Source organism: Trichomycterus rosablanca, chromosome 1, assembly GCF_030014385.1.
Source record: "Trichomycterus rosablanca isolate fTriRos1 chromosome 1, fTriRos1.hap1, whole genome shotgun sequence".
Taxonomy (NCBI): Eukaryota; Metazoa; Chordata; class Actinopteri; order Siluriformes; family Trichomycteridae; genus Trichomycterus; species Trichomycterus rosablanca.
Genome location: NC_085988.1, coordinates 41,345,788 through 41,414,659, shown reverse-complemented (window position 1 = coordinate 41,414,659; position 68,872 = coordinate 41,345,788). Strand labels below are relative to the sequence as shown.

Genomic DNA, 68,872 nt, shown 5'->3' with positions numbered 1-68,872 from the left:
CAGTAAAAGCACACAATTGTGAAGTAGTTTGTGCTGTAATGTGAAATACACACACATTTGAGTGAATATGCCTAACAATCTATTGCTTTAGTATTGCTTATATAGTGGATGTCCTATCTAGTTTTTGGGACCTTAAAAACCAGACAAAGCTTCATTAATAGTAAATAAAACTGGATCAATAATTTTGCACTATATTTATATAAGTGGTGCAGGAAGCAGTAGTTTTCATATTTAAATGGATTTCTTTTTCTTGGGACTGACTGGTACCCTTGCCCATGTTGTGGGTTTCTGGGTAAACCACTGAGACCCTGGCTAAAATAGATAAAGCAGTTAATGAATGCATAAATGAATACATACTATTAGTAATAAAGCATTTTTGTTACTAGTTAAGTTGATATGCATAGAAATATGTGTCCTGGGGATTCAATCCTTGCCTCTGGTCAATGCCTGTGAGTAGTTTTGCATGTTTTCTTTCTTTGCCCATGTGGGTTTTTTACATTCCCAAATCATGCAAGGTGGAATGGTTACGCTAAACTGCCCCTGGGTAAATGTGTGTGTGTGTATGTGCTCTGCTTGCTGGTTTGTGTTGATGAAACACCTGATCTCCAGTGTCAGACTTGACTTGTTAAGACTTTCAAACCTTTATTTAAATAAAATGACATTTTAATGTTTTGGCTTAACAACTCAATCTCAGATGGAATGAAAGACTTAGAAATGTGTGCTGTGGTGTCTACAGTTCAGCTTAATTAAATGAAAAAGTGGACATTAAGATCTCCTTGACAAAGACCAAAATGGCCAGCCTGACTGTTATTAGTAAAGGGTGCAAAAGCCAACTTCAGTCATCTGTCTTCTGGTATGGTGGCGCATTAGTTGCTAATGCGTGGTTGACTTGCATACGTGTGAAGGTACCACTGACATCCCAGACACTGGGATTTTAGAGAGACTCATACTGGCATCTAATTCTTCTCATGCTTCAACACCATGGCTTTGTAGACACAAAATCTGGGTGCCTGTCTGGCCTGCCTGCAGTCCAGATTTGTCTTCTATTAAAAATGTATGCCATATCATGAAAAGGAGAATCTGCCAGTGGTGATTATAAATTGGTAGCTGAAGTCCTGTATTAGGCTGAAATTCCACTTGTAAAACTGTAACAATTCGTATACTAGGTTCCCAATAGGGTGTCCATACGTCCAGTTTTAGGGCAGATGGACCGTTTTTTAAACTGCCTGTCCACAGTCTGGCACAACGCTTGGACAAACACGTATTTGTCCTTCTTTGGAAGTTAACCGGATGCTTGTAAAGATCAAAATTAATTTGCCTGCCATTGGCTTGTGTCATGTCAACAGAAATGACTTGTATTTCATTGGTTTAAAGCCCCCACTTTATGAGGACATCCATCACTGTATTGCGGTACGTCTAGCTCTGAAATGTTCTAGTTAATTACTAAGCTTTAATAGCTGTTTACAATGTCAACATGCAAACACAAATCATAATTTACAGCCCTGAGCAGTCAGCTCACCACCCTTTCATTTCGAAGAGTAGGAAAGATGAATTTTATGCATTTTGTACTAAAGTATCATGAATAGACTCTAAATGTAGCAGAACATTCATTACATGCCCTCCTTTTTGGGGTTATGTATTTATTAGTTAGGATTTTAACGTCATGTTTTACACACTTTGGTTACATTCATGACAGAACCGGTATTTACTCGTTACACAAGATTCATCAGTTCACAAGTTCAACGTCAAACACAGTCATGGACAATTTTGTGTCTCCAATTCATCTCACTTGCATGTCTTTGGACTGTGGGAGAAAACCGGAGCTCTCGGAAGAAACCCACACAGACACGGGGAGAACATGCAAACTCCACACAGAAAGGACCCAGGACCTTCTTGCTGTGAGGCGACCGTGCTACACACTGAGCCACTGTGCCGCCCTCGTTTTGGGGTTATGAAATGGGGCCACCCTAGTTCCCAAATTATTAAAAACTATAATTAATAGGAAGGGTGATGGAACACAGTGGTAAACATGTCTGCCCCAATTTCTTTGAGTGTTGCATGCACCAAATTCAAATGTAGGCTATTTATATTTACAAAATACAGTGCATTTGGTCAGTAAAACATCAGAGAATTAACAAATCACAGATCCTTGCTGTATGCACCTGTGTAGTAGAGGCTCACATCCTATGATATGACTCGTTTGGGGGATTCCATATGTCAAATAACCCCAGGGAAAGGTTTAAGCTCTTTTGTACTGAGAGTGAAGACGATTCCGTTGTCTATTGTATGTATGATATGATGTACCGTAGCCTGGTATGTGTGTTTACTTTGAGTCGGATGCTCTGAGGATTTCGACGGAGCCGGATTTAATGGTGCTGTGTGTTTGTGTGTGTACAAGAGGCACTAGAACTCTCTCTCTCATACACACACTTTCTCTCTCTCTCTCTCTCTCTCTCTCTCTCTCTTTCACACACACACGGTCGCACGCTCAGTGTAGCAGTGCAGAGAGCAGGAGAGCAGCACTAAGCTATCTGACAGAGCCGCTACATTGTGGAATATGCGCAGTTAGCCGTACAGCTACTGTTCACGCGCTCCAGGACTGGGACCTAAACGCTGTAATAAGGTAATTGCTATAACCGCTTATATTACTACATAGCCATTCGTGGTCATTTTAGTAGTGACCATTTAGTGGTATCACAGCGGAGCTTAGGTGGAACAAAACATCGTCGCTCTGCCACTGATGCTCCAGTCGATATAAACAAAACGCCTCTACCTTTAGGCTTTGACTAAACGCATTTTATTTAAACACAGCAGTATCTTAACTGAACAGCACTACTGACTAAATTTTTTTTAGTTTATTGTGTATTCAGTCTTTTTAACAACTGTAAACACTGAGGAATCAACTCAGCATTGGGATATTGAAATAGCAGAACAGGTCTTGCACATTTGATAAAGGTACAAGTTTGCTTATATGCTAAAATTCTGCTTTTTTATTACACTGTCTACTCTATAAAAGGTCAGTTTTCATATCACAGTTATTACAATATCACTAAATATCATATCACAATATTGTATAAAAATGTATAGTAGTTATCCTCAATAACACCATACACAAGATTTATTATAAGTGACTTATTCTTATTATAAGTGACTTATTTTCCACAACCCAATGGAGTAACTTCTGCTATTGCAACTCTATTGTGAAATGATTTTGATAGAGCATTGAATCATTTATTCAAGTCTGTTGCTGCTAATTCAGTTATTAACAATCTCTGGATACCTAAGTTGTATTTGTAAAATATTGTTGTCATATATTACAATATACAATACTGGTACATTGTACAATATTTGTATAAGTATAAATATATATAAAGTATAAATTATAAAGTGTACAGTGCAAAGATAAAAATGTGCACCTCTTTGCACATCCATCTACACATTTCTATGTGCACATTGTACACTTTATAATTTGTACATTACAGTTGATACGATCTATACCAGCCTTGTATACCGAAATAACACCTCAGTATGTACCCACAGACCCTGTTGTTGTAGTGTTGTTACAATTATGCATGTACTTGTTTGTATAATGTGAATCTTTATAGTGTGTATTATTACTTTTGATCTATGTAACTTGCTACTGAGGCCTTAATTTCCTTTGGGATTAATAAATATCTATCTATCTATCTATCTATCTATCTATCTATCTATCTATCTATCTATCTATCTATCTATCTATCTATCTATCTATCTATCTATCTATCTATTTCTGAAAGGCAGACAAATTACATGTGCGTTATAAGAGAAAGCTGTTTATAAAGTGTGTATGCATTATTACGCCACTATCAAGTTATAAAATTACATGCTGACAGGGATGACAATTTGTCATAAACTATAACAAAATGATTGTAATAGACACACATTGTAATTGCATATTGTTTTTGAAATATACATTGTTTAATCTTTAAGTCGCCTACTTCTGAACGCTTTGAGATCTGACACACAAACAAAAAACTGTTTTATTTAAAAGGATCATATTGCTTGCTATATATGCTTGCTACTTTCAACTTCAGGTTACAGAAAAGAGTTACAGAAAGAGGAAGAAGGCTTGCTCAGAAAGATATATTTAGACAATGCTAATACCAATGAAACCTGCAAATAATCAACCTTCATTTGATCATGAAATCCTTTGTTTGACTTTTACAGTCAAATTGTTATTGTTTTAGAGCACTCATGGTGAAACTCATGTCTTTAGCATCACAGAGTCACATAATAATGTTGTGAGACAAACCTGGGCCTGGTCCCTTTGTAAAAATGTCTTATTCTCATTCTGATGATGGGTGGGCTAGAGACTAAGCAGGCATTAGAGATGAGTCTTATAGACCTCACGGGAAACACAGCTGTCACTCTTAACCACCCGAGGAGAAGAGAGGAATGGAACCCTAGTGGGAAGTGGGATTTTTACATCTACATTTTTAGCAGACACTTTTATTTAAATCAGCTTACAGTTGTGACAGTGCACACAATTGAGTGTTAAGGGCCTTGCTCAGGAGCACAACAGTGGCAACTTAGGGCTCTAATCCAGTACCTTAACCACTGAGCTACCACTGCCCTCAATTTTCTGTTGGCTTGGTGTTTGGCTTTTCAGTGTGTTTCCAACCTTTTGCTCAGTGAATTAGACCCACCGTGACCCTGAATAGAATATAGCTGTGGTAAAACGGAAAATAAATAAATGTGTTTGGCTTGGTTTTTCTAAAAATGTTTTATTATGATGGCAGGTAATGCATATTTTAGGTTTTCTATTATTGTTATAAGTTTTAAGAAGCTTTAACTGTTATAAAATACCTGCTAACTATTAATGAATATTATAAGTTGTGTAGGACTTTAATGTAGAGCATGGGTTCTTAACTGTTTTACCAACTGAGCCAGAAGTAAGGATTTACAATCCAGAATTACCAATGAATATCAGTGGCCTGGTTTGTTTGGACCAATATTTTTGGTCCAGACTAGTTACATGTTTAATGCTATGACTTGGTGTTACAATTATTACATTACAAACCAGTCAATTATTGAAAGCAAAAACAGTAAATTTAGCTAATTTCTGTTATTTCTAACAACTGTGGGCACTCAGGTGGTGCTGCGTCAAATTACACTTGCCCACTCCTGCTGGGATCCAGGGTGTGAATCCCTAGAGATGCTATCAGCCGGTGGGCGTCTGCCTACAGACATGAGTGACTATTTCTTGGCGGAGGAGATGGTCGAAGCACTGTGATTGATTGCCGTCCTGTCTGGAGTGTATTACTGCATCACAATTAGTGATTCTAGGGAATCTGGATCCACTGCAACCCTGACCAGAATAAATTGGTGAATGAATGAATGTAATGACCATTTACATTCTAGGTCTAAGCACAGCACAGATCATAATGTTGTAATTGTATGGGAATCTTATTTAGACTCTTTACTTCTTGTCCACAAGATTCTGGTTAATGCATGCCCAAATTAAAAACAGCAGTGGCTCTTTACATGCCTAACAGAGACAAATGATGAGCAACATCAGCAACTTGTCGCCTGGCAGTGGGAACATAGGATAAGAGTGGCATAAAGCCTACAGGATAGACAATTAAATCATCAATCACATGGACTTGTATGACTATTAAATGGAAGCACAAATTACATAATTGTGACAGGTCTAGCTGTGTGTGAGATGCTGACTATCATGACAATGAACACAGCGTCCCATGCCTATGATGTTTATCATTCATTAATGCTGGTATGATATTGATATTGGTTTCATTTATGTATTCCTTGTCTTGTAAATCTTTTTGATTTGCTTTATGGTGAGAAAAAAATAATAAGTAAGAAAAGGGTCATCAAATAAACAGATATGGCTGCACAATGGCTCAGTGGGTAGCACTGTTGCCTCACAGCAAGAAGATCCTGTGTTCTATTCCCTGTGGTGCGGTCCAGGTTCTTTCTGTGTAGAGTCTGTACTGTATACCACATGGACTTGAACTAATCTTTGGGATTGTTGTAGCTTAGTGGTTATGGTACTGGGCTAGTAATTGAAAGGTCATGGGTTCAAGCCTCACCACTGCCAGGTTGCCACTGTTGGGTCCATGAGCAAGGCTCTTAACCCTCAATTACTTAGACAATATTCTGTCACAGTACTGTAAGTCGCTCTGGACAAAAGTGTCTGCTAAAATGCCATAAATGTAAATATGGAGGTAATACCCTAGTGTTGCATTAATCATAATTTTGTATTGCAGATTATGATTTATTTACAGCCAAATTGACCGACAAATTATTTTAATGGTCTTTTTTGTAGATTGAATGAACACATGGAACACACTAGCCCAATTGCAGTACTTTTATTATGAATAAATGACTAAACAAACATAAATACCATTATTATACGTATAACCACCCAAACTGTCTTTTCTAATATTTAAACTAAAAATCACTTTTCTTTTTAAAAATTAGACCACATAAATAGCTTAATTAAAAGAAAAAGCTATTTTTAAGCATGTGACATTTTGGTACACATGTAAAAGCAGAATTCAAATGAGGTGCGAGTGCATTTACCTGGCAAACGTTGTTCAGAATTTAGGGGAAAGTGAAAGAGAGATAGGGGACACAAAACATGGAAAAGATGAAGGAAAATCTAGTTGAAAGGAGAAACGAGACAAAAAGTGACTTCCTCACCAACTGATTTACCTTTCAGGATGTTTAATGTAGGTTCAAAACCTGCCTGATTTAGACCGAGAATTGCATTTCCTATTTCATCTTCTGCACTGCTCTGGGTGTCACGTGCTGACATGATTCACACATTTTCCTAATAGATAGCAGAGGTCTGTCCACAGGAGGGAATGAATCTCTGCTCACTCATTTTCTTCTGCCATGGCCTGTTTGTAGCATGCCAGCTGTAATTTATTTGTGTGTTTTAGCTATTAGAGGCAATGTATTAACATATTATTGGCGATGAGCTTAGATTAGGGTCAGCCAAGTTAATAAAGATTGATGTCTGTTAAAATGCACTGTCTTTTAATTTCAGGAGTTGGATTGCGAGATCAGCTAAGGTGTTTGTAGGTGTGGAGCAATAGGAGTAGACAGGTAAGCTCTGGCTTTGTGTTTAATTTTTTGTGATATTCATTTCCATGGCTGTGTGTGCATTTACTGAATTACAATAGATTAGCACTGTAGTGAACAACAGGCTAAATAGAATAGGTTTTGAGTTTCAGCCAGATAATGTGTTGTACTACATATACATTTATTTTTATCTGGGCGGGTCACACCTTGTCAATGAGACACCAGGTTTAGTCTCACACCTGCAAGAATTGAAAATGAATCCAATTTAAAGGATGCTTAACCAAGTTAGAACAATACTATGGCTAAAAAGTCACAAACAGCACGAGTGAAGGGAAAAAATCAGTTGGCCAAAATAAAAGAAACAAAGCAACAAATCAAAGTCACAAAACAGAGCTCACCATCAAACCACCCATCACAACACCTCAGGGGCAGCTCGCTGAAACGTGCCACAACGCGTTCCAAGTTCTGGAAAAGCATCAGCGTCAATGGAAAACCAGACCGGATCAAACCCGGCATCACAGTTTCAGAGACAATCAGGATGCCAGCAGGGGAGCTGGCAAAGCTGTGATGAAGAAACACTTCCACCCTGAGCGAATTAATGCTCAGTGCGGTGCAGGTAGCTTGTCAGTTAAGAGGAACTGACATGTCAGTGATTTGCACATCCATGCCCCTCGTGAAAAAATGGATCAAGTTGGCCTGTTACATATATTTATGCAAATAACAATTAAATGCATAACATAGTTTATTAATAAAACTAAATCCATTTATTTAGGCCCCTAGTTTCTAGAGTCATTTAACCTAAAGATTTTCAGTTACTAAATAGGAATAAGAGATCTCAGTTATTTTCACCAATGAACACATTATAATTATAATATTATAAAAAGGGGAAATTTGTTAAAGTCATAGTTGATTCTCTGGTAGCATGCAGTACTCTACTAATTAGTACTCTAAACAGACAGAAATTAGAATTCAGCACCTAATCTAGTAATGTGAATGTAGCCTATGGTGGTTGGCATGTTAAGGATTTGACTGATGATGAAATATCTTGGCTATTTGAAGTGTCTGAGACATTTTGTCATATCATAGTTGGCAAGGACAAATAAGGAGATTTTTATCTAGGATCTGAATGGGTTGTATTGTCCAGGCTGATTATGTATGCATAGACTGGAGAATGCAACAAATTTCGACCACTCCACTTCTACAGTAGTTATATGCTTTGGTTGTAAGTACTGGATGCTCTTAAGTAAGCGAGATATTTTGGTTCTGGTAGCAATGTTTAATTACCTCACTGACTAGCTTTTGTGTATCCTCTCTCTTTCATCTGCTTTGTGAATATTTGTCTAATTGTTTTAAGCTTAGTCAACTGCACACTTGAAATGACCAAAAAATGAGCTTTTGTGTATCAGTAAAGTCAGTGAAATGTGTGTGTTTTGATTGTGTAATAAAAAGAGGAGAGGCAGTGTAGGATCGTATCTGATTCAGCAGTTTGAAACATTGGGTACAATGGCTTTGTTAAGTCCAGCATTCCCATTAAAAGCTTCTGAAGTCTGTTTGCCAGTCCCTTTCGGCTGCTTTTAGTTGTGGTTTTCTGCTTGTGTGCTTTGTTAACAACAGTGGGTGTGGAGGATGGGAACTGTTGGCTCTGAACTAGTTATGATGAACGTCATGAATATACATGACTGCATAGCGTTTAAATCAGTGGTTGCATCACTGAACAGATGAGAATATTTCAGCGCACATGAATCTCACAAAGATGGAAACAAAATGTTTGGGGCTGCTAATAAAATTAGAAAGTGGCTTAAATGCTGTACTGACAATTGATTGCTGTTAATGCTGTCATGCTGTTTTATTTCTTTTGTGTGATTGTAAGAAGGAAGTCAACTGGACAGAACAACATTAATTTTCAAAAAATTTTCATTTTCAAATCCAAAGTGGGTTTCCATTTTTGATTTCTCTGATCCATTCTGCTAGTGCTGTCACATTTACTGTAATACGGTGAAATACTGGGATGATGCACTGTGCTAAAAGTTGAAAAGTTCCTACTTGGCAGACATAAACACTATTACTTATTTTAATTAGCCCAAAATATAGAACTCCATACACATTTAGTTTATAACTAATTCCTAGATTATAGTGTCACATTGTTAGACTAAGTAACTGGCGCTTATTTGGGTAATGGACTCAAGGATCTTAAAGAAAATTGTAAAAATAATGTTCATTATATTTTAGACACAATTTGGCACACTAAATTGCTGGTCTTTGTAATGTAACAAATACCAAGTAGGTTTAAAATGAGCTGAACCCTTAGCTGCAGACCAAGTGGAGACTGGCATTAAAAGCCAGTCAGCTACACTGTTGATTTAACATTTCTGAATAAAGAGCTTTAAGGACCCCCTAGACAGCATTAAGAAGTGGGTCTGTAAACCTTCTCATAAAGAAACAAACCCCAGTTCTCACTCCGGATACAATAATTATATAGTTGTGGAAACTGTCGACTTAGTAATTTGTTGGTGTTTCTTAATAAAGCTGTTGTTCATTTGCCAAAAACATCTAGATGACCCCCAATACTTTTGGGATAGTATTCTGTGGACTGATGAGTTAAAGTCTTGGGTCCCATTACATCTGCATTTCACCATAAGAACATCATACAGTCAAACATGATGGTGATAGTGTGATGGCATGGTGCTGCTTTCTTTCTGCAGGACCTGGACGACTTGTCATGATTGATGGAACCATGATTTTTTCTCTCGATCAGAAAATCCTGAAGGAGAATGTCCACCCATCAGTTTGTGTTCTAAAGCTTAAGCACAGTTGGGTTATGCAGCCAAGTCCAAACCTCTCCAATGTAACTGAATTAAAACAATACTTATTGCAAACATTTGATTACAGTTGTTACTGCCAAAGGTGGCGCAATCAGTTTTTTAGATTTGGGGGACAATTGCTTTTTTACAGGGTGATATAGTTTTTTAAATAAATCTTTAATAAATGAAATAATTGTTTAAAAGCTATATTTTTTGTTTACTTATATTGTCTTACTCAAATTAGTTGAATGATCTGACATTTAAATGTGATAAATTAGCAAAAATTGAAATCAGGCAAGGGGCAAATACTTTTTTACAGCACTACATATATTTAATACAATAAATTTATGAAGAATCTGTCAAGGGTTGGTCAGACCAAACTATAAAGGCCACTGGTGTATGTTTTAGCAGAGTACCAGTCATTGGACAGTGGTGTCGACATACAACAATTGACACGTCCATGAAGTAACATAGACATTATTAAGGGGTCACAAGTAGACCTGTCACAATTAGTACATAAGTGCACAATAACATTAAGATCATACGTTTTGATTATTTAGTATATTTACAATGAATTGTAAGGTTTACTAGTGTGTTTTTAGGTGTGTTATTATTTTTGGTCAGTGCATTAAAATATGGGCAACCATGTTTTATTGTTTATAATTGTTTTATTTGCTGAAATTTCTATAGAACATCACAGCATCAAATATGGCACAGCAGCTAATATGTCAAACTGGATCTTAGTTGCAATTACAGATTTTAATTAGATAAAGATATGAAGCAAATGAGAAATGAATCCCTGGCCTAACTCTCACTAATTCAATATAATTTTTACAATTTCAAATTAGAACTTGGGGATAATGTCCAGGGAGAGAGAATTCTCATTAACTGTGTTGCTAATCCCATATGTTTGATTAGCTGCTATCACTAGGAGGTTAGCTGATTCCTCCTTACACCTGTGGGCTACAAAAAAAGCACTGATTTGATTTTCTCACAGTTTGAAAGATGTATTGTTTGCGGGCTTGGGGTGGGATGTTGAATAGGCTGGCTTTTTAAAGGCAGTGAAGAGAAATGAATTGCTTTTCACCTGCAGGAACTGAATAGGATTAAGGAGTGGCTTGAATTATCCTCTGCCATGACCTTCTTTGTATTTCATGCTGGATGTTCAATTATTTTGGGCCAAACTGAGTGACACTTCACAGTGACATTGTTGATTGATGATGTGTCTGAATGTGTTGGCACTTCTGCTCCAGTTTAGATGTGCAGGCCTGTTCATGCTATGTCAGGTTAGATATGAAATGTGAACTTTTAAATTATACTAAAATAAAAGTAAAATTATCATTCAACAACATGCTGATTGTTCTAGCTACATAAGATTAAAAAACAATTATTGTAAGTGTATAAGCATGTTTTTTTCTGAATATATTATCCCTAATAAGCAATTATTATTCTACCTCAGAGTTTTGCCTGCTGTAATGTCCAAACTTGGACATCCTATACATTAAGTTTTTTCTGTTTTACCAAAGCAAAACAGTACCAAAGATGGTTAGTCAATAGTGGACTTGCATTGGTCAGACACTGACCAGAATCTCTTCTTGTACTCACTGTTGACACAGATTTTATTTGTGTGGAATAGACTCCAAAGCTTTGGAAGCAGTGCTTTGGAGTCGATCAGTTCCCAATGCCGGAAATTTGAGAATTGATTTGCCGCTTAGGTATTTACCTACACATAATGTGCACTGAGCTGAATTGAGCACTTGATTAGTTTAGCTACTAAAGATAAAGAGAATCAGCCTGTTTAAGTCATGTTACCAAAACTATGACATTTCTTAAAATAGGAGTAAAAGGTTTATAGAATGTCACAGCATTTCACAATAAACAGGTGAATTGGTAACAGCTAAAGGAATCATGATAAGTTATAAATGGAGGATCCACCGGAGGATCAGTCTTTACTAGCAACAATGAATAGGTTGTGGTTTACTTTGAGCCAAACTTCAGAAGAAAATGGCTAATCAATTCAAAAAGAACCTTTCTCAATGCAAGATGACAGATAATTAAGTCTTTTACCATCTACTGTTCATAATATTGTGAATAAGTCTAGAGAGATCTCAGTCCGTTTACAGCAAACCTAGAAACCATTTGACCTTTGAGCCCTCAGACGGCATTGCATGAGAAACTGTCACGCTACTGTGATAAATATAGTCACATGGGCTCAGGAGTACTTCAGAAAACCATTGTCTACTGCTGCATCACGAAATGATACCTGAAACTTTTTAACACAAAGAAAAAGCCGTACATCAGTTCTATGCAGAATCACCTGTAAGTTCTCTGGGCCCAGGCTCATCTCAGATGGTTCAAAAGACAGTGGATATGTGTGCTGTGGTCAGAAGAGTCCATGCTTCAACTTGTTTTTGGGAAACACAGACAATGAGTTTTGAAAAGAACCATTCAGACTGTTATCAGTTGCAATAGCCAACATCTGTCATTGGGTCTGTTTGAAAGCCTAGTGAGCTGCCTTGCTGCCTATTGCCTAGGTAGAGAGGATTCTAATAAGACATTGAACTTATTCGGCAGATTATTCAGACACACAACTAAGACTGTGATTACGGTGTAAACGTTGCAGCAGTTTTTTGGTTAGTAAGCTAACACAGGCAGCCTCAGGCCATTTAAACCAATAGGCTGAGGCGGCACAACTTGCTAGCATGCCAGCTTACATCTCCCTCTGTGTACCGAAAACGGTTCATGACGAGCCTGAGTTTGCAAATAAATGACACTTGTGCAACTTTATACAAATTATAAATCAATGGGAATTTATTAACATTTGAAAATAACTTATTTTGGGGTCCGCATTTGTCCGCCATATTTGTAATTTTTTTGTGAGAAAAGTTGCACCACACTGAATGCTGGGATTGCCTTCACCACTAAGGAAGCATTGGATGTTCTTTTGTTATTCAGGCAGTTTATTGCTTGGAATTAAGGCACCTCAGTAGGCAGCATTTTAAGGAATGTAAGAATTCCGACAGGCTTCTTCTCGAGAGTGTGCATAGGATGACGTAAAATGCTGTCTATGTAGAGAGCTCACTAGGTTTTCGGACAGACCCAATGTACGTGGTTATTCTGTGCCCATGGCATGAGTGACTTGCGTATGTGTGAAGGTACAATTGGTGCAAAATGTTAAAACTTTTCTGGAATTAGGGTTTGTACAATAACAAAGTGCTTATAAATTGCTACTTTGCACTCTTCTAAACACACTTGAAAATTGCTATAATGCTTCATTTTGATGAAAGAACACCAAGACAACTCTAAAAGTGCACAGCCTTTCATCCTCCCACTCTCCAAAATGAATTTCTCTCCCTCTCTCAGTCCCTCTCATACCGTTCTCACAGTCCGCCTTTTCTTCTTCTCTTCGTTAGGAAGTCTGGTTTGAGCAAGTCAGGCACAATAGAGACCGGGCTGAAACGGGGAGAAGCTAATGAGTGAACGCGCCTTCCACTGTTACATATAGCTTTGCCCTGTATGGAGAAGAGCCCTCATTCACAATAGAGGGGTTTCAGAGGGTTGCACTCCCCTTTTATTGTATTTCCTGGAACTGGGACTACTCTATTAAGTGGGAGCAGGGAATGGGGACCACCTCCAATACAGCCTTTTAATGGAACAGGTGGGAGTGTGAAAAAGAGTGAAGCCTTTTGAATTGGCAGAGGAATGATTAGGTGCTAGGATAACTTAGTTAAAGTGCATCTGTCAGACCTTATTTCCTGACCTCTTTTTCTTAAAATCATTTCAGACACAGAAGTATTGAATGTACTAACAAATGGGTTTTACTTAGAGACCACCAGGTGTGCACCTTACATTTTTCCAGTGTTTTTTTTTTTTGGTTGCCATGGCCACCTATCCCTTGTGTGTGCCATTCTGGGATGCAAAGTGGTTGTTAGGTGGCTGATGGCATGTTGCTCTGTGCAGGTGCAGCAGGTCTTTTGGAATAATGTATGTGTTTGCATATGCGACCTTATTCTACCTAAAAGAAGAAAAATCTAAATGGTAAAGTAGTGCTAGGGGTGACTAAATAGTGTTCATATTTCCTAGATGTGTTGACAAAACTTGAGATGAACACAATTACAGAAACCTTTAAAAATATAATATTTTATCGTTTATTTTATTTTTTACGACCACTTTATCCTGGTCAGGGTCGTGGTTGGTCTGGATTTGCAGAAAACACTGGACACAAGGCAGGAATACACACCAGACAGGACACCAATCCACTGCAGGACTCCACTGCCATCGCCCTTTTCAGATATAGATAATCATGTATGTGTAGGTGTCTGGCCGAACGATAGCACTAACCCGGCTCTAAATGGTGGTAGGCTACAGTAATAGATTGCTACGCCCCCCGAGTGACTTATATAATAACATAAATGAGCTAATAAAAGAAAAATAAGACTACTTTTGCTTTAGAATTCTGTTTTTCAAGGCCTTAAAAGAGTTGTGAAAATCAATTACTGGACCCAGTGAAAGCTCCCCAAATAGTTATGGAGAATCCATCACATGTTACAGTCATCCTTTGGCTTAAGAAAATATGGAAAATACTAAGAAAATAATTGTTTACTAAACCTTATTACTTTTACCATACGTTGTGCATTTTTAGACATGATGCAAAAGGATTTAAAATGGAATGAACTCCTGTTTTGTTGGAACTGCTGCATATAGGTGGTTATTTGATTCTGAGGTGACTTGTGGCTGTTCTTGTTGAGCTTGCAACCACTCATTTTCTAGACTAATGTCATTTGTCATGTTTGACTAACACTTCTATGGCTTTCGATAATGGACAACTAATCTAATAGAACTCATGTTTAAAGTTTTATCTAATTAGATTTTTTAAATGTCAAGATTCTTGCTAAGTAAGTATATATATATGTATATATATATATATATATATATATATATATATATATATATATATATATATATATATGTATATTAATATTCTAGTTTCAATCCCTAAATCCACTCGGTTCAACCAGTCAGCCCTTTTGCTCTTTGATATGTTAAAAACTGAGAAGGTTCTGCTGGACCGATGATTGCAGTCTGCAACAATGGAGCGGTAGCAGGCTGAAAGCAGTGGCACTGCCAGTAGTCAGCAGATTCTAAAGCTGTGGAGAGAAAAAAAAAGCCCATTGATTATGGATTGTGCTAGAATGACACGGGCAGTGTGGTGAATGGGCTTCTCTAAAAAGACTGAGGTAGCTGATTTTAGCAGGGCTTTACTGTATGACATACCTCACATGCATTGACTTTAACAATTAGCATCACAATGATAATCCAAAATGTGCTGAATTGACCAAAAATGAATAGTAGTTAAGGTTTTTTTTTAATTTTGTTAATGTGTCTTTTAAAGCTGAATGTGAGAAATTTGGCACAGTATGTTAAAGCAGCAATGTTAAAAAGAGAAAACTATTTTTTTAGGTGGTACACAGAGTGTTCTTGTGTTTTGCTAGCACAAAAAAAAAAGTGTTTTCTTAACACATGTGAATGAAAGTTAAATTAGTGGCTTAGGACATAAATGGACTCAAAATGTGATCAAAAGGTTGCTGGTTCAAGCCCCGTAACCACCAATAGAGCTATGTTTGCTGCTTCCATACATAAAACCAAGAGTCAGTTGTTACTCCAAGAGTAACAAGTTTTTTAGAAGACGCCAAAAGTCCATGATGTCTGGATTTGTCATCTATAAATAAGGCTCTGCCTAATTCACGGCCATAAAGATTGTGTCATTTTTCATTTGCATGTCGTTCAAGTGCCTCACGTTTACTGGTTAATTTGCACTGAGGCGGTCCTAGCAATCCTACGGCAATTCAGTTAGCAATCGGTTAGTCAAAATGTCCAAGATGTTGAAGTCTAATGCCAAGTTCACACTACACGACTTTCCAAGTCGTCAGGTCACTGTACATTTCACACTACACAGCTGGATCTCTTGTAATCGGGAGTCTTTCAAGTCGGTGTGGCTTTCACACTACACAACTGATCGGTGATAGGGGGTTTCACACTACACGACCTATCACCAACTGGATTCGCAGGCGAGCTTCTCTGGTCTCCCAAACTACATTTTGTCACAAAAACAAACACGAGAAGTGACGAGGGGTTAAATGATACCACGTCCAGAAATGCACGGCAACAAGCAGCGAGTGATCAAAGTTTGTGCGCTGATGTGCAGCATAAAATCAGGGAGAAAAAAATAAATGAATCTGAGTGGATTTGGCTTGGCTTGTTCTATATTGAGTTGGAGGTTAATAAATATTTTTTGCAATGCAGCATGGGTATTATGTTTTGTAAAGAACGATCTGGTCAGAAATACTGTAAAACTTGTGTATGCCGATGTATTCTGATATAAACTATATTATGCCCCTGTCCCACCTTTTTACAACTCCTCCTCACACCGTATCTTGCGTTGTCATTGGCTGTTCGACATAGCACTCAAGCCAGTCGTGCAACTCAGATTCAGATATTTTACAAGCTAGAAATCTCTCTCAGATCGAGTTGTTGAGTAGTTTACACATAGCAGTTGAGAGCCGAGTTTTGATCGCCGAGCGAGTGCCGAGTTGCTCCCGAGCTGGCAAATCTAGCGCTGACTAGTCGGCGAGCGAAAATCAGGGCAAAAATTGTGTAGTGTGAACTAGGCATAAAGCAGCTTAACTACTCAGGTAAATGAGTTTGGAAAACTCCCAACCAATGGACGCATAGGGGGTGTCAAAACACAAACAAGTATCTAAGTCTTTGAGACCGCCTCACATCGTCGCTGAATGTTCTTTAAGCAATAAAACACGAGAGGGAGTGTTCTATTGCTTTTATACAACAGTTTTTACAAAATAAAGAAAGAAAATAAATCAAAGAAGCCCTGAATTTCATATTAAATATGCTTTAATATTGACAATACCTTCCTCCAAAAAGTACAGGGGTTGGACAAAATAACTGAAACACCTGTCATTTTAGTGTGGGAGGTTTCATGGCTAAATTGGACCAGTCTGGTGGCCAATCTTCATTAATTGCACATTGCACCAGTAAGAGCAGAGTGTGAAGGTTCAATTAGCAGGGTAAGAGCACAGTTTTGCTCAAAATATTGCAATGCACACAACATTATGGGTGACATACCAGAGTTCAAAAGAGGACAAATTGTTGGTGCACGTCTTGCTGGCGCATCTGTGACCAAGACAGCAAGTCTTTGTGATGTATCAAGAGCCACGGTATCCAGGGTAATGTCAGCATACCACCAAGAAGGACAAACCACATCCAACAGGATTAACTGTGGACGCAAGAGGAAGCTGTCTGAAAGGGATGTTCGGGTGCTAACCCGGATTGTATCCAAAAAACATAAAACCACGGCTGCCCAAATCACGGCAGAATTAAATGTGCACCTCAACTCTCCTGTTTCCACCAGAACTGTCCGTCAGGAGCTCCACAGGATCAATATACACGGCCGGGCTGCTATAGCCAAACCTTTGGTCACTCGTGCCAATGCCAAACGTCGGTTTCAATGGTGCAAGGAGTGCAAATCTTAGGCTGTGGACAATGTGAAACATGTATTGTTCTCTGATGAGTCCACCTTTACTGTTTTCCCCACATCCGGGAGAGTTACGGTGTGGAGAAGCCCCAAAGAAGCGTACCACCCAGACTGTTGCATGCCCAGAGTGAAGCATGGGGGTGGATCAGTGATGGTTTGGGCTGCCATATCATGGCATTCCCTTGGCCCAATACTTGTGCTAGATGGGCGCGTCACTGCCAAGGACTACCGAACCATTCTGGAGGACCATGTGCATCCAATGGCGGTGCCGTGTATCAGTAAAGGAGGCCCTACACCATACTAATAAATTATTGTGGTCTAAAACCAGGTGTTTCAGTTATTTTGTCCAACCCCTGTAGTTCCACAAGGAATATAAAGTTTAACACTACATAGCAAACATCCCAAGTTGCAAAAACTCATTTTAGGGAGGTAAGCTTGTCGTTACTGGCAACGCGTCAGCTGAGTAATACAGTTGTGGTGTGAAAAGACCGTGCTGTTATCACAAATATCAGCACGGTTAGAACGCTTCTCAACCAATCAGATTGTAAGGTCGGAACTAACTGTTGTATAAAGGTTTACATTTAACTATTAAGGTAAGCTGTGCTGTGTATTGTAGCTTCCATCTATTCCGTCATTCAATTTATAAGTGTTATTTAATGACTGCTATGAAATGTGGCACTTTTCTTTAAATATCTGTGAAATCTGTTTTTTTTTTTAAATGAGGTCCATGAAATTAGGCACATTTTGTTGTGAATTTAGCTGTGCCCTAGATACAATGAAAAGTTGTTGCCTGTTTATTGTAGGCACTTTATTGCAGTACGAATAGGCTTAACATCCACTGCAACTAAGAAACCCTTGCCAGAAACATAGCTATACTCTTGATATTTTGCCACTGTTGCAGTAAGTGTGGCCATGTAGTGTATAATTTTTAATATTTACCTTGTTTAGAAGTGGTGTTGATCTACAGACAGTGCCTTAATAAGCCAGCTTTGTTTCCTGAAATGAAATAAATTTTGCACACATGCCTTTGAGCTGTTTTCAAAACAAGTTATTTACATATGCCAATAAGGAGCCCCACAATCTCCATATGAAAAGGCTTGCATTAACCTACTCTTGTTTACTCACTCATAGACTGCTGGATGAGTGGGGGGGGGGGCAGTAGCTCTAATACCGGCTCACTGTTTACGCAAGGACGCTGTGATCCCACAGACTTGTGAGGTGATGTTTTCTGCTTTAAGTATAGAGACTCACTAAGGTCAATTTCAGCTCAGTAGTTCACTCTCGACTCCCTGCCTGCCCTTGATCTTATTTTAATGACTTCTAATATGATCTCGGATCCATAATCCTGCCTTTGATGTGTTGCTTTAAAGGTCAGGTGGCACAAGAGTGGCAGACAGCGTCTTTGCCTGCCCACTGTAGTGCAGTGACTTTTAATGTCAGCTTGCTTTGCAACATCTACATCAACATCACCCGACTTCTTTTAAGATTTAGGTGCACCGACATTTCAGATATTACAACACTGATGTATCCCAAACCACAATGATTTATGAGTAGGGGTTTACCTCATGGTGTACTTTATGGTGTACCACAACAGTTGTAATTCAGTGGTAGCTAAGTGGTTAAGGTACATGGCTGGTAATCGGAATGTTGCTGGTTTAAATCTCATATCTGCCAGGTTGCCACTGTTGGGTCCTTGAGCAAAGCCATTAACACTTAATTGCTTGAAATGTATACGGTCACAATTGTAAGTTGCTTTAACAGTTTGCTTTAACAGTTCTCAGCTGCACAACAGTCCATGCTCGAGGCTGTCTGATTGCGCTCTTCATGATGCAACAATATATTTTTAATATAAGACAGATGACTGCAGGCAGGCCAGTCAAGCACATGCACTCTGTGACTATGTAGTCAAAATGTTTCTAAACACTTCCACTTTTCAATAAGGCCACTTACAGCTGATTGTGGAATATCCAGGAGGGATTAAATTTTAGGAACTGAGTTCTTGCAACAGTGGCATCCTGTTACAGTATCACGCTCCAATTCAGTAAGCTCTTTAGAACAACCTGTTCTTTCACAATGTTTGTAAAGACAGACTCAAGATGTGTGTCCCAATACAAGACTTATGTCAGTATAGTGTATCAAAGTTACCCATGCCGTGGGAACTAAAGCACCCTCATGCCATGACAGATGTTGAGTTTTGCGCCTTCCGCTAATAACAGCCATGGTAGTCTTTTGTGTCTTTTCTCCAAAAACAACAGTTCTGAGTGACTGAATAATAACACTATGCATAATAGTGTTTAAAGGACCTAAATTATTTGCAATCTTTTCCAATTGTTGATTTATCCAGATCCAGATTGTTGTATCCAGATTCTTCTGACTGATATCCCACTTTTGCAGCCCCCCACCCCCAATCGAGGAGGCCCACAGATGAGGAGTCACTCACCCCCTACAACACATGCACAGCCACTGAACGATTCTTTTAACCTGCCTAAGGCGGTGTTTTTTTTTTAGAACGTAGTATTGCGTACATAGAGCTATGCCCTGCCATCTGCGATCAACTGCTTCTTGTGCAGGCGTGTCATGTAATTTCAGCAGCGATGAGAAAACTCTGCTTGACCATTTCCCTTCTTCCCTACAGACACACAGCCAATCACTCATCCGGCTGGTCGATAGCACAACTGAGATTTAAACTCAGATGTCTGCAGTGGTGGGCTTGGTAGACCCAGATTTGACTCAAAGCTTTTCTTTTGTGCTTCTCAAAAGCCTGAAATATGAAGCTGAATAATTTTTCGGATCTGTTTTATTTAGATTAAGTTTTTAACATTTAATTTCTTACATATGTGTGGTTCTTTCTTATCATAAATACGGACACTTCTGTTGTTTTTTTTTTTTTTCAAGAAACAGATAACAGTACTTCAAATTCTAACTTATGAAAAGGGGACCAGCTTGTTTTATCCTATGTGCATTCCATAAACTGCAGGACCCCAATTCATATGTTAATGATGTCAAGAATTTGCATAGTCTTTTATGCAATTATAAAAGCTAATGAGTGGCGCATGAGAAACGTATGCTTTGGGTTTGGTTGATGGAACGCTATTGTGCAGCCCTCTTCAGTGAGACCCATGATAGGAAAGAATATGTACTAATAAAATCTTCATACAGACCCTGATATGCATGAATCACCATGACGGTTTTACATAATTTAATAGTTCCTTTTTAAGTAATTCATGAAAGATACGCAGCTCAGAATTAAATTGCAGTATGTATTAGTATATTATTAAAACTTCAGGAATCTTTGAACCTAAGAATCTTTGTACTGTTTGCCTCAAAATAAATACCTTTAGAAATACAAAGTTCAGACCGTTTTTGATTTAGTGCAGTTGTATAAAGTCTGCAGAACTCAATTCTTCCAGCAGCATGATGTGGTGGGATAATGATTGATGATTTGGTGCATGTGATAGCACTCTTGATTGTATCTGTGTTGATTGAACATTCCTCTCTTTGACGCTCGTGTAGCACAGCGGTCTAAACCCTGGCCTACCACTCTTGTTTTTGAATCTCAGCTGTGCTATCGACTGGCTGGGCGCCTACACAAACATGATTGGCTGTGTCTATCGGGAGATATGGTTAAAGGGATTTCTCATTACTGCAGCAATTATGGACTCTGTTGGAGTCCTGCTCAGAGATAGTGAATAATATAAGGGAGTGCGTAATGTCGGGTAAGGGGGGGCTGTTAGGGATGGCCCTTTTCGGTAAGCATAGGGGTCTGCAGCAGTGTATCACTGGGTAATTAGATACGGCTAGATTGGGAGGAAAGGGAAAAATGCAGAAATGGAATTAAAAAGAAAAGAACATGACTTGCTTCGTCAGTAAATGTGTAGAACCATGTGTCCTACAGTGGAGCTGGTGTAAAGACATGCTAATGGGCTAATTGAGAGAACTGGCTCTGTTACAAGTGCACAGCAGCCTTGAAACAAAACAGAATAGAATAGAAATCAGACAAATGAACACTAAAACTGCCATTTTCTTATTTACAGTGGGCAAGATGTGCATGTGACATTTGCTTTCACAAGTTCTGCATAGTAATCTACCTAATCCCTCCATATTTCACTGTTTGACATAACTAAGTCTGATAAAGCTGATTAGGCTTCTCCCCAGCCACCTTTGATAGGCATTAGATGTGCCAGAATTGGATGTCGGTTGCAATTGGTTTCAAATAAAGTCAGGTCTGTGCATCATATAGCTTGTGTATAGATTCCTATAATGGATTGATGGATTTTTTTTCCTGAATCTGAACAGGCTAATATTATTCTTCTTTACTATAATTTAGGGCTTCATTTTCGTTCATGCCAGCAGATCGATTGTTTAATGTTAAACGAAATTAAGATTAAGTGTTTTTGTGTAATGCAGTGTTTCATGTTCTGTTTTTCAATGCAGGAAAGCCAACTTAATTTAAAAAAGGTGTATTTTAAAAAATCCCTTTTGTTAAGTGTCTTGGGCAGCTGTTGGTGTTTTGAAAGTCATATTAAGTAAATTTGGCCGCTCAGGTGGCACAGCAGTAAAATACTAGTCTTTGAGTTTCCAGAACTGGTGCCTTTTTACTTGCCTACTGAGGATTTCATATCTGGAACTCTAGGAACAGTGCCACTGTTGGCACCATCATGGTCTGTTATAGTCTGACTGGCTACTTCTCACCATAGGCGAGTCCTTACAACGATATTTTGTTAAGTTATTTATTTTTACGTAAGGTGAATAAAAAACATCAATTTAATTATTAAAGTAATCTTCCTCTTCTTCATTTAGCTGGATCACACTGGATCATTTATCTCTATCATGCCCTGACCTGAACATCCTCCTCTGTCGCACCAATCACCTACATGTCCTACCTCACCACATCCATAAACCTCCTCTTTGTACTTGATTTTCTCCCTCTGTTTGGCAGGTCTATCCTCAGCACCCTCAGGTGGTGCAGCGGTAAAATACGCTAGCACACCAGAGCTGGGATTTTGAATACATCGTATCGAATCTCAGCTCTGCCATCCGGCTTGGCTGGGCGGCTATATGAACAACGTTTGGCTGTTGTTCATACAGGGTTAGGGAGCCGGATAGGGACCTCTGCTGGCTGGTTGATGGCGTCTGCCCTGAGTAGAGGAATAATGCTGATCAGGGTGTGGCTCTCCGTGCACACTGCTGATTTGTATATGAACTCGGCTGGTGCAGGCGTGTGTCAGTTCGGTCTCCTCAATCAGGGGCGGGGGTCAGCACCAGTAGAGAGGAAGCATCTACACAGCTAAGCAGGTTAAGTGATTTATCTTTACATAAAAAAAGTCACTCTTATAACTACAACAAGGAATAATTAAAATCAGCATTAATATATATGTAAAAACAGTAATATTTATTAGTTGGAACAAATCTTGTATTTGTTCTGTTCTTAATTAAATACAGGTCAAAAATATTAAATGGTAAATCACTGCTGTATTTTTAATATACATTTTCATACTGTCTTACTGTTTTCCTACTTTTTAAATTGGCTTTGTACATACATTGGCTTCATGGCCCCACTTTAAATACATCACCCATACTAACTGTAGGTGGAAAAAACACTACTCTGCATCCCAGCTGAGCCTAGAACACGTGGACATTCATAAAGATTTATCTTTATAAGATTTGTAAGGATTTATTTTTTATATGGAAATTGTTTTTATAAATGATAGATGTCAGCTTGTGCTTATGATTTTTCCTCGGGTCAGACTGATGCATGGTAACAATCGTCTGCGATTGCTGAAAGCGCCCAAGGGGAATGATTATCTACCCAGCAAGAGAGCATGTCCCCAGCTCCTGTCCACTGTGCCTGCAGGGTTAGTGCTACATTATCCAGCACCAACAAAAACAGCAGGTCCCTAGAGATTCAGTGAGCTGAGATTTGCCATAGCAATTGTATGATGCCCTGAAGTGATAACCGACCAGGAGACAAGTGGGCCAGGTTGGTTTCCTCTCGTCCTATGAGACTTATGATACTGACCTATAAAAGCTAAGCACTTACTAATATAGCACATTATACAATAGACTCACATAGCATGAAATGGCAAATAAAATCCAGCTGTGATTTTCCCCAGTTTGGGGTTATGGCATGTCTTTCTCAGCATGGGGTGAAGATGAGGCTCTGATATCTTAGTGGTGCGGTTTCATCGTTGACATCTTCTAGAAACACATCTACACTGACAAGTCATGTTGTTTTATGCAAATGATTTCATATTAGCAGACTAGAAATGAAATTAACTGTATTGTTAAGTTTGATTGCTCAGTGTTTTGTCTTGATGTTGTTGATAGCAGAGAGGGCTCATCTGTGCCAGCATAATTGTCTGATGAAGTATGTTAAGATTTTGAAATGCTTCACTGCTTAATAAATGTGCCACTGCAAATTAGTTCGTTGATGAACTGGGAGAACAAAATCTGCCCTAGAAAGATCAATGTGAATGCCAGAGCTCTCTATATCCAACTGGCAGGGGAATCTTGTTTATCTGTTGTTTATCTATCTGGATGTTTATCTATTCGGAACTTTGATTGTGGGGTTTTTGCTGATTGGATTAGGCTTCGCCCTGCTGTATCGGGAAATTAAAAGAGTTGGGTCAGTTGTCAAAGGTCCCCAGAAACCAGAGACGCATTAAATCTGAGAGTTCGTGTTAAAATTTTATAGTGCTCAGACAAAACAAAAGTCATTTCTGCTCTTGGCTCCCCTGTTATCAGCAACGGCCTAGCTGATAAGGAAATTCCTCCAGAGGACTTGTTGCTATGTACCTACCCTGCCTCCACTGACTGTTTTTTCATTCTGGGCAGTAAGAGCTGTAAACAGCCATGTTATCGCGAACTTTGTACAGACTTTTTTCTTGCTGCAGGAATGGAATGACTGACAGACTCTTTCCCAATCCCAACCAATGTCTCCACTCTTAGCTTAATCCCACCAATACGGCAGGACGAGCTGCAGCGCGCGCCGGCATATGGCTGCAAATCGCTGGATGGCTGCTTATCGTAGTTGGTTACTTTTTCCTATCCCCACATCCCTAACCCGTGGCTCGTTGTGTGACTATGTTATGTTTTTATGTTTACATGTGCTTGTGTGCTGTTAGGGACTTTTTTTCGTGTTACCATATTGTGCTCCTCAGGGAGCACAATCTGGTTGCTGGTTTTTTTATCTCCTACTCTCTCCCAATGTGTTACCATTTCTTGTCTAACGATGTAAATTTCCCCATTGTGGGATTAATAAAGGTTTATCTTATCTTATCTTATCTTATCTTATCTTAAATACTTCCACTAACACAACATACAGTATAGGCAATAATATAACTGTAATTGCATTTTAAATCAAATATTGGATGCTTTATTGACATTTTAGTGTTGTTTAATAAATAACTGATTCTGCTGTACGTAATACTAAGTCTTTTGGAATCCAGAACTGGGCTTTTTTTTACCGGCCTACTGAGGGTTCCAGATCTAGAATACTCTAGGAACATTTCCACTGTTGGCACCAACATAGCCTGTTATATTCTGACTGGCTACTTCTCACCATAGTGGAGTCCTTCCAACCATATTTTTTATTAAGTTTTATATTTTTAAATAAGGTGAATGAAAACATTCATTCCTTTTATTCCTTTTCCAAAACTATCTCAATCTCTTTTCCCTAACTTTGTCTCCAAAACATCCTACCTGCACTATCTCCTTAATAAACTTGTTCCTAATCCGGTCCATCCTCGTCACTTCCAACGAGAATCACAGCATCTTTATCTTTGTTTATACATGAAAAATGTGTGCTGGGCATACGCACAAATGCCTAAGCCAGGGGTGTCAAACTAATTTTCATCGAGGGCCACATTAGGCAAGGCAAGGCAAGTTTATTTGTATAGCACCTTTCATACACAGTGGCAATTCAAAGTGCTTTACATAAGGAAAAAAATTTTTTATTAAAAGCATTAAAACATTCCTGAGATCTAACACCTCAGAAAGACTTCTTGCAAACATTTAGTTACAATTAAGACAACATGAAATTCAAACAAGAGAGATAAAAAAAATTAAGGACATGAAAAATTAAAAGAAAATATTGTAAAGTATAAACTACAATTTAGGGAATATGAAATTAAAACAAGAGAGATAAAAAATTAAGAACATGAAAACTAAAAGAAAATATAGTAAAATATACACTACAATTTAGAAGAGCATGAAAAACTAAAAGAAATATGGTAAAATGAGGGTAATAGCAAAAATTTCGAGCTCAATCATAGGCACAAGAAAAAAGAAAAGTTTTTAACCTGGATTTAAAGATTTCTACATTTAAGGAACATCTAATATCTCCTGGCAGTCTGTTCCAGTTATATGCAGCCCAACAGCTAAATGCTGCTTCACCGTGTTTAGTTTGGACTCTGGGCTCAACTAGCTGACCTGAGTCCATGGATCTAAGAGATCCACTGGGTTTATATTCTCTAAACATTTCTGAGATGTATTCTGGGCCGAACCCATTCAGTGATTTATAGACCAGTAGCAGCACTTTAAATTCTATTCTGTAACTAACCGGAAGCCAGTGTAGAGATTTTAGAACTGGAGTGATGTGCTCGGTTCTCTTCGTCTTAGTTAAAACTCTAGCAGCAGCGTTCTGAATGAGCTGTAACTGTTTAATGGTCTTTTTGGGAAGTCCAGTTAAGAGACCATTACAATAGTCCACCCTACTGGAGATAAAAGCATGGATCAGCTTCTCTAGGTCTTGTTGGCACACTAGACCCTTGATTGTCACATTACCATTATGGTTGCCCTCAAAGGGCCTTGAAGTCGACACATATAGTCTAAACCATGTCAGACCATTATTTTGTTGGGCTGTTTTGATGTCCCATACAATGTTTTATTACTTTGCTTACAAAAAATACATACGCAATAAACAAGTCATGAAGTCATTACGACACTACGGCTGGCAACACGAACAACTTACAATATTTCTATCACAGTTTGCTCATGCATTATGAATTAAACCCTAAACATGAACACTAGTCTGGCTTTAAATTGTGACTAATGTTTTTTTATTTATTTTATTTTGATATATTTTACTTACTCATAAAATAATATTATAAAACTACAATACTCATGAATTGTATGTAACTTTTTAGTTTTACAGGCTTACAGAAATATTATGTGATTGATGTTCAGGTCTGTCATGATGTTATCTCTCTGTTTTGTGCATTCCAGACACATTCTAATTTTAACATTCATTTTCTTGCAGCATAGCATAAATATAGGCTTAGTCCAAATCATTACTTATGCTCGTTGTCATGGTTACAGTCTAACAAGACTTTTAATTATTCATTTATCCTATTAATTTGCCCTGCCATGATATAACCTCTTATGATTTATGTGAGCATGTATTAAAATCTGAATTATACCTTTTTGTCGTAAACAGACAGCTTTGAGTACTGTGAACATTTATCCCCAGTTACTCCAACCTTCAGCCCCACAACCACCCATATACACACATACCCCCCTAACAAACCTCTGTCCTTGTCTCCCTATATTCCTCTCTTCTTGTTTTAACAGTTAAACAAATTGAATTCTTCAGACAGTCTGAATTGACCATGTCAGCTGGGTTAGCCTGTCTTTGGTTGGTTAATGACAGAATGAAACATTCACACTGCCTGGCAACAATGAAGGCCCTTTAGATGTAGATGTGTGATTGGCAGCTTTAACTTATATTTGACTTTGAAAAACAAAGTGTTCTTGAGGGAGAATCCATGGAAACCAGCCAAAAACAATTCCAAGATGTCTATGTACCCTGTAGTTAGATGCATTCCCTTTCTCAGCTTCATGACTTGACTTGAAAGTAACACAGCATTTTACACTGAGATACTCATTCAACTCATTTATGTCAGATATAAAAGGTCCAAGGTATCACTTGTGTTGGTCATTGACGTTTTCCAATATATGTGCTTTTTCAGTGTTTCCGAATTCATATAGTTGTGTTTGAAGAACACTTGTGCGGTGACTAGTACATATTACCAAATGTTACTTTTGCCAAAACTGTAAGTATAATGGAATGAATACACTGATGTCATGCAGTTTTTAATATTTCTGATGTTTTTTTGTTTTTTTTACATAGAATAATTTATTTGATGATGAATTGTCAGCCAAACTGTTTAGGCAACTACACAGATTTGATTGAATGTTTTTTTGCTACATGGACAATGTGCCATATGGAGTCTCAGGTGTGAACCAGTCATGCATGGAAGTAAAATAACCTCAATTCCTTATTGTCAGCAGGTAGTAACAGAGGCTCGCAGCCTCCTTAAAAGCTTGTGTAATGGGTATATTCAATAATAATTTGAGAAATAGTTCAGAATAATTGGGTGAGAAGCAGGACAGATAGCTAATTTATGAATTGTATTGTTCTGCATCACAGTCAGGATCAGATAATAGGCTAATTCGGTGATGGTGAGTGATTGATATGAGGGCTAATAGCATTGTCGTACATCTGTAGGAATTATCATGGTGTAATACACTCATCGAGCTAGTGGTGCAGTATATTGTACATGTCTCTTTTTCTTCCCTCCGTCTATAAACATAAGCAATGAGAAAAGTGTGTGTATGTGAGGTGTTACACTGGGTGTGTTCAAAAACCTAGCGAGCTACCTTGCTCTCTTACTGCCTACATAGGCAGCTACCTAAGTAGAGAGGATTCTAAGTCATCGACTTATAAGTCAGATTATTCGAACGCACTACTTAGACAGAGATTACACTGGGTTTCGCTTACTAAGCTAACACATTTAGCATCATGCCATTCAAACTAATAGGATGAGGTGGCTCAACGCGCTAGCATGTCAACTAACATCTCCCTTTGTGTACCGAAAACGGTTAAATTGTGACAAGCCTGAACTTGTACACGTTTAAACAAATTGAAATTCAGTAATAATTTATTTACACTTGAAAATAACTATTCTCTGTTCTTTGCCCCGCATTGTTTGCCATATTTGTTATTTATTTGTGAGAAAAGTCATGCTGCACTGAATGCTGGGATTGCCTTCATTGCTAGAAAAGCATCGGATGCTCCCTCGTTATTTACTGAAAATACAGTTTACATTTAAGATATCTAACTAGTGAGCATTTTAAGGGATCTAGGATTTTGAACAGCCTAATTGTCGGGAGCGTGCAGAGGATGACCTAAATTGCTGTCTATGTAGAGAGCGAACTAGGTTTTCGAACACACCCTGTGTCCTTATTTGTAACTCACTTTAAGCGTTTGTAACAAGTAGCCTCTCTGTGTCTTGCTCTCAGCTGCAGTGGTGGAGGATCTTGTGTAACCTGTGGTCCAGATTGAGGTGAGAGGTGAGGCGTCTGTCTGGAAAAGTCTTGTCATAATGGACAGTTCGAGGAACTGCTTCTGCACCATGCTGCTGCTGCTCCTTCTGAGTAATCTGGTCACAGCCTTTGAGGTTCCCCTTGACCGTAAGTACCCAAACAAACCTTGTTATCACACACACACATTCTCTTAAATCAGTATACAAACACACATTTCCAATGTATCAAATAGCTTTTCTCCCTCACTTATGCTCTTCAAACAGGTGTAAAATGACAAGGTATTATTAAAGTATGCAAGAAAAGTGTGGTTTCTGTATCTGGAAGCCTTTCACTTAATTGATAAAAATGTTTACTTACTGTGGACTATCCATAAACACATGAGTATTCATAGTTTACTCAGTGTGTGTGCTTGTGTAGGCCCTCGGAATGTAAGTGGTGAATCTGCAACACTAACACTGTGGAGGCAGCATATATTAAGTGATGCTGAATAAACATCACATCGCTTACTTATGTGCTATTGCGGAGATGCTTGGCACATAATCACACAAAGAGGCAAACCATTTCTATTGAATGTCACATATGAAAACATCATATTTTCTTGGTTAGATTTTCAATTTCTGGTACCAAAAATTGCTTAATAATGTGTGAATTTATGTATGTAGTATTTTGCCAAAACCTGTAGTCTATGGTTGATACTGTACTTTTTAAGGTTCTCTACAATACAGTGCATACAACTATCATATATTTTAGTTCTATAGTTAATAGAATGCTTGCCTAACGAAGGATAACTTTTAACATGTAGTTTATTAACCAGCTACCAGATGGACAATAGTTACAATATAGTGGACTTGACACTCCAAATGTTAAGACTACTGCCAGTTTACATTAGTCATCATTAGAGGAGTTTGCCATTTACAACAGCTTTTCTATCTGTAGGGAAAAAATTATGAAGCAGGAAAAGCAGTAAAGGTGCTTTTTTGTGCTTTAATATTAAGCCATTGCACCAAAGTTTATACAGAATAACAGGAGATATTAGCTACTTAGTCAAGAAGCTTTAAGTCAAGCAGCTTTAAGGTTTTTTACATACCACAAAGTCCAGTCTGTATTATGGACTAGATTTTTGTTGTTGTTGTTGTTGTTGTATTTTGCTTTTAGTGCATCTAGTTTTGATGGGCAAACAGAAATATTATGCCATGTACATTATCAGCCATATGTGGTGGCTGTAGCTCCAGGTAACCATGTACTACCTACCCTGTAAAAAAACACTGTCTGCAGGAAAACATAGAAGTTCCTTGGTTGTGGTTTAAAGAAAGCTAGTTTCTTAGTTAAATTTGCATTGTTTAGAAGGATATTCAGCCATTTCATTTAACATAAATAATTTTATTAGCGTTTATTACAGTATGAGGATATTTTTAGACCTGTAAAACTGCACTTTTTCGAATGGCTCACATACTGATAATCTTAACCACTTTTAACATTTACTCTTTAAAGCTACACTAACACCTGCTTTTCTCTTCATACGTGTTTTCTTTCTCTTTGCTGTTGGGGAATAAAGCAAAAGTTCTGGAAGGATGTAAGTGAATACTTGGTGTGATTTTTCTTTGGCAGTTTGTTGGGAGTTTGGTTTGGATTTTCTCTTTGATGTTTTGAAGTTTTGTTCGCTTTTGTGTTGCATATGACCTGGAGGCTTTATAATGCATGCATCCCCACTGTGTTGGGTTATTAGCTTGATTTACATTCTAATTCACACATATGCCATCCTGAGCAACTTTTAATGCATTCACAGTGCAGTGAAGCAAAGCATTTTGCCATCCTGTCTTCTATTTATTTTCCATGGAGACCAGTTAGAATTCTTCACTGAGGATTGTGCTCGCAACATCAGTCAGGCAGTAATAGCAGGAAAAAATGGAGTGTGTCTCAACTTGTAATTTTAAACCTTATTAAAAACCTTATTAAATTGTTAGAAAATACCAAATTTAGTGTAATTTTGTTTACTTATTTACAAATGAATAAATTGCTTAAAAAAAGCCTGAAACACATTTAAGAAATGTTAGGATGGGGGTAATTTAGGAATAGTAATGAGGTTAACTAATAATAATAATAATGTGATTTAAAAAAAGAAAGCCAGTGATAGAGGGGTGGAGTCAAGCTGCTGAGAACCAGCACCTTGGTCACAGGAATACGGCCTGTACAGATTACGGGTTCATTTACATGTCTCTATTTAAATCAGTTAATTCTGAGTGATTTCATTATCTGTAGCCTAACATTTTAATATTGTACAACCATGATTTTCTTAAAATAAGCTTAGTGCACAGCCAGTATGCCAAGTAATTGTGCTTGCTTTTGCTTTATGGATAGAAAGCTCTAGAGTTTCCAGGGACTTTATCCTCTAATAACGATTTACAATGTCAGATTTGACTGGTTCATTATTGTGGAACTTAAATAGAGCTCTCAATTAGCTCGGCAAATGACAGATTTTGTGTTATAATGTGTTCTGATGCACATTTCAGAAATGAATTGAAAATTACTGTCAGTTAGATTATGTTAAGTTGCAAAGTCATGCCCATTGAAATCAGTGCTTTACAAGCTTTGTAGGCACATTGAAGGTTTTTTATAATGCAAATGACAAAATTATTCAGAACAAGGGGTAAATATTAGATACAATTAGATACATTAGGGTAAAATCTATTTTTTTTATTTGGAAATGTAATGTCTCAAATGCATTCGGTTAAAAATCCACTTTTATGAATATTCCATGGGACATACCTGTATGTTTTGTAATCGTTTATCTTCACAGGTGCCCATTCCAGCCAATTGGGTCCCGAATCCTGTCAGTTATTACAAAATTAATGAACTCTCCTAGAACATTGTGATTTTTTTAGACGTCATGGTTAATAAGTTGTATAGTCTGCTTTCTTATTTAAGCAATCTTTATCGACAATATAACAGTATGGCAATAACCCAAGTATAGTATAACTCCCAAGTGGCTGTAGGACTCTAAGCAGTTGTAAATGTTGCCTTTTAGGTAGATCTATCCTTTTTTTTTTAAAAGCCACAATATATGTATTTTAATAGCCCCAGGACAGCTGAATCTGCTTGCATTTGCAACATGCCTCCCTCCCAAAGCAGCCAGACGTAGGCTATAAAAGTAGTTTGCTTTGCTACAATGTGACTGCATCATTGCAATTTAAACATGGATACATTTGTCTTGAGCTTTGCAGGAAGCATTAGATTCTACACATGAACATAGACGAATCTATTTATTAAGCTTATTCAGTCCATTGCATTGTTGCATGCTACCCTTTTGTGGTATAGCTTTGCTTTTCTTGCTTGCTTTTGTTTTTCCTAGAAACCTATGACTGCATAACACTTTATGTTCAGGTGTGCTTTTGTGTTTGACATAAGGGAGTAAGGGTAAGTGCTTGTGCCTTTGCTGTGTCCTGCTGTTTGAACAGCATGAGTAAAGGTCTTGCTAATTCGTTTGTTGTTTGTGACTGTAGTGCCGCAGCCTCCAACCATAACCAATCAGTCCCCCAAAGATTACATTGTTGATCCACGGGAGAATATCGTCATCCACTGCGAGGCTAAAGGAAAACCACATCCAAGGTAAGGGGTTTGCATTGTTTGTATATGTGCCTTTACTAAAAATACATTCACTATATGTCTAAAAGTATGTGGTTGTCCCCTCTTATTGTTAAATTCGGGTGTTTCAGCCACCACCAGGTATATGAAATAAATCATAAAAAATACATGCTTTTAACTTTGTGGTTGTCTAACTTTGTGACAGCAAGTATAACTGTGCCACTGTGCAGTTTCAAATTAGTCAATCAAATTAAAGACTTTGGTGTGAAGGATCTCCAGTGGCTTGCACAGAGCCATGGGATGAATTGAACGAGTGCAGTTGTCAACTGTCTAACCTGAATAATACTGTTCTAACTGGATTGGCATCATTTCCCACAAATGCACTCCAAATTCTTAAGAAAGGTTTCCCAGAAGAGTTAAGGCCTATATTAATGTTTATATTAATGCCTAGGATTTTAAAATAGGATGGCCAAAAGCATATGCTCAGATGTTCTCATATTTTTGGCCACATGGTGTACTTTTATGTGCCATGGTTTGCCCATATAACAGAGGGTTGATGTTACACCATATGTAGTGTAGCAGCAGACGGCTAGGGATATCATTTGTCTTATGACTAGTCTGTGGTGTCTTGTTTCTAATTGTCACAAAGGGGCTTAATGAATATATGTTTTCATACGATCAAATTTAAATTCAGTTAAGCTGAGGGAAGATCAATTTAGACTTTATTAGAAATTCTACTCAGCATAGGCCTTATCACCAGTGGAAATTCCTCTACATTCTTTAAAGGGATTTAGTTTTAAAGTGTTAAGCAGCATTATGATCAAAGTGAGTGAAGCTATCACTGTAATAACACTGCAGTAATATTCTATTGAATTTTTTAGTATTTCGAGTTATATATTGTTTCATGGTTTTTTGTATAGTTTTTAACCGAAAGGAGTTTTTTTTTTTTTTCTTATTATTATTTTTTTTACATATATTACCAATGTTATATGGTAGGGAGCTTGGGTGGTACAGTGGTAAACTATGGTTGCCCATTATCCCTGGGATCCAGTGTTACTGTCTACATACAGACACAATTGTCTGACATGACACAGCGATGGATTACCATCCTGTTAGGGGACATGTACCCTAAAAGTGCATTTTATGGCAACGATTTGAACATGGATCTTGGCGGTGTTCGGCTAGTGGCTAGACCACTGCACCACCCATCATTAATATTGACACTTAAACCAGCAGCGACAGTATTTAAAATCCCAGTGGTAATGGATGATGCTATCTGTTGATCTATGAACTCTTGTTGGCTGACTGATTGTGCAGAACAGGAATGAAAAATCATTTTTACCTAATAAAATGGTGAGTAACTGTAGGTAGAAGGAAGGTGTACTAAATAAACATTTGTTAATGCAGCAAGATAAAAGTATGTTATGAAGAAATCTGTTGCAGCTTACTAACAAACACAATTATTATATATAATTGATTAGTTTCTTTCTTTCTCTTAGCATAGTTGTGTTTTAATGTTGAAAAACATTTACACTTATGTAGGGCGGCACGGTGGCTAAGTGGGTAGCACTATCGCCTCGCAGCAAAAAGGTCCTGGGTTCGATCCCCAGGTGGGGTGGTCTGGGTGCATTCTGTGTGGAGATTGCATGTTCTCCCTGTGTCTGCGTGGGTTTCCTCCGGGTGCTTTGGTTTCCTCCCACAGTCCAAAGACATGCAAGTGAGGTGAATTGGAGACACTAAATTGTCCATGACTGTGTTTGATATAACCTTGTGAACTGATGAACCTTGTGTAATGAGTAACTACCGTTCCTGTCATGAATGTAACCAAAGTGTAAAACATGACGTTAAAATACTAATAAATAAACAAACAAACACTTATGTATATTATTATTTTTACCATACTAGTCAGTACAGTACATCCAGTCATGATGCAAGTAGAACTAAACTGACACAGGCTGTGCTTGTAAAATGTTGCAATTAGAAAAATACAGAAGTTTTTTGTAGTTAATACAGCATGTTTACATTTGAATCACTAAAAAGTAAATAGTGAACATTAAAAAATAAAATAAATTAATAAACAGATCCCCCATTGGTTTGAAACATCTGTGTTTGACACAATAACAGCACCCATCAGTCACACATAAGATACAGTTCATGTGTCTGTCTTGAATCACATATTAGTATGACATCAACTTTTATCATTAGTTTGCTGCTTAATAGATCAGAATGCATTGACTTTACCCTTTATTTTGCACCATTAGGTGGCAGGGCCTCAAAATGCATAATATGTTGTTCATTGGGCAGTGGTAGCTTAGTGGTTAGGTTACTGGACTAGATTGCTACTGTTCAGTTACAAAGCAGCCTTCAATTGCTTGCATTGTGTTCAGTCACAATTGTAAGTTGCTTTGGATAAAAATGTCTGCTAAATGCCATAAATGTAAATGTTGAAAAGACATACTAAGAGATTACATTGGGCAGTTGTTAAAATATTCATTTGTACACTTACAGCTTCTCCTGGACCAAAAATGGCATACATTTTGATATTGATACGGACTCTAAAGTGACCATGAAGCCTCATTCAGGCACTCTGGTTATTGACATCAATGGAGGGGAGAAAGTCGATGGTTATGAAGGTGTCTACCAGTGTACTGCACGCAATGAGCACGGGACTGCTGTCTCAAACAACATTGTCATTCGCCAGTCAAGTATGTCAAGATTTTACTTCAGATCACCAGCTTTTCTTCCTAGTAACACTGGAGTTTTACCTTCATGTGTTTTGCTCATTTGTTTTTTAAATGCACCTTATGCAAATGATATTGCTTTCTCTTATGTAAAAAAAGTCTACCATCATCAAAGCACTTGTTTGGCAAAATGTGTGTGTGTGAATATATATATATATTTATAAAGATGTGGATGGATGGATGGATGGATGGATGGATGGATGGATGGATGGATGGATGGATGGATGGATGGATGGATGGATGGATGGATGGATGGATGGATGGATGGATAGATAGATAGATAGATAGATAGAATTTTCCTTGATGTATTTATAATATTAACCTCTGGATAAATATATATATATATATATATACATATTTCATCTTTTTCATCCGATTTGTTCTTAACATACATAGTCCTAAATACAAAAAACATGCAGGACATTTATAAACTACAGTGGGTTTTGGTGTGCTGTGATGTGTTGTGTTGCCTTATGCAGGATCACCCTTATGGTCAAAAGAGAGGATCAAGCCAGTCATCATAGAAGAGGGAAGGTCTCTGGTGCTGCCGTGCAGACCTCCTGCAGGACTTCCTCCCCCCATTGTCTTCTGGATGGACAATAGTAAGCTGTTTTACTCCACTCTTTCACTGCAATAAATTAAAGTTTTACACTAAATCACAGACTAAAAATATTCCGTTTCAATCATATGAAACGAACAGCAGATTAAAAGAAATTAGCTTCATTAGAAAGGTAAAATGTTACAGTAGTAAACAATGTAATAATACCTGTGTTTTTTTTTCAGTACAACACTGTAACAATTACTTCCTGTTCCTGATCTGTTTCTACCGTTTATGCAGCAAAATGTTTATAGGCATGTAATGAGCTCCAAATAAAAAAAATAACCTTAACTTATAAAACATGACATTAAGGATAACTTTATTATCATTTTTAAAAATAATATTTAAATAATTCTGCCCAAACCTCATAATAACATAAGGTTCCTACTGCAATTAAATTTTCATGTGAAGACACAACTATTTATTATATGTAGTCTACGCAATGTTAAAGTTAACTTACTGGTACACAAACCCCATTTCCAAAAACTTTTTAATATAAACTGTAATTTGTTTAATTGCTTAAACAAACCTCATTGTGTTTTGTATATATATATATATATATATATATGTATATATATATATATATATATATATATATATGTATATATATATATATATATATATATATATATATATACAGTATATAGAATGTAATGCCTGCAACACACTCAAAAAGATGGGATGGAGGGTAAGGGTAAGGTTGAGAGAGAGTGAGAGTAAGGTTTACAATGAACACTGTTCTGCAATGTTCTGGAATCATTTGATCCCAGTCAGGGCTATTGGGTCCAGGGGCTTTAAGACCACTGGCCACAAGGAAGAAATACATCCTAAACATTGATTCTTTAACTTGCTTACTAGAAGCACTCAAGCAGATTAGAGCAGCAAATCTACTTTCTGCATGGAAAATTGCAATATAGTTTAAGTAAATAGTTAATTGATCACAATACTCACAGACAGATGAAAATGGTAAAATCAACCCAGCTCTTTTAAAATGCTGTTGCAGTTATTAGACGGGTTTCCTAATTTTAATTGTTGACAGTAGATAAGCTGTCTATATATTTGATCCAGCTGAGGTACAGTGTCAAGGCAAGTCAAATTTATTTATAAAGCGAGTTTTACAATGGACATTGTCTCAAAGCAACTTTACAGAATCCAGGACCAACAGACCAAAAACACCTATTGAGCAAGCTGAGGACAACTGTGGCAAGGAAAAACTCCCTTAAAATTACTAGAAGAAACCTTGAGAGGAACCAAACTCAGCAGGGACCCATCCTCTTTGGGTGGCCTGGAGAATACTTTAAATAAATAGGATTTACACAAATCATACAAACACAAAATTAAATTGAACTGAAAGTTATAACTAGCAAAAAATAATTGGAGTTCTTCATTGTTCAGTCCAGTCTGTGATAAAATCCGTTGTAAGTTCTGGACATTTTTGGTGCAAACATGCCAGGTTGCCATCCCGTCTAGCAGGAGCAGAAGTATGATAGTGTATGTACAATACACCACAGAAATAATAGACCTTTCTCTGCTTCTGTCTTATGTGCCAGCACATTACAGAAGAGTGTCAATGTGACTTTAAAACCTAGCATTAGGTCAGCATTCCCATTCATTCACACTTAACTTACCAGTTTGTTACACCTGCCTTACTTTAAAAAACATTGTGTTGCTATTATATGAAACTATAATTTACATTTTTACATATTTTTACATGCACTAGAATTAAAGTTAGCAATGGAGTGTTTCAGTGCTTGTCTTTATCTTACATTCATTTTCACTGCATTTTGTTCTCGGCACCTGCTTTATCACATTATTGTCATCATGCTTCTGGTAGAGCAGAAACATTTTTTATAACAACTTCACTTCAGTTATCCACATTTTTCCCTCTTTCACCCTCCCCAGATTTCCAGAGGCTTCTGCAAAGCAGACGAGTGTCTCAGGGCCTGAACGGTGACCTCTACTTCTCCAATGTGGTGACGGGAGATTCCAGAAATGACTACATCTGTTACGCACGCTTCCCCCACACACAGACCATTCAGCAGAAACAGCCCATCACCGTTCGTGTCCTTAACAGTAAGTCAATTATGAACACTGCGTGCATCTGTGGGAGAAGAGCTGGGGGTAGTCTTCCGCAGTTATGACTAGGATACCCACAATTCAGATGACACCAGCTTTGAATGAAGGGTATTGTTTGGAATCATTTAGGTTTTTGTTTGAGGAGGTTGCAATAAAGCCTCCAAACTTCCATTCATTGTTGTAAAGTACTGTCAACCCTTTCTGGGAAACAAAGGAAACGCTTTAGTTACGCAAAATGTCACAGACTGCACACAGCGCAAATGTTAAACTCTTTCATCATTTTTCTTTTTCCTGTTTATTGTTTGTTCTGATTTTGCACCATTTTTTCCTAATTTGTCACTATTCGTGTCATTTAACATGATTTAATTGCATTTGAATTTTTGTTGTGTTCCAGTGGATGCGATCAATGAGACAATGGAAGCTTATTTGAATTACACTGAGTTGTTTGGTGGTGAGTCACGCCGCCCCCTAGTGATCGCACCTTGTTTAACTGACCCACTAGTAATTAACCCCTAAACTTTACCAATCACTAAGATCAATCACTAACCCACAACTTCAGTCAACTTTTCCTTATCTTTCCCAACAACTGTGGGCTCTTACACTTAACTGTTTTGTTCTGTTCTTGTTTCTCTGTATTTTCATATTGTACGACTTGATTTAATCTGCTACAATTGCTTTGCATGCTGATATTTTTTTCTTACATTGCAGGCAAGAGATGAAATGTTGGAAGTGTAATTTCAAATAATGAAAAATGAAGCTAACCATCTATTTCTTTTTTCCAATTCCTATAAATTAATTCTACTATTCTTACATGCGACCTCACATGCAATCTGCTTATTTCTCATTGTTTTACTTTTTCTATTCACTCCTTGGGCTTGATTTTTCAAATGTGTACTAATTGTTCTGATTTATGAATATATGTACAATACCTGACAAAAAGGTATTCAGCACCTAACTATTTTTTCTATGTGTCTGTTAGACTGGAAACTTTAATTTTTAAATAATTTACTCATGTTTGAGTAAAGACCAAACAAGAAAGAAAAAATTATTCACTTTAAATTGCATAACTTTCTTAAGTCATCTTTGGCAAATGTTACAACCTTTTTGAATAGGTTGCAGGTAATTTTGCACAAGGTAATAGGTCAGCTTTTCTGTTTCTCTCTACAGAATACTCTGATGTCTTACCAGGTTAGTTGGGGAGCCCTGGTGTACAGAGTTACCACCTCATATCTTTAATAGGCTTCTCACTGGGCCACTTAAAGACCACAATTTCCTTTATGTCAAATCACTCAAGTGTTGGCAGTGTGTCATATTACTCTGCCTACAACCTGCAGTGGGAATTGTTACTTGGCTGGCATAGTTATTGTGATTTATGGCACACACACAGCTTAGATTCCAAGCCAGAATGTTTCCCTCAGACCTCAACAATTTTATCCCACCTTTAATTTTAGCCAGTCTTCCACAACTGAGTCATGGTGATAGTTTGATTCACAAACTAAGAAAAACTCTTGCTGCATGGCATCATTTTTTTATATTACTAAGTAACCAAATTTCTACCCTTCTCTGCACTCTGCACTTTCGGGCAGCGTGAAAAAGAGTAAAAAAAAATGCAGACTGATTTAAATATCAACTGAAAACATAGTTAACTGCATTTAAATTGTTCATTCTTAATCAAAGGAATGAAAGGACTATAGGTGCCGAATACCTTTCAGTCAGTAGATGTATACCTACAAAGTACACCTACTATATAATAGGTACGTGATAAAATGCCAAATGAGTGTATGTACAAGGTAGGTATAAAAAACAAACTAGTGACTCATAAATTCAAGGTTTCCACTGACTGACAAGTCTAGTGCATTTCACACTATTGTCTTGCATATGTCATCGTATAGATATATGTTTTCTATATTATTTCAGCCAGAATGGTTTAAATTCTAGTAAATAATTCGTGATTGTCTCAGTAAGGATAAAATCTATGTCTCTAGAAACATAAAGATGAAGGGTATTTAAGATTTAATTTAGTACCTTGTTATATTGTGGCAAATCGAAAGTTTAATGTTGTTTACAGTCATTGGATGTTTTGGTTAAACATGTATAGGAACCATGTAAATTGCTTATTATTCTTCATATTAGTATTGATGTCTATTATGTATTGAAGTAGTTACCATTGTGGTGTTTAACTGTGCATGTAGAGTTCTTATCTTGAGTGTTCTTGATTTAGATAAACCAGTAGAGGAACGACAACCTTCATTTTTGGTTCCTACTGGTTCCACCAGCTCAAAGATGGTTCTTAGAGGACAGATTCTGGAGCTGGAGTGCATTGCAGAAGGACTGTAAGCTTGCTTTTTAATATTTTATTTGTACTGTGGATGTTTAACTGGACTGACTTTAATTATGCCTGTTTGTATAGTCTAATTAAACCCAAATAGAAATTACATTTGGTTAATTGAGTGCATTTTTTGTTTTTTTTAATACTTTAATAAATAAAATGATAATGAAAAAACAATATTGTGTGTTTTTAACTGTGTAATACCCAGGCCTCACAAATCTGATGTTGTTTTTATAGGACATCTAGCTAAATAAATATTTAAGTTATTGTCCTGCTATATTTTTTGTAAGCATTTGTCTTCATATTATATATTTTTTAATCTTGGAATTTGAGGATTTTTGCATATACAACAAATTGGATGATTTTACTAGAAAATATTTCTCAGGAATTGCTAGTGGAGAGTGTAGTATGAAGGTATCAAACATTTAGGGTTGGTTAAACAGACAGGGATTAAGCCTAGTCCTAGACTACACAGCATTTTGAATGGAGATTCTCCATTTAAAGCAAAATGTAGTCCTGGACTAGCCTTAATCCCTGTCTGGGAAACCAACCCTTAATATAGTAAAAGGGTGGCATGGTGGCTCAGTGGGAAGCACTGTCACCTCACAGCAAGAAGGTCCTGGGTTCGATCCCCAGGTGGGGCAGTCCGGTTCCTTTCTGTGTGGAGTTTGCATGTTCTCCCCGTGTCTGCGTGGGTTTCCTCCGTGAGCTCCGGTTTCCTCCCACAGTCTAAAGACATGCAAGAAAGGTGAACTGGAGCTACAAAATTGTCCATGACTGTGTTTGACGTTAAACTTGAATCTTGTGTAACAAATAACTACCGTTTCTGTCATGAATGTAATCACAGTGTGTAAAATATGATGTTAAAATCATGCACAAATATGCACAAATATGATGTTAAAATCATGCACAAATAAATAAATAAATGAAGTAAAAGACTAGGTTTTAGTAGTGTAGTGATTAGTACTTGGTTCTTTGTACTACCTTTGTTTCCTAGTATTTCTTTGTCAGCCAGTAAGCCAAACCTTTTGAGCATTTTGTTAGCCAATAACATGTTGCAGGTATCATCAGGAAGATTAGTTAAGGGTCAGTAAGAATTTACTCAAGTGTTAGATCTGACCCTTGGGCTGCTAAATAAATAACCCTGTTGTAAGATCTTCATTATGTAACATAGTGATGTATAACAACCCCTTTCTTTTCTTTTACTTTTAGTCCTACTCCAATGATCTCTTGGAGCAAGTTTGGTGGTGAACTCCCCACTAAAAGAATCTCCTTCCAGAATTTTAATAAAACTCTCCAGATCAAGGACGTTTCTGAGGAAGATATTGGAGATTACCGCTGCAAAGCCAAGAACAGCCTGGGCTCCATCCACCACACAATTCAAGTGACTGTGAAAGGTGAAATGGATACCAGCCTCAATCACTAAGCATTTGCTCACATTTGGTCTTACATTTCCTGATATTGATTTTTAAATGCAGTGCATGATTTTATAGTCTGGGGAACTAATGTTCTGTCAGTAAACATGGTTGAATATTGTAATATATATTAGATTGTCTTGTGAAAAGTGTAGTACAGGAAAAAGGTTATTAGCTTTAATAGCATTAAGATACTACTGTATGTTCCATACTGTAAACAGATGCCATTAGATGGAAAACTTTTCCTAATTTACTCTTGATATCTCAAAGGCTTTACATATCTTTTATTTTGCTTTTTCGCATTTGAATTTCTTTAATGTTTATGAATCTAAAGTAATCAGCATTCAACGACTGCATTCAGGACTGCCCTAGACTGTTTTGTACTGAAGATTTTAAACATGCAGTAACAGCAAGTTTCTGTGCTTTGTCACACAGCCAATATGTAAAACAAACAATAATAAAATGAAGAACATGTCTTGAAGAACATGTTTCCAAATAAAAATGACCATAACTGATCCACAACACTCCCTCACTGTAGGAGGCATAATTAGGTCTATGCCATTTTCTTGCTTGGACCACCACCCGTGTACTTGCCCACAAATCATCTGTTTCAAAACAAATTGTCTTTAATTAAATTACTGTTAGACCTTTGTCATTTGACATAACTTCTTTGCGGTAGGCTCAGTTATTATGAGGATGTCCGTATGAATGCTTTGATATCAATATCATACTTTTACTTTTATTGCTAAATAAAAATTACATCAAAAGAAAGTATTCCTACAACAGAACCCTAATGCACTGTATATGTTTTTTTTTTGTTTTTTTTCAGCTGCTCCATACTGGATCAGTGCTCCCCGAAATCTTGTCTTGCCTCCACAGGGGACAGGGATGTTGACATGCAGAGCAAGAGGGACCCCCAAACCCACCATCACTTGGTTTATGAATGGGGTACCCATTGAAAGTAAGCTTTTACCTTATTATTATTATGTTTAATGTGTGACACAGTAAATTGTCAAAAGTACATCATTTTAAAAATACTAGCTAAAATGTTTCAGCATGTTTATAGTCCGACTGTAATTAAAGTTGCTGGATATAAATGGCATAACCACTTTCAAAAACTCTCTCAAAAACTCAATAATATTCTTCTGTTATAAAATACAATTCTCTTCAAGAATTCAGTTTAATAGTGGCTTTATCCTGGTCAGGGTCATACTGTGTCCAGCCCCACACAAAAACAACTGCAACTGCAAAAACATCTGTCAACTGCAACGCAGTGGTGCATAGCTCAATTCATTGTGTAGGTCTCTCTTGTGCCACCAATACAGCCCTAACCCATCAGGGAATGGACTTCACAAGCCCTCTCAAGGTGTCTTGTGGTATCTGGTACCAGGAATTTAGCAGGCGATCCATTAAGTTCCATAGATTGGACTGCTTTGTCCAGCACACGCCACTGATGATTGATTGCATTGAGATATGGGGAATTTAAAGGCCAGGTTAACACCTTGAACTCTTTGTCATATTTCTCAAACCATTCCTGCATCGTGGCACGGCAGATTATTCTAGGGAATACCGCTGCCAAGAAGCAATGTACTTGGTCTACATGAAAGCCAGGACCTAAGGTTCCCCAGCAAAACATTGCCCAGAGCATCACTGTACCTCCTCTGGCTTTCCCTGCTCTCACAGTACATCCTGGGCCATGCTGGACCTTTCGTCAAAGTAGCTCAGATCCTAATGTTTGCCTATTTTTCCAGCTTGTAACACATCAACTTCACATGCTGGTGCCATTGTATTAAGATAATCAATATTCACCTGTTCGTGGTTTTAATGTTGTAGGTGATAGGTGTTTACCTTAGGTAAATAGGTCTAATGTTACTCACCAAACATTTAACGCATAAATATAACTCTTATAAAACGTGACAAGAAATGTGGGGCTAAACAATCTCTTTAGGCATCATCTCAGCAGTTAATTTACCTCTGGTTTTGGGAAGTGAGGTGAAAAAGTCTAAAATTTGAGTAAAGGAATCTAAACGTGTAATGACACTTTTAATTTCACCTACTTTTTACTAATCAATTAGTCAAATTTGGGGTGAGCTTTGCTGATTCAGCTGATTTGTCTTTTGTTTTTATGTTTTGTTTTGTAACAGATTCTCCTGTGGACCCTAGCAGAAAAGTGGAAAATGATACCATTATTTTTACTGAGATTCAAACTGGCTCCAGCGCTGTTTATCAGTGTAATGTGTCCAATGAACATGGATATCTACTTGCCAACGCCTTTGTCAATGTACTGGGTGAGTAATTATAATCATCCTAGCTTCATTGTTTAATGAATTTTTCTTTCTATAATAGTATTATTATTAAATAACAAATCTTTTGCTTCTAATAGGAGCATGTATTATGGGGTGGGTATTGTAATTATCAAATGTGTCAGTTTACTAATGTAATTTATTGTGTTGCACAGAAAGTAACTGCAAAACCAAATGTATTTATGATATGCTTTTTGTATTTGCAGCCGAGCCTCCTAGAATACTAACCCCACATAATAAAGTTTACCAAGTCATCATCAACAGGCCTGCTCTCTTGGACTGTGCATCTTTTGGCTCCCCTATTCCTGAAGTCAAATGGTATGTATGTGTGTGTGTGGGATTTGTTTGTCCATCTCTGAATTTGAGTATTTGTAATTGTATTTGTCTGCTCATTAATAGTCCAGCTTTGGCTTTTTAACAGTCCTTATGTACAGTACATAAACTACACATATGTATGCACAGCAGCAGCAATTATGGCAGCTTTGGTACATGACGACTGTCACGTGGGGTGGGGACGAGACGAAAGGGGCGGACACACACGCTGAGATGTATAAGAAAATCAGGATTTATTAATAACAGAAACTAGGAACATAAGCTAGGAACATAAGCTAGGAACATGACTAGGAACATAAGCTAGGAACATGACTAGGAACCTAAGCTAGGAACATGACTAGGAACATAAGCTAGGAACATGACTAGGAACATGACTAGGAACCTAAGCTAGGAACATGACTAGGAACCTAAGCTAGGAACATGACTAGGAACATAAGCTAGGAACATAAGCTAGGAACATGACTAGGAACATAAGCTAGGAACATGACTAGGAACATAAGCTAGGAACATGACTAGGAACAGAAGCTAGGAACATAAGCTAGGAACAGAAGCTAGGAACCTAGAGCAAACCAGAGTCCAAAGAAGTCCAAGAGAGTCCAAACCAAACTAAACCAAAAATAACCAAAATAACCCCTGCCAGCCTGTTCCTCAGCTCTCCTTTTAAATGCTCCCTGATTAGGAACAGCTGGGGCTGATTGCTCAGGGGGACCAATCAGGAGTGAGGCATGGCAGGAGAGTGAGTGTGCACACAGAGAAGAGGGGCGTGGCACATATGAGCACACCGAGGCTAGCAGTGTGACAGATGCCCCTCCCAAAGGCACTACACCTGGAGTGCCTAAAACAACAAAAACAAGGAGGTCCTGGGCCCTGCGGGGTAAATTTGAAGTCATTAAAAATGTCCTCAGGCAGTCGTGATAAAAATGGTGGGACGCAGGCTGCCCACAGAAATCCAGAGGCGCAGTCGGGGAACGCTGTCGAGGAGCCAGAAGCACCTAGGGGTGCCCAAACGAAAACAGGAGCGCTGTCAGGAAGCGCCAACTCAGAAACAGAAGCGCTATCAGGGGGCGCCATCTTGGGAACAGAAGCGCCTTTGGGATGCGCCAACTCAGGAACAGGAGCGCCATCGGGGGGCGCCAACTCAGGAACAGAAGCGCCATCGGGGGACTCCAACACGGAAACAGAAGTGCCCACAGAGGACACCAACTCGGGAACAGAAGCAACATCTAGGATCATCTCAGAAACAGGAGCGCCATCAGGGGGCGCCATCTTGGGAACAGAAGCGCCATCGGGCTGCGCCAACTCAGGAACAGAAGTGCCGTCGGAGGACACCAACTCAGGAACAGGAGCGCCATCAGGGGGCGCCAACTCAGGAACAGAAGTGCCGTCGGGGGACACCAACTCAGGAACAGAAGTGCCGTCGGAAGACACCAACTCAGGAACAGAAGTGCCGTCGGAGGACACCAACTCAGGAACAGAAGTGCCGTCGGAAGACACCAACTCAGGAACAGAAGTGCCGTCGGAGGACACCAACTCAGGAACAGAAGTGCCGTCGGAGGACACCAACTCAGGAACAGAAGTGCCGTCGGAGGACACCAACTCAGGAACAGAAGTGCCGTCGGAGGACACCAACTCAGGAACAGAAGTGCCGTCGGAGGACACCAACTCAGGAACAGAAGTGCCGTCGGAGGACACCAACTCAGGAACAGAAGTGCCGTCGGAGGACACCAACTCAGGAACAGAAGTGCCGTCGGAGGACACCAACTCAGGAACAGAAGTGCCGTCGGAGGACACCAACTCAGGAACAGAAGTGCCGTCGGAGGACACCAACTCAGGAACAGAAGTGCCGTCGGAGGACACCAACTCAGGAACAGAAGTGCCGTCGGAGGACACCAACTCAGGAACAGAAGTGCCGTCGGAGGACACCAACTCAGGAACAGAAGTGCCGTCGGAGGACACCAACTCAGGAACAGAAGTGCCGTCGGAGGACACCAACTCAGGAACAGAAGTGCCGTCGGAGGACACCAACTCAGGAACAGAAGTGCCGTCGGAGGACACCAACTCAGGAACAGAAGTGCCGTCGGAGGACACCAACTCAGGAACAGAAGTGCCGTCGGAGGACACCAACTCCGGAACAGAAGTGCCGTCGGAGGACACCAACTCCGGAACAGAAGTGCCGTCGGAGGACACCAACTCCGGAACAGAAGTGCCGTCGGAGGACACCAACTCCGGAACAGAAGTGCCGTCGGAGGACACCAACTCAGGAACAGAAGTGCCGTCGGGGAACGCCCACTCGAGAACAGGAGTGCCATCAGGGGGCACCAACTCAGGAACAGGAGCTTCGTCGAGGGACGCCCACTCGAAAACAAAAATCAACTGCGGTGAGCCTGGCGAAGAGGCTTCGGGAGTCAGCTGCGGTGAGCCTGGCGAAGAGGCTTCGGGAGTCAGCTGCGGTGAGCCTGGCGAAGAGGCTTCGGGAGTCAGCTGCGGTGAGCCTGGCGAAGAGGCTCCGGGAGTCAGCTGAGAGGACCCTTGAGAAGAGGCGTCCGGAGTCAGCTGCGTGGACCCTTGAGAAGAAGCATCCGGAGTCAGCTGCGTGGAGCCTGGCGAAGAGGCTCCGGGAGTCAGCTGAGAGGACCCTTGAGAAGAGGCGTCCGGAGTCAGCTGCGTGGACCCTTGAGAAGAAGCATCCGGAGTCAGCTGCGTGGAGCCTGGCGAAGAGGCGTCCGGAGTCAGCTGCGAGGACCCTTGAGAAGAAGCATCCGGAGTCAGCTGCGTGGAGCCTGGCGAAGAGGCGTCCGGAGTCAGCTGCGTGGACCCTTGAGAAGAAGCATCCGGAGTCAGCTGCGTGGAGCCTGGCGAAGAGGCGTCCGGAGTCAGCTGCGTGGACCCTTGAGAAGAGGCATCCGGAGTCAGCTGCGTGGAGCCTGGCGAGGAGGCTTCGGGAGTCAGCTGCGGTGAGCCTGGCGAAGAGGCTTCGGAAGTCAGCTGCGGTGAGCCTGGCGAAGAGGCTTCGGGAGTCAGCTGAGAGGACCCTTGAGAAGAGGCGTCCGGAGTCAGCTGCGTGGACCCTTGAGAAGAGGCGTCCGGAGTCAGCTGTGTGGACCCTTGAGAAGAGGCATCCGGAGTCAGCTGCGTGGACCCTTGAGAAGAGGCGTCCGGAGTCAGCTGCAAAAACACTGGAGAAACGTCATTAATCAGCTGCACAAATCCTTGAGAATCTACTTGATTCAGCTGTGAGGACCCTGGAGAGGCGTCCGAAGTCAGCTGCAAAAATCCTTGAGAAACTCCTTGAAATAACGGTGAGGACCCTGGAGAGGCGTCCGAAGTCACTTGCGAAAACACTGGAGAAATGTCACTCAGCTGTGAGGACCCTGGAGAGGCGTCTGAAGTCACTTGCGAAAACACTGGAGAAACAGCACTCAACTGTGAGGACCCTTGAGGTGTCCGATGTCACGTGTGACAACACTAGAGAAACATCACTCAGCTGTGAGGACCCTTGAGAGGTGTCCGAAGTCACTTGTGAAAACACTAGAGAAACATCACTCAGCTGTGAGGACCCTGGAGAGGTGTCCGAAATCACTTGCGAAAACACTAGAGAAACGTCATTCAGCTGCGTGGACCCTGGAGAGGCGTCCGAAGTCAGCTGCGAAAACACTGGAGAGGCGTCCGAAATCAGCTGCTTGGACCCTAGAGAAACTGGACTCAGCCGCGAAAACACTGGAGACATTGGACAGACTTGGACAGACGAACTCGGTCTAGGACTGACCCGAACTTGAGAACACGGCACTGGGGCCGGTGAACAAACAAAAAGACCCCTGGAGCCCTTGGGGTGACGACGAGAAAATTGAGCTCGCATGAGGCCCTCAAACTCTTGCACAGAGTTCAGCACAGCTCCCTTCTCAGTCCAGAGCTGCCTCGCCCATTCTCGCGCAGCACCACTCAGCCTTGACATCATGAACATCACCTTTTGTGTTTCAGAAGGCTGCGGGTCGAGAAGGTTTTGCAGGTAGAGCTGGCTCTGAAGCAGAAAGCCCTCAACCAAAAGGTCGCTTCCATCATAGGGAGCTGGCCTACTTAAAGGGAAGGTCTGAGAAAACCTCATGGAGTTAAACTCCGGGAAAACATGAACAAGATACATCTCGCTGTGTCCTTGAATTAGGAGGGGTTATTATGTCACGTGGGGTGGGGACGAGACGAAAGGGGCGGACACACACGCTGAGATGTATAAGAAAATCAGGATTTATTAATAACAGAAACTAGGAACATAAGCTAGGAACATAAGCTAGGAACATGACTAGGAACATAAGCTAGGAACATGACTAGGAACCTAAGCTAGGAACATGACTAGGAACATAAGCTAGGAACATGACTAGGAACCTAAGCTAGGAACATGACTAGGAACCTAAGCTAGGAACATGACTAGGAACATAAGCTAGGAACATAAGCTAGGAACATGACTAGGAACATAAGCTAGGAACATGACTAGGAACATAAGCTAGGAACATGACTAGGAACATAAGCTAGGAACAGAAGCTAGGAACAGAAGCTAGGAACCTAGAGCAAACCAGAGTCCAAAGAAGTCCAAGAGAGTCCAAACCAAACTAAACCAAAAATAACCAAAATAACCCCTGCCAGCCTGTTCCTCAGCTCTCCTTTTAAATGCTCCCTGATTAGGAACAGCTGGGGCTGATTGCTCAGGGGGACCAATCAGGAGTGAGGCATGGCAGGAGAGTGAGTGTGCACACAGAGAAGAGGGGCGTGGCACATATGAGCACACCGAGGCTAGCAGTGTGACAACGACAATCTAGTTCTCATTGGCTCATTTTTGTTATCTCATCTGTCATCCCATTTTTAGAGTAACCTAAAAATCATCATGCAAGTAATAAACTTAAAAACGAACTGACAGATATAAGGCAGTTTGTAACTGTGCTCTCAGTCTAAACTGCAACCATCTAAAAGGCTTTAAAACTGCCCTTCTGGGACTATTAATGACATTCTCGGGCCTCCAGATTTTGAATGTAATATATTACTGTTCCTTGACCTTATTGCATGACTTTTTATTGGTATCACTGGTTCATCTCTCCTTTTCTGTTATTTATTTTTCATTGCTTAATTGCTGCTGTTTTAGGTTCACTACTCGTCTTACTCTATATTTGTCCATTGCCAATGTATTCTTCTTTTAAAATGTTTCTATTTGTGTTGACCTACAGTTACAGCCTAGTCTTTATTTGACTCACCTTTAAAGCCTCTTATAATTTTCCTTAACAGCGCTTAACATTGTGTGACTCAATTTTAATTATGGTCAGACAATATTTGTGTGAAGGATTTGAAGTTTGAGGAAGTGAAGATCATACTGGGTCTCTTCTCGCTGCCGCTGCTGCGTTATGTGGCCTTCAAGACTGGTCTGGGCTTCTGTGCGAGTTGTGGGAATGGGAGTTTGTCAAAGGGAGCTTATACAACTCTGTGTGAGAGCTCGAGGTTTTGAGATAATGGGGGGAAAATCAAGAACAAATCTTGCTTTTGTCCAAATTTGTTAGGGTAAAAACATCTGGTGTCTGACTTTGACAGTAAAGGTGTCACACCAGTAACCAAAATAAAAAATAAAACCAGATTTATTTTTGCATTTTTGGTAAAAATTGGCTTTTTCTTTGCAGGTTTAAGAACAGCCATTCAAGTTTCTTGGAAGGAGACCCATATGTGTTCCATAAGAATGGAACTCTGGAGATCCCTGTGGCACAGACAATGAATAGTGGCAAATACACATGTGTTGCTAGAAACACCCTGGGCATCTCTGAGAATCGTGTGTACTTAGAAGTCAAAGGTGAGTGTTTAAATTGGAAATTGTGACTATGAGGATAACAAAAAATGCCCAATATTTTTCCTTTGTTAACTGATAAAACTGATAGTACTATGTCTTTAGGCATTTCACAGGATAAACAGGATGCCCTGTATAGGGTTCAGTCAATTTGTTTTGTACTGTAATTTTTAAATATTTTTAAGTTACGGTAAGGTACGAGGAAGATCTGTGATACAGGTCAGCATGGTGGTGTAATGGGTAGTTCTGTCGCCTCCATGAATGAATGAGACTGATAAAAATAGTCTCACTTTTATTTTCATTACACTAAGCCATAAATCAGTTCCTTCTGTCTTTTTGCCAAAAAATACCAATTAAAGCATGCGCTTTTTAATACATTAATGTTAATATGTTAATCAACAAATGAGCAATTCACTTACTGCGCATGTCAGAGTACTTTAATAAAAGATTAATATAGATTTCAGACTGCCAAAACATGCTGACCACAATATTACAAATTGTCCCTTGGCATCCTATTGATTGATTATGTATCGGTGTTTCTCTCTCTCTTAACAGAGCCTACGCGGATTCTGAAGCAACCTGCTTATAGGGTCATCCAGAGAAACAGAGATGTTGTTTTTGAATGTACAGTAAAGCATGACCCATCTCTCTTTCCCACCATGACCTGGCTCAAAGACAATGGAGAGCTTCCTGATGATGACAGGTGTTTTACGCCATTTGTTGATTTGATTTATGACTAATAAAGCTGTAAAACACTTCAAATGTATTACAGATGTAACATGTGACCATCTTTCTGTAATTTTTTTCTTGCTCTTTTAAAGTGAAATGTTTGTAGTTTTTTTTTTAATATTGACAGTGAAACATGCATTTAGTCTCATGCTGTTTTATTAGCTATGGAAATAATTGCATTACCCCCACAGCTGTGTATTGAAGGCTGATAAAGATCATCTTTAAAAATGCCTGTGGGACTATAAATCACTTGTAATTTTCTGTGGTATACTATTATACTGAGTCTTCAAATAAATGGCATTATAGCTAATTCCACTGGGGACTGTATAAGCTGGCAGTGCTAAGTAAAGCCATGCCATTATAGCTCATTAGGATGTGTAATTTTATTAAAACCATTTTAATTGCTTTCAGGTTCATTGTGGGCTCAGACAGCCTTACTATTGTGGATGTAACAGAGAGCGATGAAGGAACGTACACCTGCATCATGAACACCACTCTAGACCATGATTCTGCCAGCGCTCAACTCACTGTTGTTGGTAAGATACATGATATGTTTGCTTTGTGTAGAATATCATTACAGTTTTAATTATTTTAGAATTGGGTTTTAGATTAGGACTGTCTTATGATAATGAATTTGTTACGTACAAGATAAAATTACTAAAAGGTAAAAATAAATACCTAGTAGCTGGCGAAGGATCTGTATTATTTTCTCTGTAATATCCCCTTGAGCTCACTCTTATATTATGCTAAAGAACTGCAGTAAATTCATATCTTTCCTGTATACTAACTGTTACATGCTAACTCTTCACTGCGTAATCTCAGAGGCTACCCCCACACCAGCAACTATTTATGGTAAAAACAGCCTCACACGCAACATATCACACCTCATACTTGCCTGGGTTGGTGTATGTGTGTATGGAGAGTGCATTTCAGCATGATGTGATATTGCTTTATTGTTAGTGTTTGTGCTTATATTCTTGCCTTGCTTCAATCGTCAAGTTGTGGAGGGTTTTATTTGTATTTTAATTTATTTTTGTTTTCTTTGGTTTGCCTGTTTTATCTTTATGATTTATATACTGTATAATCATGCAATGTTACAGAGTCTTATGATTGTTGGTTATGTTGATTGTTGATTATGTTGTCTACTTAAACTGGAGTAGGAAAATGTTTACCGTGAAAGCACTTCTGTAAGTCTGCAAAATGGTGAAAATATAAATGTAAATGTTATACGGTATTGTTATATCATGAAGTAAAAAAAATCTGGTCAAACCTATCAAATAAAAGCCTTAGTAATACAATGTTATGCTGTAAAGACTTTTACAGTGATAAATGTTTTATTATTCATTTAATCTTACTGTAGCATTATAGTCTGGCCATGAAAAGTACATTATTGTACTGAAAGGGAATTATACAGCTTCACACAGTTCAATTTAAATCATAAAAAACAGCATTTTAGAGTGTTCAGTTCATGTTTTGCTTACTTATGTTTAAAGACATTTAATTACTGGTGCAGTTATGATTGTTTGTATGATAGAGCTGCTAAATGAATGTAATTTAATATGTTTGTGTTACAGACGTTACAAGTAATGTTTTTTTGTTTAATAAGCTTATTCCTTTTTAGCCAATGAGATTTGACTAAAAACATATTGTATACAAAGCTTTAGTGACATTATTTACAAGCCCATTGCAACATGCATTTAACATGCATTTCTTTTTGCATGACTCATATGCATGTCATTTTAGTTCAGTTCGCACCTTACTTAATTGTACAAACCCACTGTTATTATTAGCCAGCATGATTTTAATTCCCAGCTCTTTGTTTATCCGCAGAACAACCAGATGCTCCTACAGATCTAGAGTTAACTGACCTGGCAGCACGGAGTGTCCAGCTCACATGGACTCCTGGAGACGAGCACAACAGCCCTATCCAGAGTAAGCATATTTGCTTTTATAGTCAGCTACATAGCAAAACCGACTGTATGTAAAGTTACGACCACACTGAAAGAATAGATTATGTTTTATGATGTATGGCCTGGAACATATAGAAGGTCGATGTTATGGCTTTAAATTGGCCCTAGGTGTGAGGCCATGAATGAATGTAAGAATATGTGTGATGGTTTGTGCCTAGAACAGTTGTGAACTTTGGCTCTTAAACCTCAGCCCCCCTATAACCCACCCTTACCTCTCCTGAAAAAAAAATCCAGCCTAGTTGACTGTGTCCTCTCCTAAAGTACTGCAAAACATAAGAAACAATTAAGATGACAAGTTTGAAATGCAGTAACCAAACAGCACAGAAAGGGGTTAACACTTAAGCAAAATGCAAATCCTTCTTACAAATAATCACACTGTCACACAAGCTTTGTGTGCACTTCAACGGGACGTGGTTGAAAGCGCATGTCAGTCATACCCTTCACATCACTACAGTGTGCACACAGCCAAGCAAAATAAACCTTCACAATACACAAACAGTGTCAGCGGCGGCCACAATAAATTGGAAATTGGAATTGCTATTGCTTGACCCTCTGAAAATTTATAGCTGGACCATCAATCACCGACACTCTTTCCAGCAACAGCAGAGGTGGCAAAAAGCATTCTTTAATTCAACCCTTCACATCCAAGAAAATAAATTGGGCAGGAATTAAGGATTTATGTTTTGTATTTGTTTAAATGTTGAATTATGAGTAGATAAAAAGCTATTTGAACATTTATGTATTCTTTTCTTTTATAAAGAATTCCTGATTCAGTATGAGGACACTCTTCATGACAGCGGCACATGGCACAACCTGACACATGTGCCTGGTACTAAGACTACTGCTCATCTTAAGCTGTCCCCGTATGTGCATTACAAGTTCAGAGTCCTGGCTCTAAATAGTGTTGGCTATAGTCAGCCCAGCCAACCCTCCCGTCTGTACAAAACCAACCCTGCAGGTACCCATACTGCATTTTTTGTTGTTGTTGTTGTTGTTGTTGTTGTTTATATGTAAAATTCCAGTGGCCCAATGATTTGCATCAACATGAAATAAAACTGTTTCAGATATATGTAATGCACTTTTTCCTGACAGTTCCTGATGAGAATCCTGCTGAAGTCCAAGGCATGGGCACAGAACATAACAATTTGGTTATATCATGGAAGGTAATTGTTTATTGTAAAACAAATAGTATACATAAACAGTATACATATGAAATGAAAATGATTTATGTATCTCTAAATAGTCATTTAAAATGTTGTGCTATTTGGATACAAAACCATAATGTGCTTTCTCTCTAAGCCGTTGACAGGTCTTCAGTCGAATGGCCCTGGCCTGCAGTACAAAGTAATGTGGAGACAGAAGGACATGGACAATGATTGGACCTCTGAGATAGTGTCCAATGTTTCAAAGTTTGTAGTGTCTGGAACACCCACATTTGTGCCATACGAGATAAAAGTGCAGGCTCTGAACATATATGGTCATGCATCAGATCCTGCAGTCTTCATCGGTTACTCTGGAGAGGACTGTTAGTAATTTGCTTCTTGATAAAAATTATAAATGATAATTTGTAAATGTTATTCAATATAAAATATTAAAACTAGACATTTATACATTTTTATAATGCAATCAATAAAAAAGCCCTTTTATTACGCAGTGCCAGTGGCAGCCCCAGAAAATGTGCATGTTATGGTGAAGAACACCTCTTTTGCTGAAGTGTCCTGGGATTCAGTACCACCAAAATTGGTGCGTGGAAGAGTACAAGGCTACAAGGTACGTGTTGCAGTTATTATAATCATTTCTTAATTGTTTCTCATTTATTATAATCACACTTTCTGTTATCGAGGACTTGCAGGGCAAAATAAATTATCTTTTGGAATAATAGCTTATAGTTATTATATAATAGTTAATAGTTGGAACTGCCCATCCTAAGGCCATTGTTAGTCTGTATAGATGCATGAGATATAGAGAATCTTCAGTTTATGCCCTGTTACTTATCAATCATTCTCTACCTTAGGTGTATTATTGGAGAGTAAAAGGCCTACACAAGCACCATGGCCATGCACACGCCCAGCACATGGATCAGCAAACACTGACCTTCACTGGCAACAGGAGCCATGGCATACTTCCTGGTCTGCAGCCCTACAGCGTCTACAAACTCAACATCAAAGTCTTTAATGGAAAGGGAGAGGGGCCGGCCAGTGCCAACAGAGAGTTTGAAACTCCCGAGGGAGGTGAGTATTAGAATCCTATTGAATTAGACCAACCTAATGATTTGTTTACACTGTGGACTCATAAGCCAATACAATTATATGAAAACGTACAAAGACACCAGTGACTGATTAGTAGCTTTTAATCTTTGTGCTCTTATTGGCTAAATGTAGCGAATTTAAATTGATGGGCACTGTTTTAGCCTCATTAGCTTTTTCAATTTAGGAACAGGGTAACTTCAGGCATGTTTCTACTAGAGGAATCAGAGCACACATTTGATTCTGGAATATAGGTTATAGGTTATATTCAAAGATTTGGCTAACAAGTATTTAGACAAAATTGTTTTATGTCAGGGGCAGTGCAGTAACCAACAAAATGGAAATTTTCAATTAATTACAGCTTGAGCTATTAATTTACTTGAGCAAAATATGCATAGAGGCTAATTTTATTAGATATTTAATTTATTTACATTTAGTATATTAGAAAGTAAGGCTAAATTTCAAACGTTTTTTTATTCACTATGCGAACAACAAAGGGTAAAACATAACGTTGCCATAGAAACTGCAGTAAATAAAAAAGTACATGTCTAATGCAACTATTTTAGATTTAGTTGGCTTACATAACATGATCTATTGTTGGTGGACCACTTATGTGCATCACTAGTGTAAATGTTTCTAAAATATCTATAGGTTTTGTATACTTACTGTCTCTGACCTAGGGGAAAGTTCTTATAGCCAGTCCTTGGCATTACTTACAGCAGGTTGGACTGCATATGTGTGAAGATAATATCGACACAGAGGCATATATGTGAATTTTAGAGAGATACGTGCTGCTATCAAGGTGACATCTTTTCCCTGGAAGTCCATGGTTAATAGACCACAGACTGTTGAGCAGCTGACATCCTGTATCAAGCAAGAATAGAGAAAAATTCCACTTACAAAACTGCAATAAATTGTTTCCCCAGTTCCCAAACCATTAGAAATATCACTATAGGAAAGCTGATGAAACGCAGTACTAAACCTGCCTCTGACATAACTTTTATTGAGTGTGTTGCAGGCATCACATCCTAAATGTGTATAAGTGTCAGTGTCAAAACTGAAAATATTTTCTTTGTCATGTTGTCAGTTAAATAAAGATCAAGAAAATAAACTAATCACAGATTCTTTTTTATATTGCCTTGTATAAAAGGTCCTAACTTTACTGGAAATGGGGTTTGTATGACAGCTAAATAATCTCTTACTCTCTTAAAGCAATGAAGTATATGTAAGTACTACTAAATATTTTTCATCTTTTATTTAATATTTCCATTTGGACCTGTTTGCATTTGTTCTTTCCAGTTCCTGGTCAACCAGCTTTCCTCAGGATAATTAACAGTGATCTAGATGCTCTAACTCTGGAGTGGGGGCCTCCTCATGAGCGGAATGGGCATCTCACAGGGTACAGCCTTAAATATCAGTCAAGTGAGTTGAATAATCCATTTCAGATCATGTTTCTGTTGTTTAGAATAGTATGACATTAATACACTTAATGCATGACATTAATACACTGTATAACTTTTGAATATGTTCTTAATAGTTGCCTAGCATGTAGCCAATATTTAATACATACAGCCCACATTATTAGGTTCACCTACCTTGCACGTACATTAATACATACATAAAATTTAGATGCATTTTGTAATAGTCCCATCTATCCCAGCCAAAACAAAAATAGACCCCCATAGGACCCCTATTTGCTAGATATTTTTGTGATTATTTGGGGACCATGTACAGCTTGAGATCTGAGCTATTTTTGTGTGTAAACTGTCTTCAGAAATTTGCCTTGTGAGCATATGGCAATTAATTTAATGTGGTATATTTTACAACTTGATTCATTGTACATATCTATCCTTTTATGGTGTTTCATTTGTATGTAGCTGTTTCATTTGACTCATTAGTGAAACATTCAAATCTAATGAATTATCCAACAGTTAGATGTTTTAAAACATTTTACTAGAACGGTTAGAGATCGAAATGTTAATATAATATCACACTCTGTTTAACCAATCCTGTTCTAACTTTCTAGTCAATAACACCAATGAACTTGGCCAGCTGGATGAGTTAATCATCCCTGCCAACGAGACCAGCATTACTCTGAATAACCTCCAGTACAGCACCCACTACAAGTTTTATTTCAGTGCTAAAACACAGAGGGGAACAGGCCCCAGCATTACCGAGGAGTTTGCTACAATAACGGATGGAGGTGAGATACAAATGTTTTGGCACAAAATTAAACATTTTAATTGGTCCTCTGTAGAGCATGTGAATTTTCCAGGCTGCCTCAAAACGGATTGCATTTTAATGTAATTAATATTTTAAAACCATTAATTTTTCCCTTTTTTGTTTTTATTTTGTTAATGTGTTGTGAGCTTTACATTTAATACATGAAGTTGTTGGTACAAATGTTTGTCTTTTTTTGCTGCTCAAATCTTATGGCATTTCAGGTCAGTCATGGTTATTTTGCTCGATGTGCTTCCGTTTACTTGACAAAAATCATATACATTTTGCATGTGTAATGAAAAACAAGCAACCTTCTTTATTAGGGAATAGTCATACCCAGGTAGCCTTGTTCACCTTCGTGAATCCAGGACCATTCCTATGTTTTCCTTCCTATTTTTACCCATTTTTCTTTTAGTAGTAGTCATTACGTTTTGCTGAAAAATAATGGCTAGCACTTTCCATTACTCAAAAGGTGTCTCAAAAATCTCAAGACAGCACTTGCCAAAAAAATATATATTTTTGGTTATTTCCAGTAGCTAACAAGAGCCAGGTTTACTTGTTGTGCTAGAATCTGAGGGGAGGGTAGAGTGACAATGCCATCCTTCCAACCGTATTTCAGTATTGTCAGTGGTATTCTAGTCTATCCTGCCCACATTCTACTTCTTCTTCTAGTTGATTTCTTGCATTACACTCACTACTTTTCCAAGCTCAAGGTCACTTTCCAGTTATTGAGATATATCAGACATCATAACAAATATCACAATATAACACTGTAAAGGAGGGGGAAACCAGACATCACTGGTGAGAAACAGTAGCCAGGTATGCACTGTATAAACACACTGGAAGACCTGCTGTAGAAGCACTAAGTTGATTAAGTATATGTGGGTGTGTACAGTGTTTGTATTTGTACCTGGGATGCTGAGCTAAAACTGCATAGTTAAACTTGGACTGTATTTGTCTATATCAGTTTCAGCTGTTACATAAATTGATTTTGAGCAGAAAACTGCTAGGTGGTTATTTTGGTGGATCTCTCAGATTGTATATCCTTTGTTTAGTTTTGAACTTATTTTTCCTGACTTCCTTGCATTTGATCCCAGCTACTGCCCAGCCTGCTATGGTTAGCTTTGCTAGCTTTCTGGGCATGCCTTTGGTACCTAAACCTATCTACAACTGTTCTAATTGTTCTTCTGTATGTATGCTTTATCTTCTCTGTGTGCTTTTATTCTGAATATGCCCATCTGGTTGTTTTGTTTTCCTTTTCATATTTCTTCTAGGGATTCCAGCTTCCCCCCAACCAGTCTCCCCAACTTCTCAGTCTCTACAACCCCCTCTTCATAAGGGTATATCTAATTTAGAGGCTCATCAAGCCCCTAACACTGCTAACCTAAACTTTTACTAGTTTAAGCTGAAGCTAACATTTGACTATACTTTTTTTAGCTAAAGTCTCTAAAGTCTCTAGATTGGGTAATCCGCTCACAGGTGGCCAGCTTAGACTTGCGCCCTTTTACACACTGAAAGTCCTTGAATTATTTCATGATATTATGCACTGTAATGGGAGAAAAATGCAAATCCCTTCCAATTTTTCACAAGAAACACTGTTACTCTGTTACTCAGCGTTTTGTTGATACTGCTTTTGTTCCAAATCATGATTACAATCACCTGTTGACATCACAGTTTTTTACATCATTAGTAGCCCCAAACTGCCTCCATTTCAGTTATTTTTGGAATGTGTTTCAGACATAAATGCAGGAATGGATGTATATGAAGAAATGAAATGTAGTTGACCAAACAAAACATGAAATATCGTGGGTTCATACTGTCTGCAATGTAAGAAACAAAGTAAATGTAAGAAACACTTTGTTTTTTGCATTTTCCATACTGTCCCAACATTTTCTGATTTTGGGTTGTACTTGAAAGTTGTGTTTTGGGCAGTATATATAGGCCTGGCTCTGTGTTTTACATGGATCGAGTTCCACCTTGTTGCCACTGCAACAATGATTACTGCTGTACGGTTAAGGTGTCAGCGCTAGCGTCAGAGAAATACTTACAGCATGGTTCTCTGTGCGTGTTACATCAGTATGTAGGAGTTCACGCTTGTAGAAAAAAAACTTGCTGGAGGGGGCTGTAGATAACTTTTCTTTAGTATATAAAGACCTTTTTTGTTGGCCTTCTCAACGTATGGCCCATGGATGCTATATTTAAAATCCATTCCACATATCTGACACTGTGTTAGCCTCATTCTGTTCTTGTTTCTTGTGTGCCTAGCTTATCCAGTGTCTCCAGTGTTTGGAAACGTTAGCTCATCTCTGGTCGATGATGGAGCATTAATCAGTTGGGAGTACTGGGGACCTGAAAAACACATTTATGTTGAATATATTGTAGACAACAGTAAGACATTTTAGTTTTTAAAACACTTGGCTAATGCATTATTTTAATGCGGCAAAAATACAGCTAAAAGTAAAAAAGAACAAAAAATCTTTACTTTTTTTATTTTTAGGATAATTACTATATTTTACTTTTACTGTAAAACTAGACTAATCTAGCATTTTTGTTCTGATTTTAGTCAGTTATTTTTAATTTCACATTATAGACAGTAGTAGAATAGTAGTATAGAAAGTTAGTCACTTAATTACATAACAATTTATCGAATATAGAATCTATTTAATACTAATACACAATTTTTATTCTGTATTAAAGTTATTTTAATATATTTGTGCCATGTACACATAATTTAGAAGTTCTGTAGAATTATTAATAAAACAGATAGGGTATATCCCAGTATTCTAATTGATGTCTATTTAATTGCTACATCCAATGACCTGAAAATCTAACCATTTTAAGGATGTATAAAGTCTCTAATTGCACTAGAAGACTAGGGAGTCCCCTTACTGCCTTGATTAGTTTCTCCTTATTCCCTTTCTTGATTTGTTACTGCTTATTTTTAAAAGATACAACAAAATAAGAACAAAAGAATCATACATACATACATTTGACAAATTCGATTTTATTGTTCACTTATATGTTAATTTAAATTCTGGTTCTTGGATTACATAGGATGACAGTCTGGATTTTCCTCTCTTCCTTGGTAAAGATGCAATTTTTTCATGTTTTTGATATTCAGGAAACATGCCACATGTTAAATGACATTATAGAACCTTATCCACCATGAAATGAATAATTTAAGTTTATGTAAGTATACTTTAATTCAGCATATCGGGAGAACCCACAGTGAATACCAACTTTTTTGGATAAAAAGTGCTTCAATTATACATTTTTCACTTAATTATGAAGTGCATTTTTGGAATTAGCATTTTTTATATCTTCTGACCTCATTTGGGGAATTAATATGTCTTTAAAGATTATGAGCTTTGCTCAATTTCCAGGTCACAGACATCAATTATATATTTGGGATGTACCTGTAGACATAGTTGTTGCATGAAGTGTGTAGAATGTAGTTATTTTCTACCGGGGTTGTGACTTTGACCTGTCCATCTTACTGGAACCCCCTCAGGCAATGAAGACTGGCAAAAAGAGATGGTAAATGGATCACAGTCCCATGTCCTTAAAGGTTTAAAGGAAGGGCTGGCATACAAAGTGCGTGTGGTGGCTAAAAGCCACACCAACCAAACAGTCCACCACTCTAAGGAGCTATTGTTTACGGTACCAGGTGAGGCCCTGCTCGGCCTTGATCCCATTTCCTTGTTGAAAATGCAGTTCTGCATGGATTTTGTCATCCTGTCTCCCATTCCTGTTTTATGTGATTTTTATCCTGAGCATGCTCAGTTGTTTTCAGGTGATATAACAGGCTTGTTCATTTATACATATCAACATTCATTTGTACAAATTACACATACACAAAAGGTGCATGAAATTAGGAATTCAGCTTTGCAATCATCATAGATAAACATTAGCAGTATAAGGGAGCATGCAGACAAGTCAATGAATATTACACAATACCACCTTTTCTACAGGTCAGTTTATCCTAGGTTATTGTCCATCTGGAGATTTCCTGATCAGTTGTAAGTACTTTTATTGTGAAGTAGAAATCGCCTCATCTGTGTTCTTATGTAGCAGGCAACTGAGTCTCACTGAACGAAATTGCATAGTGCTGAAGACATGAATAGAATATAAATCCTATAAGTTGCAAAAAACAGAGCCAGATCATGTTCAAGCTAACCCTAAACCTATAGCAACTACAAGCAAGCAAAACAGATGATGTTAAATCGCACTGGTGTCTAAGGAGCATGGTGGCAGCACGTTTTCTAGATAAATCTATTACACTTCACCATCTGGGGCTGTTTTTAATTATCTGAGCTAAACTTCTGAGCTTCAGTGAAGAGAAAAATGCAATACCATTCAGTGTCTCAGTTTACCAAGTGAGATCCATGAAATTGTTTCCGTGCACAGATCCCTAATTTTAACTCCGTCCAAGACCTTTAAGATGAATTGGAACACCGACTGTCAGCCAGCCCTCAATATCACTTTTTGACCTCACACATGCTCTTATGGTTGAATGGAACTCTAGTTTAAGGTCATGCCAAAATATTAAAATGTATGGTTCTGCAACAAAGTAAGGGCCTTTGGCATTATAATGGCCATGAATCAGGACTCATGTTCAGGTGAACTTTTGTGACAGAACATTTCTAAGGTGTAATAAATCACTTATATATAATGGAATTATATGCTTCCAACTTCCAGCAACAGTTTAGGGAAGACCCTTTCCTGTTCCAGCATCACTGTGTCCCTGTGTACAAAGCAAGCTCTTTAAAGACATAAAGTAAAGCTTGGTTTATAGAAACTCCAGTGGCCTGTACAGAGCCCTGACCTCAGCCTTGCTGAACAGCTTTAGAATGTACTGGAAGATCAGGTGAGGCTTTCTTGACCAGCATCAGTTCCCAGCTATACAAATACTGAATGGGCACAAATTCCCTTCGTCTTGTAAGAAGAGAAGCCTTGACAGAAGAGTTGTTATAGCTGAAATAACCACATAGAGGTTACTAAATTTAAATACAATTTGTTTTTCAAATGTGATGTCCAAAAAGCTTATGGTCAGGTGTCCAAATACTTTTGGCCATGTAGTGTATGCTTGCATGATATGCACAACACAAAACAGGTGATATCATCAGTAAGTCTAATTTCTACATCATTACAATACAATTTCATTGTATGGATTGTATTTTACTTAGTATTTCTCATTACATTATATTGTATCACTTTTCATTTCATTTGTTGACATCAGAGGATCAGTCAATGTCTGCTGTAGATGTATGTTACACTGGCTGCAACTTATAATTAATTTCTAACTCTGTATTCTCCTGTCCTCAGCTATAGCCAGTATGCAGGGAGATATTGCTACCCAAGGCTGGTTTATTGGTCTCATGTGTGCCATTGCCCTCCTTATCCTGGTTCTCCTTATCGCCTGCTTTATCAGGAGGAACAAAGGGGGGAAATACCCAGGTGAGAGAGTTAGCAAAAATTGGTTTTACTTATGTGCTCATGTGTGGCATTGGACTAAAATGCTGCTTATTTTGCCAGTCAAAGAGAAGGAGGCTGCGCATGCAGACCCTGAGTTCCAGCCAATGAAGGACGATGATATAATTTTTGGAGAGTACAGGTGAGAGAACAATGAACAGGCCCCTGGGGAGTATTTTTTTCTTCTTCTGTACCTTCACAGCCCTTTGAAGAATTGGTTTTCACCCCATTATGAACTGCCACGTTCGATTCACCTACGCAGGACAAGAAACTGCATCCTACAGAAAACCATGTCAATGCTGGAGTCAAAGCACAACTACAGTATAACTGTTTTATTTCGGGGTTGTAGGCCATATATTTATTTTCTTTGGGAATGATGTTTCAGCAGCTGTGTTTAAGAGTGTGAGCCTTCCACAATAATCAGAATTCAGGACATTGATGAGGTACTCCCTTTACTATTGATAATTTCTGTGTGGTCATTTCTGTGCGGTTCTGCCCGGTAATTTGATTTAATTCAAAGCTGATGGCTAAATGATTATGCAAACACACAATATACTATACATTAACAATTCATACCATGTGTGGGGCACAAAGACCTTTCTCCAACTGTTATTGAAAGTAAAAATATTGTGATGTTAGCTGTTTTTAGCTGCTTATCAGAATGCACATAAAAGCTATAAAATCAAGCACTTTACTTTGTATAGTAACTCTAAACATTTTGTACTTTATTTTCAAGTCAACTTATGTTTACATGAATTTCGTTTTCTAGTGAATATTCTTATATTTACATAATGAATATATCAATTTATCTATTAACTGTCTTTTATAATTTATAATCTAACAAATTATGTATAAATGATGTATACTATGCATGGCTGTATATAAAATAACATTCTTTAAAGAATACTTTAGTTGTATACATTATGAGTATATGTTTGTTTACGTATGACCGTACATAGAACAAATAAGAAAAGTTTATTTTTTATGTTTATTACTATCATTTCTGTCAGATTGTTTTACTTGATTTCGTATTTGTCATAGAAATATTTCATGTGACTGTGATAAGTACTTGATAAAAGTTATTATAAATGTTATAATGGCCTACATGTAGTTTTTAGCAAGCTACTTTAAAAGCTAGAAGTTAAGGTTTTGCACAAGACTGTTACATGTATTGCCGCTCAGGTGGCACAGCGGTGAAATACGTTAGCACACCAGAGCTGGGATTTTGAATACATTGTATCGAATCTCAGCTCTGCCATCCGGCTAAGCTGGGCGGCTACATGAACAACGTTTGGCTGTTGTTCATCCAGGAAGGGAGCCGGATAGGGATAGGGACCTCATAACTGATGCAATTACGACCTCTGCTGGCTGATTGATGGCGTAGAGGAATAATGCTGATCAGGGTGTGGCTCTCCGTGTACAAGACTGATTGGCAGGAGAACTCGCCTCGTGCAGGTGAAAAGATGCAGTTGGTACTGCACACGTGTCAGAGGGTGTGTGTGTGTCAGTTTGCTCTCCTTAATCAGGGGTGGAGCTCAGCACCAGTAGAGAGGATGCATAACGCAATCAGGTAAAAATTGGACATGCTAAAAATGGGAAGAAAAAGGGAGAAAATGCATTTAAAAAAAGGCTCACACATCATACTGCCTTTATTCATCTGGCACCCCCTTTTTCCCCCTATGTTTCCTCTCACAAGTCCAAAGACACACAGATCTTAACATTTACCTGTGTGTGTGTGTGTGTGAATGTGTGTGTAAATCTGTGTGTCTGCCCTGTGTTTGACTGCCTACCTGTCCAGGGTGTTTCCTGCCTTTTGCCCAGTCAGACCCACCTCCACCTTGACCAGAATAAAGCAGTGATAAAATAGACTGAAATAATAAATTAATTATTTAATTGGATGCCACCTGGGTAATTTACTCACTATTTGCAGAAAGCTGGGAAAAACTCCAAATGCTCCCTAAATACATTGCTCAAGACTTTCATGTGTAATACCTGTAGGAAGTATTACAGTAATCATAATATATAACTTATAAGTTGCTTATTTGAGTAGTATGTAGTGGTTACCAGCCTGCTGATCATTGGTTAGACTAGTAACTTTGCTAAATGTAGTGACACTATAACCTGACACTTCTCAATTATTTACGTATTTGTAGAGTGTTTTTTCGACCAAAAATACTAATAGTTGATCATTTGATTTTTGTGTCTAAATTTTTCACAGAAAATGCTTTAAAAAAAGAAAATTTTTTAGCCCTTTAAGACTAGCTGGCAGGAAATTAAAGTGTTCTTCTGGACTTTATTATTTGTATTTATTATTTTTGTAGTATGATCATATATAGCTTGTGTCCTTAAAGCACCATTTCTTGCTTTGCTGATGTCAAGATAAACCACCAAGCCAAAGTGATTTAGAGACTGTTATCTCTGTAACATACTTCACAATAGCCCTTAAGCTTCTGGTCTGTCTTGCATTACAATGGTTCATCATTAGTATGGAGACATTATCGACACACTCTTTTAGCTCTATGTATGCGTGTTCCAAACAGTGATTCAAGTGTCCTTTTTGCCCTCTGATAATTTTCTGTGATCTGTGTTTTTCGGTTGGATGTAGGTGTGGGGGAAGGTAAGGAGGATAATGCAACACTGCATGTGTAAACTCGGTTGAAATTAGAACTGCCACTGGGAGAAAAACCTCATACTACCAATGTTTCCCTGCCATAAAGCTACATGTAATCATACACATGCTGAGTTTGGAAGAAATAGCCCAGCAAATATCACACATGTATGATGCATGCAGCACAAGCATAAGATGCTATTATTATAGCTTTAATGTGTATGGTGGCATTGTAGAGCCTTTTATGGCAAAGGAAATCAAATAGAGGGAAGGTACATTACATGAAGGATCATCACATGTTTAAGTCAGCTAAACTTTATTTTAACCAGTCATTTTTGTTTGGATGTTGGATGTCTATCTGTTTACATCATTGTCTTATGATGTATGGTTATTGAATGATTACAGTAGCTGTAAAAAGCCACTGTAATGTTTAATGACATGTTGATCACCAATATATATTAGTATAAATTGCCAGGGTGGCATAGCATTCCAAAATGCCCACCTGCACATATAACTCAACCTTTGCTGTCTGGTCGAATGCTCTTGGTATGTGGTACACTTCTCTGAGAATCCATTGCTGTCTTTTGTAAAGAAGCAGCTAATGACTGTGCATGTGTTTGAGTGGGTGGGTGCTAGTTGGCCGCTCTCCTTGGCCAGTGCAGGGTGCAAGCAGAGTAGTGGAAAAGACTAAATAGTGTAGGAGATGACTAAATTGGAGTAAAAGGGGAAAACTGTGGGGGAACTGTTGACTTTACTGTCTTGTTTTATAGGTGTCCTAGAAACCCCAGTAACAAATTAAACAGAGAGAGAAAGAAAGAGCCAGAGAGAGGTTTTGTAAATGGATGTGTTGTGTGTGTATGTATGTGGTATGTGAATATGAGACATCAGACTTAAACTTAAAACATCTGAAAATCTATTGCATTTAGTCTTGTATTCTAGCAGGGGTCTCTAAAACCCTTAACAAAAGAGTATAAATTAGGGGGTGTTTGGAACACAATGTCAATATACAATGTTGTTTCTTTGCAGTTCATATAAAATTAGGAACAGTCATGAAGTATCCAGCTGATTGAAATGCGAAGGATATTTTGTGAGCTGTTAAATAGGCTCTGCGGTCTCAGAGACTTCAAACAGAACATCAGGGTTAATTAACTTATGAAGTTTCGGGGCATTTGGGAGGCACAGTGGTAAAAGACGCTAGCCCACGAGAGCTATCGCAAACTCACAAGTTCAAATCTCGGCTCTGCTACTGGCAGTCTGTGCACCTATACAGACAATGTGGGAATGACAGCTGGGAATGCCAAAGGAGATATTCCTCATGACTGCTTTAATTTTGACCTTTGCTGGCTGATCGATGGCACCTGCGCAGAGGAGGATAATGGAGATCAGTCCATGACACTCTGCTCGATTCTGAGCACCATATGTGAAAAGAGGCAGTCAGCTACTGCACACTTGTCGGAGGGTGAGTGTGTTAGTCACAGCTCTGCTTGGTGAGGAGTGGAGGTCAGCAGCATTAGAGGAAGCGAAATGTGACTGTGTAACTAAATACAACTAAATTAGAAGAAAAGTTGGGATAAAATGCATTTTTAAAAAATTATTTTGCAGCCATTTTTATTAAGGCAATAATTTCAGCAGTATCTCTGAAATAGAGTAATAATATCCAGTGACGAAACACTATTTTACTTCATACCATATATAACATCACATTGTTGTTTCATGTACTTTGTGTCTTGAGTACTGATTTTTTTTCTTGGAATGATGTATTTGATGTTGTTGTTGTGCATTGTATATACATTGTATATTTGTGTATCATTATGTTTTTTAATCACCTTCATTGAAACTTTATGCTTACAACTTATGTTGTAAGTTAAACAATTAATATATGGACAACTACATAATTATATAAACCTTTATTTTTAAAATGAGGGATGCATTTATTCCATTTTTTCCTTTTTTATACTGGGGATCTCCTTACACTATAGCTTCCCTTGTGAGGTAACTTCCACTTTCACCATTTTTGTTATTAGCAGTAAGTTAACTGGTCTGTTAGATATGTTCTAAGGGGTCCCAAAAAAATCTATATATTTTGACTTGTTTGGCTGCTTATAAAAGCATATATGACATAATAATGTAAATGAACATGTAATGCCAGCATGTAATGCTTGGATTTAGGCTTATGGTCAGTGTCTTGAAGGGTTTGATGCCATACGCCTATTTAACCAGTTGTATTTGGTGTCACCTATGAATTGGATTTGCTTTACTTACATTCAAGTTACATTACCATCATATTCTATTTAGTTTTATTGTAGTAAGTTAAATTATCTGATCAGGGTTTCAAGTTATAGATAAGGATAGATAATTATACTAAATTTAGTCCAGTAATAATTCAGCATTTAAGGCCATTATCAGCGTGAATACCAACACTTAGTATAGGATTGATGCATCCCTTATTTATTTAATACTATAAAAAAATTCTGTCAGTGATTTTACATATATATAATCAATCCCGGCATGTTGTTTGCATTCGTATTTCATCTTTTGTTATGAACATACATGACATCTCTCATCATTCCACCTATAACACCCTGCATGTTATTTTCTCCTAGTGACAGTGAGGACCATAAACCATTAAAAGGAAGCCGCACGCCGTCCAGTGGCACCGTAAAGCGAGACGACAGTGATGACAGTTTAGTTGACTACGGGGAAGCAGGAGATGGACAGTTCAACGAGGACGGCTCTTTCATTGGCCAGTATAGTGGAAAGACTGACAGGGACACTGTGCAGGGACACGAGAGCTCAGAGGCCCCCTCACCTGTTAATGCAATGAATTCTTTTGTTTAAGCAGGAAAATTAAGTGGTGTAACTAGTCCTTTTTGGATTTGAATAATTACAGCACTACTTAATTTCCTGTTAATTTCTAAATTAACGACAAATTTGGATTACTTAATGGTAAAGCACAAAAAGAAATTGTTACACCAGGTACCTTACAGGAAATCCACTAAAACATGGAATGTTGGATGGATGTTAAATAAGTACAGATAAGTATTGCAATGATCATAAACTTTTTTAGAATAACACCTCTCTCATACACACCTCTCTTAGTACACAGCTTACGTTATGTGACCTGGTTGATTTTACATAGAGTATGTGAGTGCTGCATGCTAAATATGCTACTATTACTGATAACACAACTGCTGCAAGAAGCCAACAGTATAAGAAAGTAGGTAGCAAAATCGTACTGAATATGTGGTGCATTGTCAAAATACTGGGTATGCCTTTTATGTTGTAAGTATTATATGAGAATAGTTTTCACAGAACGAACACTGTTGTTAAATTTGAGGTAAGACTTTATTTAAGGGTGCTGAATCAGGGCATGACAGTACTCCAACATAACCTACATAAAACTCAAAAAGACGTATTCCAGAAGGTGTCAGCTTTCATATGTATTGACTGTTGATTTTGAGGTAAATTTAGCCTTACTCCTTTGTCAGGTGACGTTGTTCACAGAGTAAATAGGTTTGTTTGTGTGGGTGGTTTCTTGCTGCAGTGATATTAAAATAGCACCTTATGGCCAGATCACTTCATTGACATGGCTTGTAACTCACTAACTCACTGACATACTCACATACTTATGTCATGTTTAGCAGGTGGAAGGGGCAGTGTCACGGAGTCATTGT

At 38.3% G+C, this 68,872-nt stretch overlaps 1 protein-coding gene across 2 annotated transcripts; it reads left to right on the top strand.

Annotated features, from left to right (window-relative positions):
• The first annotated feature begins 28,763 nt into the window (after positions 1-28,763).
• Positions 28,764-68,048, top strand: LOC134311340 (neuronal cell adhesion molecule-like). 2 transcript variants are annotated; one of them, XM_062992983.1, is made up of 27 exons: positions 28,764-28,908; positions 32,262-32,367; positions 34,852-35,048; positions 35,564-35,686; positions 37,585-37,755; positions 39,980-40,091; positions 41,300-41,484; positions 42,332-42,463; positions 43,647-43,790; positions 44,012-44,123; positions 49,793-49,959; positions 50,509-50,656; positions 51,094-51,218; positions 52,513-52,614; positions 53,413-53,610; positions 53,745-53,815; positions 53,952-54,177; positions 54,307-54,422; positions 54,667-54,883; positions 56,198-56,320; positions 56,925-57,101; positions 58,393-58,458; positions 59,384-59,506; positions 60,630-60,785; positions 62,444-62,575; positions 62,654-62,732; positions 67,802-68,048. In XM_062992983.1, the coding sequence occupies exons 1-27, from the start codon at positions 28,821-28,823 to the stop codon at positions 68,034-68,036; spliced, it is 3,831 nt and encodes a 1,276-aa protein (XP_062849053.1). In that variant the 5' UTR covers positions 28,764-28,820; the 3' UTR covers positions 68,037-68,048. The 2 variants fall into 2 exon arrangements, with proteins under 2 accessions (XP_062849053.1, XP_062849046.1); XM_062992976.1 differs by lacking the exons at positions 28,764-28,908; positions 32,262-32,367; positions 34,852-35,048; ... (2 more) ...; positions 39,980-40,091; positions 58,393-58,458 and having other exon boundaries at positions 41,306-41,484; positions 67,808-68,048.
• The last annotated feature ends 824 nt before the right edge of the window (positions 68,049-68,872 follow it).

Excerpts from the sequence above, each read along its gene's own strand:
- LOC134311340 (XM_062992983.1), top strand. The coding sequence starts at position 28,821 with ATGGACAGTTCGAGGAACTGCTTCTGCACCATGCTGCTGCTGCTCCTT. Across the intron at positions 44,124-49,792 it reads CCTATTCCTGAAGTCAAATG|GTTTAAGAACAGCCATTCAA; the intron begins GTATGTATGTGT and ends TTTTCTTTGCAG. Across the intron at positions 49,960-50,508 it reads TGTGTACTTAGAAGTCAAAG|AGCCTACGCGGATTCTGAAG; the intron begins GTGAGTGTTTAA and ends CTCTCTTAACAG.